Genomic DNA, 70,489 nt, shown 5'->3' on the forward strand with positions numbered 1-70,489 from the left:
GAGAGGAGCTAGCTTCCTACATTATGTTTGGATCATATTTTAGCATTATAGGCGAGCAATTGAAGTACAGGAGGTCTTGAATGAAAGACCGTAATTGAGCCCAGAACTTCTGTTGTTAAGTGAGACATTTGTTAATCAAGTTTCCTCCCCCCCACATTTTACAACCTTTCTTGCCACAGTTGTTAAGTGAATCACTGCAGTTGATAAGTATCATCACGGGCATCGTGTACATTTTGTGCACCACTCAGCAATATAGGACACAGGGCTGGAGGGGACTTCAGAGGTCTTCTAGTCAAACCCTCTGCTCAAGTCAAGAGACCTTATATCATCCTGCTCAAACAGTTGTAACTTGACGGTCCTCTTGGTGTCATCAGGCTTACTTATGTGGTAAGCTTACTCCAGAAAACTTTCTTTGCTTCTTGGGGGATTTCTCCAATATTAAGTCAAGAGACTAAAACAGTTCCGTCTTTTAGTTGGTTGCATTACCGAAGAAGGGGGAAAGATATGCAAGACAGTTTGGATAGGATGCCCCCTGGTGGACACCTGACAACAATGAAGGGTTTGGTGATTTGCAGTTGAAATTACATAAAAGCAATTTAGAACAGAATAACTTTATTGTCACTAGTTTGAATGTACACCAATCTGCATACATTAAAGTGAAATTCCATTGCATACAGCTCTCAAGGGGTCACCAACTCCAATATACACTGCATAATATGTTTATTGACAGAATAAGTTTAAAGGTAATGGTTCCCCTCCCACATATGTTCCCAACTCTAGGGGGCGGTGCTCATCTCTGTTTCAAAGCCGAACAGCCAGCACTGTCTGAAGACGTCTCCCTGGTCATGTGGCCGGCATGACTAAACGCCAAAGGCGCACAAAGCACTGTTACCTTCCCACCAAAGGTGGTTCCTATTTTTCTACTTGCATTTTTTACGTGCTTTCGAACTGTTAGGTTGGCAGAAGCTGGGACAAGTAACGGGAGCTCACTCCTTTATGCGACGCTAGGGATTCGAACCGCCGAACTGCCAGCCTTTCTGATGAACAAGCTCAGAGTCTTAGCCACTGAGCCACCACGTTCCTTCTAGAATACGTTTACGTAATTTATGTACGTAATGTACTTGTTTCTCAACCCCGGCGGCTTTCAGATGCCTGGACTTCAACTCCCAGAATTCCCCAGCCAGAAGGGGAAATTCCCTCCGCCCCTGTCCAGCTAGCTAGAGAATTCTGGGAATTGAAATCAAGACATCCTATCTCAACTAGGCAAAGTTTGCAAAACATCTGATTTGGATACAGTAATTGCTTTCCTTATCCCCCCCTCTTTCTGTTTAGATTTTGTTGCTATTGTTTATGAACCCTTCTCTTGCATTTGCATTGTTTAACTGACTTTTGCAATCTTGTCTTTTTTTGGGGGGGGGCAATATTATTTTATTTTTTATTTTTAAATTTAATGTAATTTAATTATTTTGAATTATTTTATATTTTAATTTACATTTATTTTTAAATTTATTTTATATTATTTTATATTATTTTATATTTTATATTATTTTATATTTTATATTGTATTTTATTTTATTATGTTTTGTTTTATATTTTATATTATATATATATATATATATATATATATATATATATATATATATATATATATATATATATAATATTTTATATTGTATTTTATTTTATTATGTTTTGTTTTGTTTTATATTTTATATTATTTTTATATTTATATTTATTGTTTTATTATTTTACTATTTTATTTTATTATTTATTACTTTACTTTACTTTATTTTACTTTATTTTATTTTAATTTTTTATGTTACTTTATTTACATGCTTCCCATCCCTTAACTCACTGCCCGGGCGGCTTCTGCGCCGGCGCCCCAACGCCGGGCGCCCGCGCGCGCGGGATTCGAATCCTCCCCGCGAGGGAGACGGCTTTCCCCCACCTTCCCCAAGCGAGGAAGCATCTCGCCCCGCCCCTCGCCCCTCCCCCGTCCAATCCCCGGCTCCGGCTAGGTTTAAAAAAGAGAGAGCGCGAGGTGGCTGGCTCTAAAAAAAAATGGAAAGAGGCGTGGCTCTAATTCGGCCCGGCGATTGGCTCTTAGTTCGCTCTCCTCCAAAGGGCGGGGCTAAAGGTTTTTTTTTAGAGCGGTAGGCAGCCAGAGTAAAGGGGAGGAGCCTTCCCCGGGCTCCGCCCCCGGCAGGCTCGGCGCTCGCTATGAACTAGCTGCTTGGCGCCGCGGCGGCCGTTCTGCGAGAGCTGGCAAGGATGAAAGCGGGCGGTGAGCGATCTCCGCGGGTCCCTCTTTGCAAAACCTGGGAGTTGCCCATAGGGCTTGGGGAGGGGGAGATACCCCATATTAAAACCTCTGTTTGGGTGGGGGTCTTCAAGGTGGGAGAGAGGGGGATGTTTCAAGCTTTGCTCCCTGGGATGTCCTACACGGGAGTGACTCATCCCCACCACCGGTCATCCCCGGGAATAGATGGTTTAGCCCCTTTCCACCCTTTTTGGGGGGGGGCAGGGTCTGCCTTTGCAGGTTAAAGCGATGCTGGAGCCCCACGTCCGAAAGGGGGCTGGCTGGACACGAGTTAAGTGCAAAAGCCCGTCTGGGTGCGCAGGATGCAAGGCAGGGGTTCGGCGGGCTTGAGGGTTGGACTAGATGACCTTCAAGTACCTCCCGACTCATCTGTTAGTCCATAATTTGACCCCCTCCCCAAATGGGTGCACAGTCTTTATTCCCCACCCCCACCCCCGGTGCGCAGGATGCAAGGTTAGTTGGACGGGAAGGTTAGATTAGATGACCTCCAAGGCCCCTCCCGACTCGTCTGCTAGTCCATCATTACCCCTTTTGCATTCCCCCAATTTCGATGCAGACCCCTTGATTTCCCCAGCCCGTCAACCGGCTAAACCCCCAGTCCCCAGCGGAGGCGCCACCGGATGCCTTCGCAAAAAACTTGGTTTAAAGTTTGTTAAGGAAAGTTTTTCCCAAGTTGGCTTAAGTTTGTTTTTAAATCCCCCCTTTTTTTTCTTTGGGGCGATGGTTTAGCCTCTTTGCTGGAGTCGGTTTATGGATTCCTTCTTTTTCTCTTTTTTACAAAAAAAAATTTTTTTCTAATTTTTTAAAACCTCAACGGGGGGGGGACGTCCGTAGTTTTTGGGCGGGTCGATTTAAAAAGTGAGCCGAGCCTATTAGAAGATCAGAGCGGGCTTGTCTGCGGAGGGGATTGGCTTAAGACTTTTGCATGGACTCCATAAGGCAAGATTTCTTCTTCTTTTACAATAGGAATTGCCTTTGGGGTATATTTTTATTCCCTCCCCATCTTGCACCAAAAGGATAGGGTAGTTTATAAATCCAGATTTTCATGGATTTAGTGCAAAGTTTGGCATGGGGGGAAAAAAGGTTTCAAAGTCTTTAAACAATGAGACATTATCTGCTTTTTAAGCAGAGTTAAAGTCTTTTTTTCAAGGTTTGTAAACCCAGAATTCACTTTGATTGGAGGCTTCAAAGAAAGAAATAGACTTTTGTATATTTTAAGCCGCTTCCAGCTTTTAAAATAGAATAGAATTCGTTATTGGCCAAGTGTGATTGGACACACAAGGAATTTGTCTTTGGTGCAGATGCTCTCAGTGTACATAAAGAAAAATAAAATAAAATACATTCATCAAGAATCGTCGGATGCTTAAACTGCTGGATTTCAAAACTGTGCCATGAGGCTTCACTCAGTCGAATTTTGCTGTTTTTCTCTCTCTTGTAAAGAGAAATGGATTTCTGGAGGAAAGAATAAATCAAATAGTTTTCTTGTTTTGACTTTCCTAAAAAATGTTTGAACCCAAGCATTTCCCCCCCCCCCCCAAGACGAGTTACTCTAATAGAGTCTGAATAGAGGCACAACTCAGAGATATTGTGGGTTCAACTCCAGACCACCCAATAAAAAGAATATCTCAATAGTGTCACATTATCTTTTGTTTCCCTGTGCATATAAAAATGATGTTTACACTATAGTTTATTAAATGTGAAACGGCGTGTCTTGGGGACCTTAATTAAAAATCCCTTATTGCTTTAAAATATTAATTTAATAGTGCTATCTGCTAAATGTACGCAGCCTTTGACTTGGGACCGCTACTGAGCCCAAAATTTCTGCTGGTGAGGCAGTTGTTAAGTGAATTTTGCCCCATTTTACGACTTTTCTTGCCACCGTTGTTAAGTGAATCGCTGTATTTGTTAAGCTAATCACCTGGCGGTTAAGTGCCTCTGGCTTCCCCATTGACTTTGCTTGTCAGGATGTCACAAAAGGGGATTCAATGACCCCCCCCCCCAGGACACTGCAACCGTCATAAATATGAGTCGGTGGCCAAGCGTCTGAATTTTTTTAGCGCATGACATGGGGATCCCGCAATGGTCGTAAGTCTTCTTTTTTTTCAATGCTGTTCGGTGAGCGGTCACTGAATGAACTATTAAGCCAGCGTCGTGCAGTGGTTAGAATGCAGTATTGCAGGGTAATTCTGCTGACTGCCGGCAGTTCGATCCCGACCGTCTCAAGGTTGACTCAGCCTTCCATCCTTCTGAAGTGGGTAAAATGAGGAGCCAGATTGTTGAAGGAAATATGCTGACTCTATAAACTGCTTAGAGAGGGCTGTAAATCACTGTGAAGCGGCATATAAGTCTGAGTGCTATTGTAAGTCATGATCACCTGTATGTAATTCTCATTAAAATTGATCCAAAAGGCACCAGGCTGAAAAGCAGGAGATAATGAATTCAAGTCCTACTTTAAGCATGAAAACTGGCTGGCTGACTATGGGCCAATCATTCTCTCTCAGCCTAACCCACCTTATAGGGTTGTTCTGGGGAAAGCAGGAGGAGGAAGGGACATTACGTATGTTTGCTAACTTGAATTATTTGCAAAAAATAATAATAATAGTGAAGGCAGGGATCCAAATGAATACAATTGCCATTTTTTGCCCATTTTAAAATGAGCTGAAATTTGGCAATCATGATTTGCTATTGCGCAATCTGGGGGGCCATCCCATAATTAGCAAAAAGAGAGAGAGAGAGGAGCTTTTCAACAATGGTTATTCCTGGAGTCTTATGAAATCGTCATGTCTCCTGCAACTTCCTGGAGTCTTGCTAAAATTTCGAGACAAGATCTCATTTTGCAAAGCGTGGGTCAGGTTTGCTGGATAGCTTCTAGCATAAGAGATCCAGTTGATCCGTCCGATTACCTATACCTACAGCAGGGTAAAGAATCCGAAAGGGTTAAGAGTGGATTCCCTGTTTATAAATTCTGACATATATGTTCCTGCTTGGTTTTGGTTGGTCAAAGAAACGGGCCTCCCTTCAAACCGGCACATCTTCACATTGAATTTGGTAGAGAGCTTGCATAGAATAGTAGAAGGTAGGTCTATTGTGGGAATTGACATACTGTAAGTTTCTAGAAGAAACTCAAAACCTGTCAATGTCATCTGGTTTGGGAGTTCTAGTCTTCCACATCGGTTTCCTATAGGAGGCAGAGCTGCGGGCCGGAGTAAAAGTGGATTTGATTTAAATCAAGTCGGTTTAAGTCATGATTTAAATCACTAGTAAAAAGGCTTAATAGCAGCTGTCATCTCTATCCCACAACGGCTCTTCCTCTGAGTCGCTGTTCACTCACCGACAGTCCCAATATTGCAGAATAGGCAGCCCACGCTTCCTAACGAAGCTCCATTTCATGCTGGAATAAACTAAATGATTAATGTATCTTGAAAAGAAAGGGTAGATTTTTACTCCAAATGCATTTTATTAAAATAAATTTGATAAAAAATATTTAAAAATCTTTAATTTTTTTTTTAAAAAAAATCATTGATTTTTATCCACTTTGGGTCGGAGTTAAGCAAGTCATTAGCCAAGAGTCAATACGTAGCCACAAATGTTCCAAGCCCAACTCCTGAATTCTGTTGACCCTCATCTGGCACCAATTTCATATTAAACTTCAGTTGAGTAGAGTCTTGTTTTTGGCATTGGGCAATAAATCTTCTGAATGGCACCTTAGTAGAAGGTGCCCTGATTCTTCGCGCCTCTCATTTTCTGGCCCTGGTTTCGTTGCAGTCACCCACTGCCGATGTTCCCGGTGCTTTCCGGTCCCTTCCAAGAGAAGGCTGAAGAAGAGGCCCCGTGTCCTCACCCTGCTCTCCCTTCCAGAAGACATTCTCTTCCATGTTCTCAAAGGTCTTCCTATAGAAGACATCCTTTCCCTCCGAGCTGTAAGTCCAAAACTTTTTATTTTTATTTCTGTTTTTCTTTTTTTTTTCTTTTTTTTTTTCCTGGTAAATGTAACTTATTTCTTTTAAAAAACACAAATCTTTCATCATTCGTCAATCATTAAAACATTGAAGTACAATTTTTTTTTTGTATGCCCCTCCCTCCCTCCACCCCCCTCCTCCTCCCCCCCCCCGACTTCCCACAACCCGTACACGGTATGGACAAAACTTTTTATTTTTATTGTGCACTTTCCACATAGGGGTTCTTGCTGTACAGGTCAAGGGGTTCCCCAACCTTTTGGGCCTCGGGACCTCCAAATTCATAATTTTAAATCCCGCGGACCAATAATATGATCTACCTAATGACTGGGTGGGTGGGTGTGGCTAGGTGGTCATGTGACTGGGTGGGTGTGACCAACTCGAGGGGTGCCCCGTCAGCCTCTACTTGCCCTTCCACTTCCAGCCAGTCCTCGCCTGGGCTCCTTAGGGCCCCAAGAGGAAGCAGTTATTGAGGTTAAGCAGCCACCATGAGAAAGAGTTGGCAAAACAGCTCAGTTCAAATTGGATCTGGCCGAGAAGGAGGCTCAGCACCTGGAAAGCATAGGCTTTCCAAGCAGAGGGAAGACCTGTGGGTGTGCAAGGCCAGGTACCAGCGCCTGGAGACTCACAAGGCTGAGATGGACAGCTAGTTCCAGGCCATGATGCAATCCCACTGGAACAAGGCCCTGTGGGTCTTCTCCACCAGCGGTGCCTCCCTCCAGCCTTCGCCCAAAGCCCCACACCGGGAGGCAGAAGCAGACCCTGAGTCAGAATTTTTGCCCCCCCTCCAACCCGCCCAAAAAGAGTCCGAAGGGGAGATTCTCTGCAGCAACACAAGCATTCATTGCACATATCCGGCCCGTGGGCCGTACTTTGAGGACCCCTGATTTAGTGCAATATAAAAATGCAAAACAATTTTGGGCTTACCACCAAAATTTTCTCACAGACCACCAATCAGTGACCGCTGGTATACGTAGTCCTACATTAGGCCCCCCCAACCGAGCCCAATAATCCGTGGTAGAAACAGAATAATTGGTCCTTCCAGTCTTAGCACAATTGTTTTCCAGGGTATTCCACCTGGCTTGAGGTTAATTGCCGTTATTTGAGGATTCCTTGGCTATTACAGTGTGCTTCGCTCTCTTCCAGGTGCATTCTCATCTTAAGTATCTTATAGATAATCACACCTGCATTTGGGCCTGTGCGAGCTTTCAAGAAGAATGGCCTTCTCCCAGAAACTTGAAAATCTTTGAAAGGTAACTTTTTGGAACTTGGGAAATTGTCAGCTATCTTTCCCTACGCAAGAAGAGTTGCTAAGTAACCAATTGTTAATCGAGGGTTACCTGTATGTATATAGAATAGAATAGAGGAGAATGGAATAGAAAAGAAAATCAGGAGTAGAATAGAAATATATGGAATAAGGATAGAATAGGAATATATGGAATTAGGATAGGATAGGATAGAAATATATGGAATTAGGATAGGATAGGAATATACGGAATAAGGATAGGATAGAAAAGAATAGAATAGGAATATATGGAATTAGGATAGAATAAGAATATATGGAATTAGGATAGAACAGAATAGGAATAGAATATGAATAGATGGAATAAGGATAGGATAGAATAGAAATATATGGAATTAGGATAGAATAGAATAGGAATATATGAATAAGGATAGGATAAAATAGAATATGAATATATTGAAATAGAATAGGATAGGAATATATGAAATAAGGATAGGATAGAAAACAATAGAATATGAATATATGGAATTAGGATAGAATAGGAATATATGGAATAAGAATAGGATAGAATAGGAATATATGGAATAAGGATAGGATAGGACAGAATAGAACAGAACAGAAGAATGAAGAAAGAATGGAATAGAATAGAATAACAGAGTTGGAAGGGACCTTGGAGGTCTTCTAGTCCAACCCCCTGCCTAGGCAGGAAACCCTAAACCACTTCAGACAAATGGTTATCCAATATCTTCTTAAAAACTTCCAGTGTTGGAGCATTCACAACTTCTGGAGGCCAAGTTGTTCCACTGATTAATTGTTCTAACTGTCAGGAAATTTATAATGTAATTATAAATTACATGTGTAATAATCACAGTGGACAGAACAATGGGTTTTTAGTGCAAAAAGTCCTCATTCTTTCCAATTTTCACCATCTCTCAGGGTAACGATGGCCTCTTGGAGAGGGGATGTTGGTTGACTTGCCAAGTGCATTAGTTAAGACAGTTAAGGGGAGAATGAAACCCCGATTTGTTCTACAGCTCCCTGTATTTTGCTGAGCTCTGAATTCCTCCAAGTAACAAATCTGCTTTTGGTCTCTCCCCCCCCCCCCCCCCCAATTCATTCAGGGCTGCAGAAAAGGGTAACTTTGAAGCTGCTGTGAAACTTGGAATAGCCTACCTCTACAATGAAGGCCGTAAGTGTCTGCACCCCACTTTGGAGACAGTTGTCCTGGCCTGCCAGGTTGAGCCAGGCCCAACTTTGCTTGGCAAAGGGACCTTGTTTGTGACAAATAAGTTGATACGTAGCTGAGTTTGATGTATGTGTGAAAAAGAAGTTCTCTGTTCAATCACAATCCTTCCTGCCCTCCTTTCCTTGCTCTTCCTTGCTCTCCCCCCTTTCCGCTTCTTTCTCCTTCCTGTCCTTTCTCTTCCCTCCTTCTTCCCTCCCTCCCTTTTGTTTCCTTCTTCCTTTCCTTCCACCCATCCTGGTTCTCACCAAATCTTTTTCTTTCCTTCTTCCCTTCCTTCCTTCCTGGTTCTCACCAAATCTTTCTTTTTTCCTTCCTTCCTTTCTCTCACTAAATCTTCCTTCCTTCCCTTCCTGGTTCTCACCAAATCTTTCTTTTTTCTTTCCTCCTTTCTCTCACTAAATCTTCCTTCCTTCCTATCTTCCTTTTTTCCTTCCTTCCCTTCCCGGTTCTCACCAAACTTTTCTTTTTTCCTTCCTTCCTTCCTTCCTTCCTTCCTTCCTTCCTTCCTTCCTTCCTTCCTTCCTTCCTTCCTTCCTTCCTTCCTCTAAATCTTCCTTCCCTTCCTGGTTCTCACCAAATCTTTCTTTTTTCTTTCTTCATTTCTCTCACCAAATCTTCCTTCCTTTCTGGTTCTCACCAAATCTTTTGTTCCTTCCTTTCTTCTTTCCCACTTTCCTGAATGCCAACAAAGTCAGGGCCATCCAAATTTCTGGCAGGAGGCCTGCTTTTCCAAGGCCTCCCTAGCTGACCCTGTTTCACCAAGGAAACCTGGAGAAGAGCCCATCTTGCAGGACCTTCTGGGGTGGAGTGGGCAGAAAACCCCGGGCACAGATGGGCCCTGCTTCCTGGGGGTCTCTTGCACTTTACGCTGCACCAGAGCCACAATTATGGAACTTAGCCCTCTTCCTAAGCGGGTAGTCGAAATTTCACCCTGCATCCAGATCGATCCACTCCCTTCTCTTGTGCTTCTCTTTTAGCATCGATTTCCGATGAGGGCCGTGCAGAAGTGAATGGGCTCAAGGCGTCCCACTTTTTCAGCCTGGCCGAGGGCTTGAATGTCTCCGCAGTGCCTTTTGTCTGGCTGTTCATACGTCCCCCCTGGTCTTTGGGCGGAAGCTGTTGCAAAGCTGTGGTCTACGAGAGCCTCCGAAGAGAGAGTCAGCAGCGACAAGTAAGGCGGCTTTCTTCTGTATCTCTCGGTCTTTGATTTGCAGAACCTACAGTTGCCCAGAGTCATTGTCTTTTAACGACCCCTTAATCCCTTGCGGGGCGGAGTCTGGGCAACTGAACGGGGCTGAGTGATTTACTGGCCAGCTGCCTTTCCCTGTTGCCAATGCGGAGTTTTGTTCAGCAGATATAATCTCATTGTGCCCAGAGAGAGAAATATCTGCCTCTACCTAGGATTGAACTCCTGATTGTGAGGCGAGAGCTCCACCCCTAGGCTACCTCACCACTTGTTATGGTTGCCCAGAATGGGCACAGTAGTTTGCATCCAGGGAAGTTAACATCTGTATGAATCTTCCAGCCACACAGTGCAGATCCTGAAAAATCTTTGACTTGTTTTAAATGTTCAGTCCTTATTTATTTCAGATGATAAACCGATAGATTTTTGCTATGCCAAAAGAGCTACGATAAAGCTGATAAAACCATAATCTAAATCAGTTGCAGGCGCAAACGACCATGAAGAGTTCAATTAGTATAGTGTAGCTATTATTGTCATTGTACATCACGTATACAACAAAATTGGTTTTAACCTCACTGGTACAGTACATGACAAATACAACAACATCAATAGCATAAAGGATAATCCCCATACAAGTAATGGGGGGGGGTGTTCTCACCCCCCCCCCTCTGTCCGTCGAGGCACTCCAAGACAAGATTACTGCTAGACAATTTATTCACAGTAAATTAAACACACCGACAAGACTTTGGCAGCAATCCAGACTTCCAAGATAAGAAATACATATGAGAGCTTCTCCAGCGTTGGTATATTAGTTGAATCCTGCAAACAGCCTCCTCCCAAAGTCTCTCCTTATATACTCTCTTGGGAGGAGCCTAATTACAACCACCTAGGTCCAATTATCTTCTGTATCTGCGTAGTTGCTCTTTGCGTTTATCTGCCCGCTGTTCCGGGCGTCCAGGACCAACTCCCTTGTCTCCTCTCCACTGCTCCAAGGCATGACGTCAGGAGTACCCTCCCTTTGGCTTTCACCACTGCTCCATGCCTCAGGCGCCTCCTGGTGGCCAACCAGCCTCTCTGGTCCCTGCTCGGAGTCTGAACTCTGTCCAGGGTCCCCCACATCTTCCAGAGCCGACTCATAGGGCCCCTCACTGTCGGAGTCTGTTTGCAGCTCCAACGGCTCCTGCTGGGCCACAACAGGGGGAAAGAAAGAAAAACAAGTCATACGTTTCTGTGTGTGCGTGCAGTGATTGTGGTTGTGTTTAAGAGTCTGATAGCCCAAGGATAGAAACTATTTTTAAACCTATTTGTCCGACTGGCTATACTTTGATGTCTTCTGCCCAATGGTAGAAGTGCAAAGAGACACTGACCAGGGTGTGAATCATCTCTGAGTATCTTCCTTACTCTGCTAAAGCAGCGAGATCTGGCGATGTTAGCAAGTGGTGTCAGAGGGCAACCAATGGTTTCTTCTGCCTAATTGATCCCTCTCTGTAGTGCCTCCCTGTCCGCAGCAGTGTACCTTACTGTAATGCAGTACGTGAGGACACTTTCCATCAGGGACCAATAGAAAGAGGTCATCAGCTGTTGATAGCTGTGTTGTTGCTCAAGTCTATAAACAGGAATCTTCTCAGACTGACAGTTTGCAGCCAGGTAAGACTAGGATAAGGTTCAGCCACATTCAATGGGAGTCAGACATCACTCTTTTGTGCCCACATAGGGATTCCAGGCTAAGTCCCCATTTGACTCCCACCCTTGACTCAACCAGTCTATCTGCAACAATCAGGGCTTTTTAATTTTTCAGGACTCCAAACAGGGACAACTTTTTTTTTGGGGGGGGGGGTTTGTTTTAATTATGATGGCTCGGTTCGTCCTAGTAAACATCCTTACGTGTCTGTTCTCAGGTTAATTGGGGGTGGTAATATAGAAAGAATCTATCTTTGCAAGCTCAAAAGAAAAAAAATGGTAAGACAGTTCTGAAAATGTTGATTTCCTAATTTCTCTTTGTGTCCTTCACCCACCCTGCTTTGATCTTTCTGTAGACCCGAGGATCGATTCTATACTGTTTGGCCAAAGTTTTGAGTCTCTTTGAGGTAAGGACCATTTGATTGTCCACTCTGATTACGTGTTGGAAGTATCTTTTGAGTTTTGATGCTCTGAATGACACTAGCAAAAACAAGTCGCTTCTTGAAAGCAACCATAATTGGGTCGCTGTGTGAAGCAGTTGCTAAGTGGAAAAATCACGTGATTGTGACAGCTTTTCACATTGTTTTTCTTAATCCCCTGATCTTTCAAACACTTACTCCAGCACCGGGATAATTAATAAGAGAGTTAAATCTCTGTATTTGCATTTATTGGAGAGGAAAGGATTGCAAGAAATTAAGCAGGTACACAATGAGGAATACACATCCAAAATGAGGAATACAGTATGCAAAACATCCCAGTGTATTCCCCTTTGTGTGCCTGCTTACTCTCTTGTAATCCCTTCCTCCCCAAACTCTACACTCTGCTGGGTGGGCTGGGAGAGGAAAATATTAGCTCAGACACAGGACAATACATTGACTGTAATGGTGAACTCATGATGAGGGACACTTTGAAGTGATAACATTGATCATGAAGTTATGTTTTCAGCCTCATCATATTCCATATTCCTGTTCCCAAGCTCCCTATAGTTAACTGTTTAATCAAAGGGGCTCAGAGTGTGTCAACCACCCATTGTTCTGACCAGTGGTGGGTTTCAAACATTTTTGGAACCTCTTCTGTAGGTGTGGCCTGCTTTCCGGGTCCACTGGTGGAACCTCTTCTAACCGGTTCGGTAGATTTGACGAACCGGTTCTACCGAATAGGTGCGAACTGGTAGGAACCCACCTCTGGTTCTGACCCAGGCTTCCTTAAAAAGCAAGAAGCAGAGTCTTGATCCTGGCAAAACCCCTTTTATTGATGTGACTGTGAATTCCTTTCATTCACAGTCCACAAACAGTCTTTCAGAGGAATATTTATCAACACGAACCTTATCTCGCTTGGAGAGCCGCCAGATAACTAGTTTCCAAACGCAGGGCAAGGCAAAACTTGGCACAGAGTCTCTTATAGTCACAAACAGAACTTTCCACTCTTGAAACAACCGAAGGAACGATTTTTTTTCCTGCAAAAGTCCACTCCCCGTTCGTTCCTCTTTTGTATCCTATTGGGGGGGGGGGGGCAATCACTTTACTCTTAAGTCGACCCTGCTTTCTTGGTTGTTCTGGTCTCCTCTGTGTATGCTCACACTGGGAACAGGCTCCAGCTGTTCGTCTGCCTCACTGATGTCTGACTCTGAAGGCAGCTGATAACAGGCATTCGGCTCTGGCCCCCTCTCTGCCTCCGACACAGAGCCCTCATCAGCGCCTTCCCCAGACTCCAGGACTGGCCCATGTTCCTCCCCAACCTCCTCACTGTCCGACTCTGCTGCCAGCTCCATTGGCCGCTAGTGGGCCACAACACCCAGGATCAGATCAGTCAGGCAGATTACGGCTGTTTTATGATGCCGAGCTGCTGTGTGTTTTTATTTTTTGTGTCTAATGGTCACATAATGTGAACTTGGCAGCTGTAGGTGCCTTGAAATTTCAAACAAAATAAAATCCAGGACTGTTAAAAGAGAACCGCATTATGATGTGATCCCAGAACAAAGCAGGGCTGAAATCCTCCTGGTTCAACCGAACCAGTAGGGGTGATTATCCTTGATTCTGTGAACTGGTAGTAAAATGTACTTAGCGTCTGAGGTAATGACGAGGCTCAGTGCTCATGCAACAGGTTTATTTCAACAGCAACCAGAACAAGAACAACAACCAGCGTTCTGACAGCTCTTATATATTCGCAGCTGTCAGAGCGTTAACCAATAGGAACACTCCAAATCTCCTGCCTGAACACAACGTAAATGGACCAATTAGCTAACACCCTGCCTGATTGACAGGAGAGGGCGGGACGCGTAGGGACGTAACAGGTAGTAAAAAAAAAAAAGCTGAGGATCACGCAGCTCAGCTGTGAGCCATGTGATCGTCGGAAGCTTTTCCCCCACTTTTTAAAGCATTTTTTTTCCTGCCGGTTTGGGCAAATAGGCAGGAAAAAAATACCTTAAAGGGGGGGGGGGGAAGCTAGGCCAAAAATGAGGGGGGGTGCTAAGAGAGAGAAAGTGATGGGAGAAAAAAGAGAGGGAAGGGAAAAAGAAAGAAAGAAAGAAAGAAAGAAAGAAAGAAAGAAAGAAAGAAAGAGAAAGGGAGGGAATAAGGACCACAAACCTGGCACTAGATGCAGCTTCAGAGGATACCTTGAAAGAGCACAGCGATCCAGGGCTGGAAGGGATCTGCAGGTCATCTAGTCCAACCCCCTGCTTCAGGAGGGCATTGCTGCTGCCAATTACCTCCACTCGACCGATTAGATCCCACAGATTAGGCCTCCTCCGAATTCCATCCGCCGGCCAGTGTCGACTGGCGACTACCCGGAGAAGAGCCTTCTCTGTGGCTGCTCCGACCCTCTGGAACGAACTCCCCGTGGAGATTCGAACCCTCACCACCCTCCAGGCCTTCCACAAAGCCCTTAAAACCTGGCTGTTCCGACAGGCCTGGGGCTAAAGAAACGTTGCCCCCGTCTCGAATGGTATGACTGCTGTGTGTTTTAAACTATGTATTGTTTTGTGTCGTTTTTAATTTTGTTTGTATCCCCCCTTCCCTGGTTGAGTTGTGAGCCGCCCTGAGTCCCCTTCGGGGGAAAAGGGCGGCATATAAATAAAATCAACATTCAACATTGTTAAAGCAAGTTTCTGTCTTTTGACACACCCACACACAGTCACATGACTGCATAGCCACGCCCACCCAGTCCCATGACCCCTACAGAACCGGTAGGAAAGTTTTTTTTAGATTTCACTGCTGGAACAAAACCTCACGTTCCCCCTTTCTTTTATTAGGACGAAGGGAAGAGGAAAGAAGCGCTGGAGATGTTTGAGGCCTCCTCGAAGCAAGGGTGCTTGCACAGCTCTTACCTCCTGTGGGAAAATAATCAAAAGGCTGCTGTGAGTTCAAAACTTTTGGCGTCCGAGGCTGCAACGCCAAGGGGCTTCCGGGAAGTGGTGGCACTTGTGAGAATGACTTCCTTCCTCTTTTTTTTTTTTAAAACAGATGTCAGATCCTGGACGATACCTCCAGAGCCTCAGACAACTTAAGGACTATGCAGCCAAAGGTTCTTGGGAAGCCCAGGTATGGTTGTTGGTTCCTGGATCTAAAGTTGTTTACTTTGTAAAGAGGTGGGTGCGTGACCTCAATGGATGAAGAAAACAGATGCACGGCTGAGTTCAACCTTCAGCCGGTGAGAATCAAACTGCTGGCAGTGGGCAGAGTCAGCCTGCAATCCAGCATTCTAACCACGACGCCACCAGGGCTCTTTTTAAAGATCAATTAATTTGGATGTTCCTTGAAATCTTGACACCCTACCGGGGGGGGGGGGGAGGAGCAGGAAAGATCCCCTCCTACTACCTGAATAGCCAATTTTTTCTTTCTTGCGCATCAAAGCTGAACTTTGTTATTATTGTTTAATTGCTAAGTTGTGCCCGACTCGTCACGATGGCGTGGACCCATAGCAAGGCAGGCCCCACTGTCTCCCAGAATTTGCCCAACGTTCATTGTGTCAAGGACACCTTTTATCCATCTCATCCTCTGCTGCTCCCTTCTCCTTTTGCCTTCTGTTGTGGCCCGCCAGTGGCCAGCGGAACTGGTGGCAGACTCAGAGAGTGAGGAGGTTGGGGAGGAAGATGGGCCAGTCCTGGAGCCTGGGGAAGGCTCTGATGAGGGCTCTGCGTTGGAGGCAGAGAGAGGGCCAGAGCCATCTGACAGTTATCAGCTGCCTTCAAAGTCAGACAGCAGTGAGGCAGACAAACAGCTGGAGCCTGTTCCCAGTGTGCGCATGCACAGAGTTGCTGGAGGAAGGGAACAGCTAAAGAATAGAGAGCTACTTGGGAGTAAGGCCGCAGGTGGACGATGAATGGCCCCTCCCAGAGTAAATAAAAGAGGAGCCAAAGGGGAGTGGAGTTTGCAGGAGACAATTAGTTCAATTCATTAGAGTGAAGATCTGTTCCTGACTTGTTGCCAAGTAATTGCTGCTACAGCGTGGCGTTTGGAAGATATCGGCCTGGCAGCTCTCCTAGCCTGATCAAGGTCTGTAGTTGTGAAATCTCACGAAAGACTGTTTGCCGGGACTTTGCTGGAGAGGAATTCCCATTAACCTAAATAAAGGAGGTTTTATCAGGACGAGGAGTCGGCTTCATGATCTTGGGAGGCCTGGGTTGGAATGCCTTCCCTCTTCCCCAACATCAGGACCTTCTCCAAGGAATCCTCTCTTCTCATTAGGTGGCCAGGGTATTTGAACTTCAGCTTCAGGAGCTGTCCTTCAGAGTTGATTTCCTCCAGGCTGAGCTCCGTTGCCTTAACTCGGGTTGCTTTTTCACCTTGTGTAGATCACCCTTGCCAAAGCTTGCGGGAACGGGAACCAACTGGGACCGGAAAGCAAGACTTCCGTCGAGACGATCTCCCAGTTTTTCCAGGCCTCTGTTCCTCTGAGCAAGCAAAGCATTTTCACCGTCCAAAAGGGCATGAATGAGACAATGAGGTAAAGGCGTCCATCCTGCTGTTTTTGTCATTTATTTATTCAATTTATATGCCATCCATCTCACTGTTGAATGACCCTGGGCAGTTTAATTACCGTATTTTTCGGAGTATAAGACGCACCTTTTCCCCTCAAAAAAGAGGCTGGGTGCGTCTTATACACTGAATACAGCATTTTTTGCCTCCCGAAACCCCGCCCCCCAAAATGGCCATGCAGAGCCTTATGGAGGCTTTCAGAGTGCTCCTGGGGCTGGGGAGGGCAGAAATGAGGGGAAAAAAGGAGCACTCTATAAGCCTCCTAAAGGCTATCCATGACATTTTTTAAACAAAAAATGGGCTTGTTTTCGTGAAAAATGGGCCGTTTTTTGCTCTCCCCCCCCCCCTCCAGGAGCATTCTACAGGCCTCCTAAAGGCTATTCATGCCCTTTAAAAAAACAGGCCCGTTTTTGGGAGGTTTGCAGAGTGCAAAAACTTTTTTTTTCTAATTTGCCTCTTCAAAACCTTGGTGCGTCTTATACTTTGAAAAATACAATACCCTGTTTCTCCGAAAATAAGACCTAAGCCACAAAAGCCTTAGCATGATTTTTCCGGATGCTCATAATATAAACCCTATCCCAAAAATAATCCCCAGTTAAGATTGTCTACCAGATGACTGCATTTAGTACTGTTTTTCGCAAAAACAAGCCCGTTTTTTTTTTTTAAAGGGCATGAATAGCCTTTAGGAGGCTTATAGAGTATTCCTGGGGGCTGGGCGGAGGGCAAAATTGAGCAAAAAAGGGACCATTTTTTGCTTATTTCTGCCCTCCCCAGCCCCCAGGAGCACTCTATAAGCCTCCTAAAGGCTCTGCACGGCCATTTTGGTGAAGGGAGTGGGGTTTCAGGAGGCCAAAAATGCTGTATTCAGTGTATAAGACGCACCCAGCTTTTCAGTCTCTTTTTTGAGGAAAAAAGATGTGTCTTATACGCCAAAAAATATGGTAGTTAATTTCAGTTTCTTCAATAGTCCCTCTCATTTTTTTAAAAAAATTCTGTTTATTTACTTATGAACAAATCTTTTAAAAAATATTTTTTTAAAAAAGGGAAATGACCAATGAAAGAAGCACCGTGGGATAATTGATTCCCATTGGACAGCAAAGATGAATTTCTAACTGCTTTATTTTACTTTATGTTATCTTATTTTATTTGCTCTTTTAGATACATTTTGGTTGATTGGCTGGTAGAAGTGGCCACCATGAAAGATTTCTCCAGCCTCTGCCTTCACATGACCATTGGCTGTGTGGATCGGTACTTAAAATTAAGATCTGTGCCCCGGGCTCGGCTGCAGCTTTTAGGAATTGCATGCATGGTTATTTGTACCCGGTAAGCCTTGTAGTTCATGGGGGTGCTGGTGGTAGCTTGGTTTGATTTTACCAATTGTTATTTAATGGAGATTGCAACGGATTCTGAATGCCATTTTGCTGCATTAGTGGAAAACATGAGGACTCAGGAACAGAACAGAATAGAAATTAAAGGAATAGAATGGAATAGAATCTTTACTGATGATGGAATAGAATAGAATAGAAGAATGAATTGAACAGAATAGAGAACAAATTGAATAGAATAAAGAATGAATAAAATAGAATAGAAGAATGAATAGAATAAAGAATGAACTGAATAGTATAGAGAATGAATTGAATAGAATAGAGAATGAATAAAATAGAATAAAGAATGAATTGAATAGTATAGAGAATGGAATTATAAAATAGAAGAATGAATATAATAGTGAAGAATGACTAGAACAGAATTGTATAATAGAATTGTAAAATAGAAGAATGAATAGAATAGAATAAGCTGGAAGGGACCTTGGAGGTCTTCTAGTCCAGCCCCCTGCTCAAGCAGGAGAACCTATACCGTTTTAGATAAGTGACTTTCTAGACTCTTAAAAACATTCAGTGGTGGAGCACCCACGATTCCTGGAGGCATTTCCTTGAAAACATTTCACTTCTCAGCCAAGAAGCTTCTTCAGAACTGTTTTGAAGAAGCTCCTCGGATGAGAAACGAAACATTTTCAAAGAAAAAGCCAAGGAAGTCCAGTAGCCTTTTGGAAAAAGCACCTTTGGGACAAGATGGTATATGTAGAAGACCTTGGGAGACTGGGAAAGAGATACTGACAAGGGAATGGTCAGATAAAAGACAATCTAACCCACAATTGCATAACAGCTGAGGCAAGAAGTCAGAAGGTACCTCCTTAGTTTCTTGGGCTGCAAAGGAGACAGGAGGGGAATTGTACTTAAAAGACTTGCAAGGTCATATCCATGTAGGTTCCCCTCGCACATATGTGCTAGTCGTTCCCGACTCTAGGGGGCGGTACTCATCTCCGTTTCAAAGCCAAAGAGCCAGAGCTGTCCAAAGATGTCTCTGTGGTCATGTGGCCGGCATGACTAAATGCCGAAAGCGCACGGAGGGCTGCTACCTTCCCACCAAAAATGGTTCCTATTTTTCTACGAAAAGGTAGCTCGAGAGGGCTGCGTGCAAGAACCCATTTTTGCTGGCAGAGCGCTCAGCCCACCACAGGCGTCCCTGACATGAGTGATGTCATGCTGGCCATGCCCCCCCCCCCTGCCCTCCAAGGTGAAACACAACCCTGATTGCGGCCCTCAATGAAATTGAGTTTGACACCCCTGATCTTAGCTGCTTCTGGAAGGGGCAGTTTAATATTATTTCTATTTCCCCCACGACGTTGGCCTTTCATGCAAATTGCTCTTGCATTGCAGCTTCGTGAGCAAAGAGATTCTGACGATTCGCGAGGCGGTTTGGTTAACGGACAACACGTACAAGTACGAAGACCTCGTGAGGATGATGGGGGAGATCATCTCTGCCCTGGAAGGCAGGATAAAGGTAAACTCGTACGGAGAGGATGGACTTGGCCTTCAGCATTGGGATTCTAAGTTGAGGGCTGCCTCCTGTTCAGTCGTTCCTAATAGCGATGTTAGAAGCGATGTGCCTTGGAGAATATTTTGGACATGAATATCATATGTGATTCCTTTATCGCTGCATGAAAAAATATTGAGCAAATCCCACTCCTTTGAATTTTCCCAATGCTGTTTGATTCTGCTGTGACTTTCTCAGCTCAGATTCAAAATTTAAAACTTAAGTTTTCTTCCTTCCTTCTATCAGGTCATTTCTTCCTCCCTCCCTCCTTCTCCTTCCCTTTCTTCTATCTATTATGTCCTCCCTCCTTCCTTCTTTCTATCTATCATCCCCCTCCTCCCTCCCTCCTTCCCCTCCCTCCCTCCTTTTATGATGTCCTTCCTTCCTTCCTTCCTTCCTTCCTTCCTTCCTTCCTTCCTTCCTTCCTTCCTTCCTTCCTTCCTTCCTGTGTTTGATTTATAAAACCAAGGAACCTAGAAATCTATGCAGATTCTCAGTCCTCCGGAGCTTTTTTTCAAGGGGCAACTAGAGTTTCTGATCTTCTTTCTTTGAAAAAGTTTTGCTTCTCATCCAATGATGAGAAATTTATATATATATATATAAATATATATAAATAAATATATTCCGATTCCCAGTCAGGGTATGGCTAGCTGATGAGAGCTAAATAGCTTGAAATAGATCTATACTACTCCCTTTATTTATCAGCACAAATATAACAAATACATACATACATACATACATACATACATACATACATACATACATACATACATGTTGTATTTGTGCTGATAAATAAATATATTTGGGCATACCAGGGGTTGTAACACTTAATATATTAGCTAAGCCTCAGAAGACATCATCTGGAGACTTCCTGTTCTTGCCTAGGTTAGGAACATGTTTGACTTCCTGTTTTCCTCTTTTTTATATGTAAAAATAAAATTAGATTCCTACTATTGTGGACTATAAGGAAGTGCTACTGAACATCACCTCGCTGGAAAGAAGGACTGCATCCTTGTACAGCTTTATCTGTGAACTTTCCCTCCTCAACACGGGCCTTTGCGGCTACTCCCCGGCCCGTTTGTCTGCAGCGGCTTTGCTGTTAGCAAAAGTGTTGCACAGGCAAGGTGAGTTCCAATCCGAACAAAGACCACCTGCGACAGGGTTCCAAGTAACACTCCCAACGAAGGAAGACTCCAAGGTTTGAGGTTGCTCGAAGTTCCATTTTATTAGAGATGTCCTATTGGCACATCTGGGAAAACCCGAATCTGAAAGCTTCCAGGTCTTCCCCATCCAAACGAAAGTCCAAGCCCCTACCTAGCTCCCACATGTCCATCACATGGCCCAATCACACCTCGTCCCAATTGGAGATGCCTCCCAGTCACACCGTTCCAGGTGCAAGGCAAGACGTCCTTGACTCTCTGAGAAAGGAATGTTATTTAGACTACCATATTTTTTGGAGTATAAGATGCACCTTTCCCCACTAAAAGAGGGTGAAAATGTGGGTGCGTCTTATACACTGAATGTATAAAGGCCCACCCTTTGGCCTCTGCCTCCCAGCAACTTGCCTCCTTGCAGCAAACGGGGAGCTTGCTGAGGCTTCAATAGGCTATAACAATCCCTGCAGCCTGAAACAGCTGATGATCGGGAGAAATTGAAAGCAAAACTTGCTGTTTGCTCCAGGAGGCAAATTGCTGGGAGGTAGATTTTTTTTCCTTGTGCTAATCAGGCTGTTTGCTGCAAGGAGGTAAGTCTAACTATAAATGCCTATAGAATGTTCAAATTATTAGACATATTTTTTAAAGACTGCTTTATTATTATTCTAGACAACTTAACAAAATGAAGAAGCTTTTTAAAATACTGTTAAAGTTCGTTTAGCGGCCCATCGTTACCACGGCGCTGAAAAAAGTGACTTACGACCGTTTATCACACTTAACGACTGTGGCGGTATCTTCCACAGTCATGTGATCAAAAAATCAGAAATGGACACTAACAATGGAGACAATTTGATAATTGTTAGTATTATGAGGAGGAGGACTATTATACTTGATGTCATTATTATATTTTTATTAGAAGATACGTTAAGAGCAAAAAAGGAACAGACTTTCTATGTTCAGCTGTTCAATATACTACAATTCTAAGATTAGAGAATTAATATTAATGTACATGAATTTGTAAATTTTGATAGCTATTGCACACTGTTTAATAGAAGATAGAATGTTTATATTTAAAAAAAATTAAAACTTTATAAATAAAGAAAAGCAAAAGAAGGCACAGAATATTTTCAAACTTGGAACTCGTTTTATCAATGGTTGGATAATAGAGTTAGAAATTAAAGAGTTTACAAAATGTTTTACAGATGGCACCAACAAGGTTAGCTAAAATCTTAACAAATACCTCCCCAAACTGTTGGAAATGCGAATCAATACATGGAACATATTACCATTTATGGTGGACCTGTGAGGAGGCAAAACTTTTTTGGAAAAGGATCCAAAATTGGCTGGAGGCAATAACAGGGGTTAAAATAGAATGGAAACCTGAAGCTTTTTTTATTAGGAATAATGTCTGCGAAATACAAAAAAGAAATCCAGTATTTAATACTACATATAATTATGGCGGCAAGCATTGCCTTTGCCCAGAAATGGAAAAACAAATTAATTCCAAGCGAAGATGAAATAATAAGAAAGGTTATGGATTGTGCTGAAATGGACAAACTAACTAAAGAAATCCAGGGAAAAGAAGAATCAGAATTCTACCAGATATGGGATAAACGGTGTAGCTGGATGGAGGAAAGAAACAAGAATCAATGAAGGAATATAACAAAACTCAAAAAATAATAGTTATGAGTAAAATAAGAGGGTTAAGAATGGTGAAATCCAAATGAAATACAATAGAAGGGGAAATAATATAAGGTGAGCGGTATCGATTGATAATTGCTATTAGAAAGAACAGGAAGCTCCTGTTCATATTCTATTGTGTAAATGTGTATATCTTAAGTTTTGTGTGTGTGCATTTTACATGTTTGTTAATTAAAAAAAAAAGAAATAAAAAAAAAGAAATTAAGAGTTTTAATATTGTTATGTGAACAAAATTACCCATACAGTACGTTGTTCACTAAACACTTATTATATACAAAGAGAAAATATATATTAAAAAAAAAAAATTCTGGTGCTTTGCAACTAACTCATGTTTATGACAGTTGCGTTGTCCCGGGGTTATGGCATCACCTTTGGAGACCACCTGACAAGCAAAGTCAATGGGGGAAGCCAGATTCATTCTTAACAACCCCACGAGCCGCTTAACTGTCGATTGGCTTAACCGTGACGAGAGGTCGTAAAATGGAGCACGGTTCACTTTACAACTGTCTTTTTTTTACGACAGAAATGTTGAGTTCAGTTGTGGTCACAGGTTGAAGGCTGCTTGTATTCCAGAGTGGAGGTAAAGTTAAGCTTAAGTTGTGCAGAAGATTTTTGAAAAGAGCAATAATGATGTTTGTTTTCATTTGTCTTGCCTGCAGCTCGTCCTTGGACTAGCCAGTTAACAGAATATACAGGATTTTCCCTTGAAGAGCTGGTTCCCTGTGTGCTGAGCCTCCACAAGAAATGGTAAATGTTTGAAATACAAGGCGGAGAGAGAGAGAGAAAGAAAGAAAGAAGAAAAGGGGGCATTGACTTCCAATTCTTCCTAGCACAGCACAAGATAAACACACTTCAAGCTCCATGGTGGCTCAGTGGCTAAGGCACTGAGCTGGTCAATCAGAAAGGTTGGCAATTCGGCAGTTCAAATCCCTAGCGCTGCGTAACTCCCATTACTTGTCCCGGCTTCTGCCAACCTAGCAGTTCGAAAGCACGTAAAAAATGCAAATAGAAAAATAGGAACCACTTTTGGTGGAAAGGTAACAGCGCTCTGTGCACCTTCGGCGTTTAATCATGCCGGCCACATGACCACGGAGACGTCTTCGGATAGCGCTGGCTCTTCGGCTTTGAAATGGAGATGAGCACCGCCCCCTAGAGTGCCCCATATCAGTTTGGCAGACAAACAGCTGGAGCCTGTTCCCAGTGTGAGCATGCACAGAGTTGACAGATGAAGGGAACAGCTAAAGAACAGGGGTCGACTTGAGAGTAAGGCCACAGGTGGACAATGAATGGCCCCTCCCAGAGGAAATAAAAGAGGAATGAAAGGGGAATGGAGCTTGCAGGAGACAACTAGTTCGCTTAATTGGCTCGTGACTCTCCAAGACTCCTTGCCGAGTTTTGCAGATAGTGGCCTGGCAGCTCTCCAAGCCAGATAAGGTCTGTGACTGTAAATCCTCCCTGGAAAGACTGCTGGAGGTGAATGAGCAGAATTCACAGTCAATTAATAAACGGGTTTTTTGCTCCCTCACAAGGAATTTGCTTCATGCTCTCGGGAAGCCTCAGTCAGAACAGTTACCTAGTTTAGGTCATGCTCAGAGACCACCAAGGACCCCTCACTCTGATCTTGATGTGGATCCCTCTTGCTGGTAGAATCACAAAGGGGATCATATCGGGCCGAAATGATAACCACGTTACCTGGGAACAGGGCAGGCTTCATTCCCTGAAGATCCTAGGCCAGGGAATGTTAAGTTCTGATACCCAGGGCTGTTTCAGAGATTCACCGAGATGGTTCCCTGTTTTTCTCTTCCCAGCTTCCATGAAGATGCTCCCAAAGATTATAGGCAGGTATCCCTGACTGCTGTGAAGCAACGGTTTGAGGATAAGCGCTACGAAGAAATTGGAAAAGAGGAGGTAGGCTAAATCAAGAATCAGAGGGAAGGATTTCCCCCCCCCCCCTTTGTCATCTTAAAGCTATATGGTGTATAATGTTTGCCAGCAAAAATGGAGCCCTGGGGCTGCAGGAGGCTGTTGCAGCCAAAAACGGTTTGGGAGGCGGGGTGCACATCTGTCTCTCTCCCCCCCCCCCCCCCCACACACAGTTGAGCTCCGTTTTTACTGGCAGAGGGCTAGCAAAACAAACTCAAAACAAAACAAGGGGAAATGTTCCCCCTTTTGCTTTGGAGCATGCAAGAAGGGGAAGAGGAAAGAAAAGGAAGGGAAGATGGGAAGAGAGCAAGGAAGGAAAAATAAGGAAAGAGGGGAAGGAAGTAAGAAGGAAGTCTGAGGGAAGTCTGTTGTTGGGATGAAGAAAAGACGGAGACAGGCAGGTACTTGAGAGACCGCCTTCTGCCGATTACCTCCCTTCAACCGATTAGATCGCACAGATTGGGCCTCCTCCGAATTCCATCTGCCAGTCAATGTCGACTGGCGACTACATGGAGGAGAGCCTTTTCTGTTGCAGCTCCGACCCTGTGGAACGATCTCCCCATTGAGATTCGTACCCTCACCACCATCCAGACCTTCCGCACGGCCCTTAAGACCTGGCTCTCCCAGCAGGCCTGGGGATAAGTTCTTAAATTACCCGCCCGAGTGTTGACTGTTGAATGCAAGTTGTGTTTTATTATTTTATTTTGTTCACTCACTGTTTGTCTTTTATTATTGCACCCCCTTCCCTGTGATTGTAAGCCGCCCTGAGTCCCCTCAGGGAGAAGGGCGGCCTATAAATCTTAATAAAATGAAAAAAAAAATGAAATGAAGAAGCTTAATGGGAAGGCACCCCGAATAGCTCATGGGGAGCTCCCTTTTATTGTCATAAAACAGTTTACGTGGCAGAAACTGGTTCATTGATCAAAGCACATTTGTACTGATTGGATTAGCTTAGACCAGTGGTTCTCAAACTTGGCAACTTTAAGACTTGTGGATTTCAACTCCCAGAATTCTCCAGCCAGCTCTGCTGGCTGGAGAATTCTGGGAGTTGAAGTCCACAAGTCTTAAAGTTGCCAAGTTTGAGAACCACTGGCTTAGACAAAGTCCAAATTATGGTTGAGAAGGGTAAATGGACAGCTCATGGTTTGTTGTTGCAAGCGATGGAATGTGCCTACATGCCAAATCTCATGTCTCACATTTATTAATCATTAAGGATCATTGTGCTGACAGTTGCATTCCTCAGCAGTGGTTTGCCAACTAATGAGAAAAGCAAACATCCTCACAGAAGTCCTGCCTTAACACTTGGTCACCACAGGTGCACCCCCCAACATGAGTGACGTTAAGCTGGCCATGCCCACTCTAGCCATGCCTACCCCAGCCACGCACACCCTCCCTGAAGTCAAATAACTCTGATTCGGCACTCAATGAGAAGTAGTTTAAGTTTAATAAACTTATATGCTGCCCAATTTAGGATTTAGGATTTAACTTTATTTATATGCCGTCCTTTTCCCTAAGGGGACTCAGGGCGGCTCACAATCCAGGGGGAGGGAAAAACAAAACAAGATACACACATAAAGACAATACATCATTAAAAAAACGCAACAGTCATACTATTCGGGTGGGGTTGAATTCTGTAGCCCCAGGCCTGTCGGGACAGCCAGGTTTTCAGGGCTATGCGGAAGGTCTGGAGGGTGGTGAGGGTACGAATCTCCACGGGGAGTTCCCGAAGGACTCCGGGCGACTTACATAAAAGACAATTTAAAAAGTACTAAAAAGTTTAAAAAGTAAAGAAAAACAAAGCAAGTTAAAACACAACATACTCAACCGTAGTGGGGCTGGACCTCATTCAAGAGGTCAACAGTCCCAGGCCTGCCGGAAAAGCCAGGTCTTAATGGACTTTTTGAAGGCCGCAAGAGTGGGGAGGGTTCAGATCTCTGGGGATAGATCGTTCCATAGGGCCGGAGCAGCTACAGAGAAGGCTCTCCCCCGAGGAACTGCCAAACGACATTATCTAGTTGACGGCACCCGGAGAAGGCCCACCCTGTGAGATCTTATCGGTCGCTGGGAGGTATGTGGCAGAAGGTTTAAGGTTTAATTTTATTTGTATGCCGCCCTTTTACCTGAAGGGACTCAGGGCGGCTCACAACTCAAAAAGGGAGGGGAAATACAAACAGAGTTACAAAAACATAAAAACCATACATAGTTGAAAACACAACAATCGTACCATTCGGAATGGGGCACTGAGTCTTTAGCCCCAGGCCTGTCGGAACAGCCAGGTTTTAAGGGCTATGCGGAAGGCCTGGAGGGTGGTGAGGGTACGAATCTCCACGGGGAGTTCGTTCCAGAGGGTCGGAGCAGCCACAGAGAAGGCTCTCCTCCGGGTAGTCGCCAGTCGACACTGGCCGGCTGATGGAATTCGGAGGAGGCCTAGTCTGTGGGATCTAATTGGTCTAGTGGAGGTAATTGGCAGTAGGCGGTCTCTCAAGTACCCAGGTCCAATACGGTCCCGTAGATATCCAGGCCCTAAATCATGCGTTTGACTCCCCTTACTCTCTAGGTGATGACCTACAGCCAGCTCTGCTCCCTGCTGGGAGTGAAACAAGAAGACCCCGAGCCTGGATCTTCGTACGTGAACGCGGTGGAGACCTTCCTCACTTCCCCATCCGGAAAACGTTCTAAAAGGCAAGTTCGGGACTTGGGTTCTGATCCCCCCGCTGTTGAAATCATCTTTGATTCTATTGCAAGACACACCATAACCACTCTTTGTACGTGAACAGAACAGCTGTTCATTTATCCCAATCTCCCTGCGCATTAGTTGCGCTGCTGCTTTTATGATGGGGGTGGGTGGGTGGGAGCACAGCCAGTTCTTTCCAGGCTGATTAAGATAATTGCCGATAAATTGCATTTTTATAAGGTTTTATTCTTATTATATAGAAGTGTGCCGCATTGTTTTATTCTTTATAACGTCGTAAGCCACCCAGAATCGCCTCGTGAGATGGGTGAGAAGAAAAGGGAATGGAATAGAATAGTATAACAGAATTAGAAGGGACCTTGGAGGTCTTCTAGTCCAACCCCCTGCTTAGGCAGGAAACCTTGCACCACCAGACAAATGGTTATCCAATATCTTAAAAACTCCCAGGGTTGGAGCATTCACAACTTCTGGAGACAAGTTGTTCCATTGATTAATTGTTCTGACTCTCAGAAAATTTCTCCTTAGTTCTAGGTTGCTTCTCTCCTTGATTAGTTTCCACCCATTGCTTCTTGTCCTGCCCTCAGGTGCCTTGGAGAATAGTTTGACTCCCTCTTCTTTGGGGCAGCCCCTGAGGTATCAGAAGACTGCTATCATGTCTCCCCTAGTCCTTCTTTTCATTCAACTAGACATACCCAAGGGAAAGGAAGGGAGAGAGAAAGAGAAAGAAAGGAGGGAGAGAAAAAGGAAGGAAAGAAAGAAAAGTGGGAAACAGAGAAAAAGGAAGGCAGGAGGGAGATTTGCAGCTCTAAATTGGAGCCAAAAGGATTTTTTTGGCAAGGTAAGAAGATGTTGAGCTAGGAAGATAGCAATAGCAATAGCAGTTAGACTTATATACCGCTTCTTAGGGCTTTCAGCCCTCTCTAAGTGGTTTACAGAGTCAGCATATCGCCCCCACAGTCTGGGTCCTCATTTCACCCACCTCGGAAGGATGGAAGGCTGAGTCAACCTTGAGCCGGTGAGATTAGAACCGCTGAACTGCAGATAACAGTCAGTTGAAGTGGCCTGCAATACTGCACCCTAACCACTGCGCCACCTCGGCTCTGAGGAGACCCAAGTCACAATTTCCCATCGGGCGTGGAGTTTCCTAGAGGACTTTGGATCCGCCACTCTTTCTCAGCCAAAATAATGGCATGTGGACAAGACTGTAGATTGGATGAAGAGACGCTGCCAAAGGAAGAATCAGATAAGAGACAGCAAAGCCCGCAGCTGCATAATGGACGAGGAAGAAAGGAAGGAATCTCTTTAGTTTCTCAGACCGTGAAGGAGGACCCAGTTTTGGTTGCAGGAGGCTTTAGGGAGGCTCGCTAGGTCAAAAACGGGCTGGGGGTCGCACGCATGAATGGGGGAGCGGGGGGGGTCATACATGCATGCGCGGAGGATGGGGCGCATTGCATAATGGATGTGGACACGCGTGCACAATTTCAGCACGCAAGGAGATAAAGGTTAGCCATCAGTGCCCTAGATTGTAAAAACAAACAGGTTGTATTCCAGGTCACGGAGTGGGATGGACTAAATCAAAATAAAAATCACGATGGAGCTGCAGTCGTGCAATGCAACCCCCCCCCCTTCCTTTTTACATGCCTTTGCATGATCTGGTTGCAGAGGCCCTCTTGACTGTCGTCCCATGTTCCTACAAGCACCAGGCCTTACGTATTATCATATATGGTGGACTTGTAAAAAGGTCAAAGCATTTTGTATAAAAATATGGTGGATTATTCAAAATATTCTCAAAAAGAGGATAAAGTTTACTCCTCAGTTATTCTTGTTAGATATAATTACAGACTGTACAGTTATAGAGGCTAATTTGATTCTGAACTTAACGGCAGCAAGACTCTTGGTGGTGCAGTACTGGAAGAAGGAAGAATTGCCTACAATTCAAGAATGGACATTAAAAGTAACAAACTTAGCAGAGATGGCTAAAATATCAGCATATCTTAAGGATCATTCAGATGAGAAATACAAGCTGGAATGGAGAAGATGGATTGATTACATTCAAAATAAATATGGGGCTAAGAAACTCCAGATAGCTTATGAATGACTGAGCAAGGAATGTCACAACTTATCTAAAGTTAGCCTTACAAAAGGGGAGTTAAAGTACAAGCGGGGACGATGCTAAAGTTTGTTAGTTGTTCTGACCCCCTCCTCCGTTCAGTAATGAAAGCCAAGACAAGCGTAAAATGGAATGTCCTTTAATTAGCAAGTCCAGACTCTCGGTGGCTGAAAGCCAAATAAACAAACCAATAAGGACTTTGGCAGCAAGTCCGAGAAACCTTGGCAGCAATGCAAACAAACTCTGGCAGCAATCCAGCCTGCCAAGTTCGTTTCTCTTTAGTCCCAAACGTTGACTTCTGCAAGAAGGGTGTGGCACAAGCAGTCTCTTTTATAGTCTGGGAGAGGAGCTTAATGACCATCAGCTGAACATAATTACCTCCTGTAATTGTAGTTGTTCTTGACGCTGAGTAGCCCTTCGACGGCGTGCATCCCAGAACAACTCACATTTGGTTTCTGGATCACTCTCGTCTCCTCCCCACTGATCCAAGGCGCCACCTGGTGGCCAATGAGTCTCTCTGCGCCCTGCTCAGAGTCGGAACCCTGACCAGGGTCCTCCACATCCTCCAGGGCCTACTCATAGGGTCCCTCGTTGTCGGAGTCTGGTGGCAGCTCCAATGGCTCCTGCCGGGCCACAATAGTTAGTTTATTTTAGTATATGGTTGCTAAATGTTTATACTCTGTATTTGCTCTGGGAGGTTGTGGGAGGGGGGAGCTGATGTGCGGTTGGTGGGGAGGGAGGGAAGGTATATAATTGTAAAACTCTTTAAAACTTTTAATAATAAAAAAAAGCACCAGGCCTTGACTGTCCTTGGCCTACACCTGGAGATGTAGAATCTCATCCTTGGCTCAGGTCTTCTGACCAAGAAGGTCATTCATGGTGGTGTTCCCTTCATAGGAGGAGGGAAGACAGCATCCAGGAGGACCGGGGTAGCTTTGTCACCACCCCCACGGCTGAATTGTCCACTCAGGAAGAAAGTCTTCTGGATAATTTTCTGGATTGGAGCTTGGATGCTTGTTCGGGGTATGAAGGAGATCAAGAAAGCGAAGGCGAGAAGGAGGGGGAAGGTAAGGTCCCTGTTTCTCTCCTCTAATGTTATCTCTGGGACGCAGCTGCTAAGACGCTGAGCTTGTCTATCAGAAAGGTCGGCGGTTCGAATTCCTAGCGCTGCATAACAAGCTGTTACTTGTCCCAGCTTCTGCCCACCTAGCAGTTCGAAAGCACGTTAAAAAATGCAAGTAGAAAAATAGGAACCACCTTCGGTCGGAAGGGAACAGCGTTCCGTGCGCCTTCGGCGTTTAGTCGTGCCACCCACATGACCACAGACGTCTTCTGACAGCGCTGGGTCTTCGGCTTTGAAACAGAGATGAGCACCGCCCCCTAGAGTCGGGAACGACTAGCACTTATGCTAGTCGTTAGCATATATCCGGACTTCTGGTACTTCCTGTAGGCCTGTTTTTCTCCCTCCCTAAGCTCCGGAGCTTTTGTCCGAGCCTTCAGGAGGGTGAAAACCAGCTCCAGAGGCCAGAAATGGAACCGTTTCTGGTCTTCCGGTAGGCCCATTTTTCACGCTCCCCAAGCTCCGGAGATTTTTTTCAAGCCTCCAGGAGGGTGAAAATGGCCTCCCCTGGGCTCTGGAGGGCAATAATGGACCTATTTCCAGACTTCCGGTAGGCCCATTTTTCGCCCTCCCAGAGCCTCATGCGGGCCCTGCACTTACCGAGCAGAATGAACGGGACTGCATGGAGACTCAGGGGTGCGTGGGTGGGATCAACCAGTCCTTGTAATTTACTAGTTCGACAAATCAGATTAAAATTAACATCTGGTTCGTCCGCACTGGTCCAAACATGCTGAATCTCATTCCTGGGGCTAACAGTTAGTTGAGAAGATTCCTTTGAGTAGACACGAAGAGCACTAAATCAGTTTAATTGAATCTTCACCTGTAGACTTGGTCTTTGCATCCGATACTGACCACCTTATTTTAAGAGTTTCCTTCTTCTGTTTCCTCACGGTGTAGTTACAGCTCCTACTGGAATTCTGGAAGGAACTCTACCGCCTCAGGACCTCGGGAAGCCTTGCTGTTGCCAAGAATCCAGCGATGACGAGAGCCTCCCCCAGGAAGGATGTCAGTACGTCTTCAAGGATTATGACCATCCCAACGAGGAGAGGGCGTTCATCATCATCCAAGCCTCTCCCGGGGAAGCCAGCTCCGGCTACGCCTCGGTCAACAGTACCAGCCCTCCTTCCGCTACCGACGGCAACTTCAGCACATTTCTCAAAGCCAGTTCAGGGCAACCACTGAGGCTGGCGAAGGATCAAATCCTACCGCTGCCTTTGCACTCACAATCATGTTTACCTCCCACCAATGGCCGGTCGAGCCGGAGACAAGCCAAGCGGAAGAACGTAACGCCGTACGGTGAAGAAGAGAAGAACCGCTTGGGTTTCTTAAGCCTTTGAAGGCTGTGAGAGGCGAGGGTTGTTGAAGCTTGAATCCTTAGTAGAGGCTTGTTTCTCAGAACATCAGAATCCTTCAAAGCAAAATGAGCGAGAATGAGATCTGGTTGTACCAAGTATCTTGGATGTTGCGTGTCATGCTTCCCATGGTAGTTCCTGGCTCCCCTAACACAACGGTCAGCTTCTTTTGAGGTGGCCGCCCTCGTCTACATCCCATCACGGTAGCCAAATCACAAGTGAAGGTGCTAAGACATGTAACACAGAGGTCCTATCTTACATGGAAGTCCTCCAAGACCAAACCGTAGTCTTTTTCCAGAAGACGTTGGGTTTCCTTGTGTGCCAGATAAGGTTAATCAAGTCCATCTTGGTTCACGTTCCACATCATACAGGCTCCATGTTTCGCCTCGGTCTTTTTATTCAGAAGAAATCCTCTGTGAATTTATCTCTCTTTCCTTTGCTCTTAGAGCAACTTCTCCATTAAAAGACCAGATTAGGGACAAACACACACACACACACACTAAAATGGATCCTTGGCCATCTTCTGAAATATAAACATCTCATTGATGGATCTTCTCTGCGGAGGTTAATAAAAGTAGGCCGGATATTGTAATCTCGACCTCATCTTGAGAAGGTGTGGAGCAGTGTTTCCTTGGCAGCTTGGAACTTATCTGGTCTTATTTTGAGGAAGGAGGGATACTACCTCATTTTAAACTCTTGGTTATATCTCAAACTGCTTTTTCTAATGGGACCCCTTTCTCCAAGTTGGGGAGCTACTCTATCTTGAGGGTGCCAGGTTAGGGAATGATGGTCTGGAACAACATTTCTCAACCTCCGCCATTTTAAAACGGGTGGACTTCAACTCCCAGAAGCGGGCTGGGGAATTCTGGGAGTTGAAGTCCACCCGTTTTAAAATGGCGGAGGTTGAGAAACACTGCCTTGTAACCGGATTCTGCCGTTCATTGAAGACTACACTGTCGTTGTTTACCAACTCCCCCCCCCCCTTCCGATGTATTTGATGATGTTTCTTGCCTCTCTGTTCAAAATGATCAACTTGTGGACTAGTATCATAAAAGTTATTTTGCAAATGCCTCTCCTATCCCTTACGGTTTCCTAACATTCTTTTCCAAAATGTTCCTTTCTGTCATTGTGTTATTTCCTTCTTTGCTTGCTCCTTACTTTCTCTGATTTTACTTATTCCTTTCCTTCCAAAAAAAATGCAAGCCCAGGGCCAACACAACTGTGATGACAACAGTGTTAGATGGAGCAGGGGGGGGGGGCGAGGGTGGGAAACCCAGGCTTTGCAACTCAGGTTTGTTTGTTTATTTCTTCGTGTCAGAAACATCACAAGGCATGCTGTACGATATGAAATTTAAAAAATATTTTTTTTAAAAAAAAAACCCCAAGATTAAAAACATGTACAAATTAAACAGATCTTGTCTTGGAACTAGCAACATTAATTGTGTTCTGTCATGTTGCCATGAAGTCCTAAAGTATACACCACTGATAACGAACCTTTTTGGGACCGAGTACTTAAGCTGGACCGTAGCACCAAAATCCCAAACACTAGCTAGGCACGCTGGAAACCTGAAAACCAGTTGGCCAGCGCACGCATGCCTGTTTTTCGACCATTTTCAGGCCAAAAATGGCCTGTTTTGGGCCATTTGGGGGGCATTTTCTGGTGCCCCAGCACCCACAAAGGGCAGCTGGCGACAGCATGCATGCCCACAGAGTGCTCTCCGTGCCACCTCTGGCACGGGCCCCTTAGGTTCGACATCACGGGTATACACTGTTCGTGGCACAAAGGACAGCTATGCATATGTGGCGTCTGCATTTCACCACAATCGTAAAGAGCACAATCTTTGCGATTGTGAACTCGTTGATGGAAACGATGCCCGCGTTGATCAATTGGATACTGTAGGAATTTTGAAAAACCCTTTGAGGTGGGGGAGGGTGTCCATTCCATGGCAGAGCCCACAAGTTGTCAAATATGTAATTTGGCATTTTCAATGGGCTTGAACGAACTTGAAGAAACTAACCACTTTCTTTTCGAGTTGAATGATCACTGAAAAACAACCACCTTTACATGATCAGGAGACGTTGAAATAATGGTTTTTTTTTTTTGGGTTGTTATTTGATGTATTGTCTAATTGGGGCCTCGAGGGGAAAAATGTATATTTTTTTTCAATGAATTATGCCTCTATAAATTGTCTACCAAGATTTTTAAAGAGGCTTATGTTTGAAGCCTGCTTGAAATTGAGGAATATTGGACCCTAGTCAATGAGGTTTGTTTTTTTAAAAAAAAAAGAAATTAATGTTAATGTAAGTTCATGTTGGCTAGTGATTTTTTTACATATATAAAAATGAACTTTGTATGGAAACACCTGAGTCTTTATGATGCATCACTTTGAAGAGTTTCAATTTCTTAACAGGGTTGGGTGAATTCTAATCACAAAAGTTGTATTTTGTTGTTGATTGTAAAGTTGTGTCCAACCCATCACGATCCCATGGACAGCATTCCTCCAGGCCTTCCTGTCCTCTTGCATCCTCTGGAGTCCATTGAAGCTCACACCGACTGCTTCAGTGGCACCATCAATGCCACTTCCTTCTCTGCCGTCCCCTTCTTTTGTTCTCAGTCGTTCCCAACATGAGGCTCTTCTCCAGGGAGTCCTTCCTTCTCATTAGATGGCCAAAGTCTTTGAGTTTCCTCTTCAGGATCTGGCCTTCTAAAGAGCAGTCAGGGTTGATCTCCTCTAGGACTGACTGGTTGGATGGCCTTGCAGTCCAAGGGACTCGCAGGAGTCTTCTCCAGCACCAGAGTTCAAAGGCCTCCATTCTTTGGTGCTCAGCCTTCCTTATGGCCCAACTTTCACTTGATACAACTGGAGCCAGAAAGGTCAAGTTAAACTGGCATGCTTAACCATGCTCTGGTTCAATGGGTTTGCTTTATACAATGCTCACTTTATGGCCATCTGCATTTATGATGGCCACAGAATGGGTGCTTTACTTCCTTGTAAAGCAAAGACACAACCTTCAGCCATTGTAAATGGTCACATGCAAACACATCCCCATGATCGCATGACTGCATGTTGAATGCTTGGTAACTGGTCATCTTTATGACTGCAGCATTCTGAAATCCCATGACTGATCTTGCCAGCTTCCAGCAAATCGCCCATTGAAATGACTGGATATGCAGTTACGACCGGAGTGTTCATTTAATGACTACCCTGATAGCTAAAATCACTTTCAGTTCCATGAGTGCCTCAAAACCAACAACTGGGGACTTGTTTTTTCTGGTTGTAATTGTCATAAGTTATGGACCAAAAGTGGAATGATTATTCACATATCTTTCATATACACTGAGAGCTTATGCACCGAAGACAAATTCCTTGTGTGTCCAATCACACTTGGCCCATAAAGAATTCTATTCTATAAACCACTATAGTTGGGTCCGTGCAAGAATAAATCACAGCTAAGCAATTGTGTAATGGCTTGGTTGCAACTGAGTGTAATACTGAGTAGTAAAGGCTCAGCAATATATAGGATAAAGGTTCCCCTTCCCAACTAGGGTGCAGTGCTCATCTCTGTTTCAAAGCCAAAAGGCCAGTGCTGTCTGAAGACGTCTCCATGGTCATGTGGCTACTATGACTAAATATCAAAGGCGCACAGAACGCTGTTACCTCCCCACTAAGGGTGGTCCCTATTTTTTTTTCTACATGCTTTCAAACTGCTAGGTTGGCAGAAGCTGGGAAAAGTAACGGAAGCTCATTCGGTTATGTGGTGCTAGGGATTCGAACTGCCAAACTTCCAACCTTTCAAGTGATGACAAGCTCAGCATTTTAGCCACTGAGCCGCCACGTCCCTTTAGGAGGATACATGACCCTATATATGACTTTCAGGTTTAGTGGGGAATATCCTGCAATATGATGGACATACTGCCCCCTGGAGGTTTCCTGAAGTATTTGCAATAACCAAGTGAGCAACCAAGGCATTGTATGTCCCTTATGAATCGCTTCTAAGCAAGATGGGTAAATAGTAATAAATGATGCATGCATTGCTTTACTTTCCACAGTTGAGCTTTCAGTACCTCAAAGAGCCACCAGGGTGTGCTGTGTGCTATACGACACTACCAAAAAATCCATTACTTTGAACTATGGAGTCCTCAATACAATACCCATATTGCACTGCCCCGTTGGCTCACTGGGGTATTCCAGACCCTGGGTGGGGAAAATAGGGCAATATGTCAAAAGTACAGAATACGCTGACTTCCCTGATGGTTCCAGTTCACACAACCCAGGTTCCAAAGAGGAAAATAGGGCAATAGATCGTATTTATCTTATGAAATGGAAGATTGTGTTTAATTCTGGCATATGCCGCCCCTGGTGGCTCATAGGTATAACTGCAGGTTCAATGGGGAATCTAATGCAAACGCCTATATCGTGGGCAAAAAAGGATGAAAGAATATACCGTATGTTGTACGTTCATCGACTTGAGCTGTTTAAAAATAATAATAACATTGAGATTAAAAATTAAATAAAGTCAGGGCCGCCTCGGGGTTCGGTGACCGGCTTGGGTTTTAGTGAGGAAAATAGGAAAAATGCATCGTTCTGCCCCTAGTGGCTGACGGAGGTACTGCAGAGGCACAACTCGGCCTATAGGCCAAAGTCATGGCATCCATAAAGCATCATTGGGTACGGCTTGGTCCGTAGGGAAAACGCCCATCTATCTTGGAGGACCAGCTGCTCTCTATCATCCTAGACCTCTCCTCTTTCTCCCCCCCACCCCACGAGTTCTAAGTAGTTTTTCAAACTGCCGGGGGCGTAGCCAGGAAAGGAAGAGGGCGTGGCCGCGCACCCGGAAGCCTGGACGCACTGGCGCTACGAAAGCGAAAGTGAAAGCGTCCTTAGCCGCCGACGCCGCTATGAAATCCGACTTGGTGGCTCGGAAACGGCGGTCGCGGGCCGAAGAGGGCGACGCGGCCGCCAAGAGGCTCTCCGGGCCCCGCGCCGGGTGAGTAGTCCCCCTTGCCCGGTCCTTAGGCCTTTGGATAGGCCGGAGCCTCCGACACAGTACGCCTGCCCCAGGGGTCTTGGCGTTGCCAGGGGATAGGGGGAGCTGACTGGGGAATTCTGGGAGTTGAAGTCCACACGTCTTCACCTTGCCAGGGTTGGAAACATTGTTCTAGTTAGTAGAAGAAAGGAAGTTCAGAATTTCTGGACAATGACAACCTGCAGGTCTCCAGTTCTAATCAACCCCTTACTTTGCATAATCATAGATTAGGATTAATAATCGTAGATTATAACTAATTCCCATAACACTATCTATTTACTATTTACTAAGAACTGTATTGCCTATCTCCTCCCACTTATGACTATAGCCATGTTGCTTGTATGTTTACAATTTATATTGTTCTTTTGTTTTGCTAGTATGATTTGATTGCTTATTTAGTATCCTATAACTATCACTGTGTTGTATCTTAGGATTCTTGATGAATGTATTTTTCTTTTATGTACACTGAGAGCATCTGCACCAAAGACAAATTCCTTGTGTGTCCAATAAAGAATTCTATTCTATTCCATTTTCTATTCCATTCCATTTTATATTCTATCCCATTCCATTCTATTCTTTTTTTTTCTTGAAGGAAGTGCAGTTGTTTGTGCAAAAGATACTAAGCAAAAATTAAGCAAGCTAAAAGGTTGTTTTGTAGACAATAGGTACTTTTCTAGGTGTTAAGACCTACAACAATCCTGTTTGGTCTTTTTATAGAAGGCTGATGAACCTGAAGGTCTATGGAGATTCTCTGTCATACAGATCATGGGTTGTCCCAAAGGTGCTTTTTCAGGAGGCAACTGGACTTTCTGCTATTTCTTTGACGATGTTTCGCTCCTTATCCAAGAAGCTTTTTCAGCTCTGATTGGATGGTGGGGAATGGAAGGATTTATACTCCTTGCTGGCAGCTGGTCACTTGCATCCTTTTAGAGCAGTGGTTCCCAACCTCTTTTTTTTGTCCATGCCCTACCTAAGCATCTCTAAAATCCTGATGCCCCCCCCCCCCCCCGTGACATATAATTCTTACTTTACTCAAAAAGTGAACTCTATTCACAAGGAGGAAACTTAAAAGGCCATTCACTTGGTTTAAACGAGGTTCAAATTGCCCCCATTAAAAATCAAATTGCCCCCCTGTGGGGTGTGGGCCCCACGTTGGGAGCCACTGGGTTAGAGGGTTGTGAAGGTCATCTGGAGGTTTATCTGTGTCATCAGGGACATCTGAGTGGTGCAAATGGGTGTGGAGCCTTCTTGGAACTGCTGAAAAGACTGTGTTGTCAATTGGAGATAGATGATGTTGCATTCCTCCTCCCCCTCGCCAGCTCTGTTGAGAACGGGGTTGTGCTTGTCTTCTGCAGAGGTTTTGGGCCTGATCATGAGAAAGAGAAGTAGCCATGGTGGCGAATATTTGTAACTGGGGTGTAGGATGAGGGTGAAGGTTCGTTCTCCAAGCTTGTGGGTTGGATTCCAAACATTTCGTCACCAGGCTAGGTGACATCTTCAGCCGAGTTTAAGGTAAAGGTTCCCCTCGCACATATGTGCTAGTCGTTCCCAACTCTAGGGGGCAGTGCTCATCTCTGTTTCAAAACCAAAGAGCCAGTGCTGTCCAAAGACATCTCCGTCTGTTATATGAGTTTCTCTTTTCTCCACCCTAATAAAACTCCTGCGAGTCCCCTGGACTGCAAGGCCATCCAACCGGTCAGTCCTAGAGGAGATCAATCCTGACTGCTGTTTAGAAGGCCAGATCCTGAAGAGGAAACTCAAAGACTTTGGCCACCTAATGAGAAAGAAGGACTCATGGAGAAGAGCCTCATGCTGGGAACGATGGAGGGCAAAAGAAGAAGGGGACGACAGAGAAGGAGGTGGCTGGATGGAGTCGCCGAAGCAGTCAGTATGAGCTTAAATGGACTCCAGAGGATGGTAGAGGACAGGAAGGCCTGGAGGAATGTTGTCCATGGGGTCGCGATGGGTCAGACACAACTTTGCAACTAACAACAAAAATAAAATAAATGTTTGGTTGTTAAAGACTACTAGGGAGTTCACTTCGGTACTTCGGTACTCAGCCTGTAAATATATTAAAATCGACTTTCTTTCTGGGCATATACAGCTTTGGGGTATGCATCAGTTACTTACGGATTTGATCTTTTTTCTTTCTTGGTGACTTTTTCCAGGATGGTCAATTTTTGTCCACAATGCGGACAGAAAGTCGAGGAAATGTTTCACTTCTGTCCGGCTTGCGGAGGCCGGCTTCCAGTTCTAGAAGACGAGCCAATGCAGATCACGCCATCTCCTTCTCTGAATGGTATGTGTGAAATTTTATTAATTGAAGGCTGATTAGTCCTTGATTAGTTCCCACCCATTGCTTCTTGTCCTGCCTTCTGGTGCTTTGGAGAATAGCTTGACTCCCTCTTCTTTGTGGGAGCTCGTCAGATATTGGAACACTACTATCTTGTCTCCCCTGGTCCATCTTTTCATTTTACATTTACATGTATTTACAGTTTGTTTATTGACAGTTGTCATGCAGTTGTAACCTAGCCAGTGGATTATTGTTGTCCTCAGCTGTTTGGATCTGGATTTTCCTCCGTTTTACAACATTAAATGACTGTTAAACTTAATGACTGCAGTGGTTCACTTAGAATAGAATAAGAGTTGGAAGGGACCTTGGAGATCTTCTAGTCCAACCCCCTGCTTAGGCAGGAAACCCTACACCACTTCAGACAAATGGTTATCCAATCTCTTCTTAGAAACTTCCAGTGTTGGAGCATTCACAACTTCTGGAGGCAAGATATTAATTAATTGTTCTCACTGTCAGGAAATTTCTCCTCAGTTTTAAGTTGCTTCTCTCCTTAATTAGTTTCCACCAGTTGTTTCTTGTCCTGTCTTCAGGTGCTTTGGACAATAGCTTGAGCCCCTCTTCTTTGGGGCAGCCCTCAGATATTGGAACACTGCTATCATTCCCCCCCATCCCCAGTTATTCTTTTCACTAAACTAAACATACCCAATTCTGCAACCGTTCTTCATGTGCTTTAATTTCCAGCTCTCTAATCTTCTCCATTGCTTTTTCTGCACTCTTTCCAGAAGCTTAACATCTTGTTTATGAATAGATAGATAGATAGATAGATAGATAGATAGATAGATAGATAGATAGATAGATAGATAGATGATAGATAGATAGATGATAGATGGATGGATAATAGATAGATGGCGTGACCCGTCAAAACCGCGGTAGACAAAACCGCACTCGACGAAAGTGCGTACCTGACGTCATCAGCAGCGCGACGAAAAAAATTAAAAATAAATTAAATTGAAATTAAAATTAAATTAAAGCAAGCCGATTCACATAAAGGTAAGGGTTAGGTTTAGGGTTAAGGTTAGGTTTAGGGTTACGTTAAGCGTTAGGGTTAGGGTTAGCGTTAGGTTAAGGGTTAGCGTTAGGTTTAGCATTAGGTTAAGGGTTAGGTTTAGGGTTAGGTTTAGGGTTAGGTTTAGGGTTAGGTTAAGGGTTAGGGTTAGGTTTAGAGTTAGGTTTTGGGGGGTTAGGGTAAGGTTTTTGCTTTAATTTTAAATTTACCGCTCACAGCACGATGTTTTCGTCGCGCTGTGATTACGTCACGTACGCGCTTTCGTCGAGTGTGCTTTTGTCTACCGCGGTTTTGTGGTGGAACCGATAGATGATAGATAGATAGATAGATAGATAGATAGATAGATAGATAGATAGATAGATAGATAGATAGAAGATAGATAGATAGATAGATAGATGATAGATAGATAGATAGATAGATAGATAGATAGATAGAGATGATAGATAGATGATTGATAGATAGATAGATAGAGAGATGATAGATAGATGATAGATAGATGATAGATAGAGATAGATAGATGATAGATAGATATGATAGATAGATAGATAGATAGATAGATAGATAGATGAAAGATAGATAGATAGAGAGAGAGATAGAGATAGATGATAGACAAATAGATAGATAGATAGATATATAGAGAGATGATAGATAGATGATAGAGAGATAGAGATAGAGAGATATAGATAGATAGATAGATAGATAGAGAGAGAGAGATAGATAGATAGATAGATAGATAGATAGATATAGTCACCGTGTCTGTGTGTGTAATTATTATATAATATAGAGAGAGCGTAGATCTGGTTCTGATCTAGCTAAGCTACTGGCAGCTTCCTATTCCCAGTTTCTATGCAGGCAAGACAAAAGCAGACTACAAAGAATTGAAAGAAATGTGTTCCTTTTTAAATGAAGTGCTTTCAAGGTGGGGTTTCAGCCCCTCACAATCGCTGCTACCCTCTGGCTGCTACTACTGTATGTACAGACAGACAAATGATCCCTTTACTATCCATAGCTGGTCAAGCATGCTGCATTTTTCTGGTTTGGGGCTTAGCGGTGACTATTTTGGCTACTCCAACAGTGCCAGTGGTGATATCAAAAAATTTTTTCCTACCGGTTCTGTGGGCGTGGCTTGGGGTGTGTGTGTGTGTATGTAGGTCATGTGACTGGGGGTGAAAATACAGAAACTCACGAACAATATCCTGCTGGAGCAGGGGGTTGGGCTAGATGACCTCCAGGTACCTTCCAGCCCGGGATTGCTATGCTCTTTCAAGGTATCTTCTGAAGCTGCGTCTAGTGCCAGGTTTGTGGTCCTTCCTCCCTCTCCTTTTTCCCTCCCTCCCTCTCTCCTTCCTTCCTTCCTTCCTTTCTTTCATAGCAAACCTCCCCCACTTGTTTTTGGCCTAGCACGCCTCAGAGAAGCATCCTGGGACCAAAAATGCACCCCAAATGCTAAGAAAAAATAAAAAAAAAGTTCTTATCATCGCGCAGCACAGCTGATTGTCGGATTTATTTATTTATTTTACTTTGTTAAGCATTTTTTATTACCAGTTCGGGCGAACCGGCCCGAACCGGTAGGATTTCACCCCTGAACAGCGCCTTCTTCTGTCTTGCTCAGATTTAAACCAGAGCGTCCCGGTTGAGCTGCCGCCGTTGCCTGACAAGAAAAAGGTGCAGATAGTTTTTCCGAAAAAGGAAACGTCTTCCACCTCTCTTAAAGCTTCTCCCCAGAGCTCAACGACAACCTTTCCTCCGAAGGCAAAAGGTAAGGGTTTATGGACGTGCTCAGGATTAGCGATGCAGAGAATGTGATTGTTCAACCTAATAGCGGTGGTCATAAAAATGGAGGGGGGGAATCACTTCACCAGTAGCAACCTAAACGTTGGACTTCATTGTGGTCATAACTCGAGTGCTCCGGTGGCCTAGAGGTGGAGGTCTCGCCTCACAATCAGGAGGCTGTGAGTTCAACCCTAGGTAGCGGCAGATATTTCTCTCTCTGGGCACAATGAGAATATATCTGCCGAATATAACTCTGCATTGGCAACAGGGAAGGGCATCTGGCCAGTAAGCACTCAGCTCCATTCAGTTGCCCAGATTCCAACCTTCTAAGGGATTGGGGGGGGGGGGGTGTTGTCATTAAAAGACAAAATTGTGGTCATAACTTGAGGACTACCTGTCCTTCTCCCTTCTATCCACCCTTCCGCTGGAGAACACGGGTGGATGGGGAAATCCTTGGTCTCCTCAAAATCTTTCAGTTGGGTTTTGGTGAATAGAAGCGTATCTGCTTTTAATGCCCAGTTGGACTGTGTGGAGAGGGTCTCCTCTTTTAAATCCTTGGGAGGGCTCATTAGTCAAGACCTCACCTGGGAAAACAACACGTCCCTGGTGATTGGAAAGGCCCAACAGAGACGTCATTTCCTTAAGAGTCCTGTGAAAAAAATCAGGTGGAACAACGGCTGGTGACCTCTTTCTGTCGGTCCACCATGGAAATTGTCCTCACTTATTGCACTATAGTATGGTACACTGGTTTAACAGCTGTGGACAGGAAGGCCCTACAGAGAGGGATCGATTCGGCACAAGAAACAATCGGTTGCCTTCTAACACCACTGGGTGATATCGCCAGATCTCGCTGCTTTAGCAGAGTAAGGAAGAGACTCAGAGGTGATTCACACCCTGGCCAGTGTCTCTTCTCACGTCTACCATCAGGCAGAAGACATTGAAGCATAGCCAGCCAGACAAATAGGTTTAAAAATAGTTTCTATCCTTGGGCTGTCAGACTCTTAAACACAACCACAATCACTGCACGCACAGGCGGAAAACGTATGACTAGTTTTTTTCTTTTTCTTTCTTTTTTCCTTTCCGCTATAATTTTAGCCCCAGTGAGGCTAAAACCAATTTCGTTGTATTTATTTTGTACAATGACAATAAAGTCACGACTAAAATCAGCACCTCTTCTTATTACGAAGGAAAGACGACTTACCGATCACCCAAGAAGGAAAGATGTCTTTGCGTAAAACCTCTCTCGGAGCATGAAATTTTGACGGACCTGAACAATAAGAAGTGGATCATTTGGAAGCTTCTGAGCCAGTCGGAACGTGGGTTGCTCTATGAAGGTATTCAGGGGGGAATCACCCATTTGTGGGGTGGGGTCAGGGGTGGGTTTCTCGCCCCATTCCAACTGGTTTGGTTGGAACGGGGCCGGCGGCGTCCTTGTGCACGCGCGCAGCGCACGCGTGCATACTAGCGTCTGTGCGATGTTCCAGCTGCTCCTGGAGGATCGCGCAGGCACTGTATGCGTCCTGCGCATGCGTGGAAGGGCAGAACTCGTCAAAACCGGGTAAGGAGCGCATGCGGGCACGCGGGTGGGCCCTTTGCCGTTCCCGGAAGTTACTTACTTCCGGGTTCACCGACCAACCAGTTCACAGGGACCGCCGCGAACCGGTTGAAACCCACCCCTGGGTGGGGTGGGGGGGTGGCAGAAAACTTGCAGCTTGGTGCTGTATATTTTTCCGAAGGTGAACCTGTCGTGAAAATGATAGTTTTCCCTTCCTGAGTTTGGAGTCTTCTTGAATCAAGTAAAAACCTTAAAATAAACTGAAGGCGTAGTAGGCTGAAATATTGTCAATATTTCCATTTTTCTCAAGCCAAAGGAAGAATCATGAAACTGTTCAGCTCTGTTAGATCCCATACCTTTAAGGGCCTAAATATACCTCTCTTGCATTCCCTACCAATTTGTCATTTTGTTTTATTTTTTTCACAGCAAGGTTAACGTCAGAATCCCCACTAAAGCACAGATACACCCTCAAATTGGTGAGTTCAAACTTCGGGGGTTAGATATAGCATAAGAGTTTTTCCATGGAGCAGAACTGGATTTTCAGCTTGCTAAAGATAGGATTGCTCGCATTTCTGCTTATTACTGTCATCGACCAATGTTTTATACACATCTAAAGTTTAAAACAAGATGAGAGAATTAACAACCCTCTCTGAGTGGTTTAAAGAGTCAGCCTTATTGCCCCCAACAATCTGGGTCCTCATTTTACCGACCTCGGAAGGATGGAAGGCTGAGTCAACCTTGACCCTGTCAGGATCGAACTCCTGGCGGTGGGCAGAGTCAGCCTGCAATATTGCATTCTAACCACTGTGCACTATGGATGGAAGGAAAGAAGGAAGGAAGAAAAGGAAGAAGGGAAGGAAGGAAAGGAAGAAGGGAAGGAAGGGCAATACTGTGTTTCCCTGAAAATAAGACAGGGTCTTATTTTATTTTGCCCCCCCGAAATAAGCACTTGGCCAATCACGAGGAGACTGAGAGTTCTAGTCCTGTCTTAGGCATCAAAGCCAATTGGGTTTAGGCCAATAATGAGGAGATTGGGAGTTCTAGTCCTGTCTTAGGCATGAAGGCTATCTGGGTGACTTTAGCCCAGTCCTCCTCTCTTATCCCAACCCACCTCACAGGGTTGTTGCGAGGAAAAGAGGAAGAGGAAGGTATGGTAACTACGTTCGCCTCCTTGAGTTATTTGTAAAAATAATAAAGGTGTCTGTCTGTCTGTCTTTGTCCAAGAACTTCAGTGCTACCTGTTATCTTTCTCTTCTCAGGATGCCAAAGAGGGAAAGCTGTTTAACGAACAGAACTTTCTCCAGCGAGCTGCCAAGAAAGTCACAGGTGAAAAACGTTGGGGGACTCCTGCACCCCTTTATAAGTGGGTCTTGGGGACATGAACACAGGACAGCATCCTCAAACCTCTCTTGGCCCGCTGTGAAATCTCTAATCTCTTGTTGTTCTGCTTCCAATGTGGGGCAGTTTGGGGGGGAAGGGGGGTGCATGTCAGCACAAGCTGTGCTTTCTTTGGTTGCACTGTCCCGTTTGATCTCTCCTTGCAGTGGAGAAATGGAAGAAGCAATACTTAAGGCCGTTCCTGGGGATACCAGAATGTGTTGGTTTTGGCCTCCATGAGACTAGCTACAGGTGAGTCCCAGTGAGAAGAGAGTTTGATCTCTGTTCTTCTCCCGTCCCACAACGGGAGATCTTCCACTTTTGGGCGCATGACTAAAGCCATTCTTCAGAATGGAGAAGAGCCACCGTGGCGCAGTGGTTAGAGTGCAGCACTGCAGGAAACTTCTGCTGTCTGCCGGCTGCCTGCAATTTGGCAGTTCGAATCTCACCAGGCTCAAGGTTGACTCTGCCTTCCATCCTTCCGAGGTGGATAGAATCGGGACCCAGATTGTTGGGGGCAAGAGGCTGACTCTGTAAACCGCTTAAAGCGGCTGTGAAGTGGTATATAAGGCTAATTGCTAGTGCTATTCTTCTGTTGCCATCCTTTGCATGGCCTGTGATTTGAATAGATAAATCCAAGTTGATCTTCAACAGTTTCATTCTGTATTTAGCAAAAGTTTGGCTATTGCTTTTGGGCAATAGCAATAGCACTTATATGCTGCTTTACAGCCTTTACAGCATGCCAGAGCACCGAAAACCGAGGACCAGACGGCCGACCTGCGCATGCCTGGTTTTTTGCCTAATTTTGGCCATTTCAGGGCATTTTGGAGGGCGCTTTTCAGGCTGTTTTTCTGCCTGTGTTTGACCCGGAAAACTGCCCAAAAAGCAACCTGTTTGGGGGGCATTTTTGAGCCGTTTTCTGGCACCTGTGAAGACCAACTGGCTGGCACATGCCAGAAACCAGAAGAGCAGCTGGCAATGGCGCATGTGCCCACAGAGAGGGCTCTGCATGCCACCTCTGGCACATATGCCATCGGTGCGCCATCACGGACCTATAGACAGAAATCTCACCCCGCCAAAACATCTATTTGCAGCACCAAACATTCTCCGAGAATCGCTAGGGAGGAGACTTCTTAATGCTCTTTCTCCCACCAAACTATCTAAGCTTCACCGCCTCTGATTGCGAGAAGACAGCCCCCCCCCCCTCCCCTGGGAATCCAGGCTGCATTCCGCCACACTCGCTCCCCTCATTCCTGGTGGTTTTTAAACCAGCAGATGACCAAGAGTAAGATGCACACTGTGGTGGGCAACCCAATTCATGGGCAGTGCCACCTCCTTTGATTGGCAGGTTCCTGGTCTTTCCCGAATTGGGTCGATCTCTTCAGTCAATCCTGGACGACAACAAAAACAAGATGACGGAGAAAGCCGTTTTGCAGCTTGCAGTCAGGCTGGTATGGAATGCTAGAAAGCCACAGGGTGGGGAAGGGGTTTCTCTAATGGGCAGAAGGGGTGGCCTTGGGAATTTGCATTGCTGACCCTTCCTGTTCTCTGTCTTTCTCTTTGCCCCTAGCTCGATGTCCTGGAGTACCTTCATGAAAATGAGTATACTCATGGGGATCTGGCTGCTGAAAACATATATGTGAATCCAGCTGATCTTACTGTGGTAAGGCAAGGAGCAGGGGTCTTTTAAGACAGCTCATCACAACCAACTTGCCATGGGACAAATGTTATATACTATCAAAGAAACAGTGAAGTAGAATAATTAAAGGAAGAATGTAGAGGGGCGAGACAAAATGAAATGCGAATGACAAAATTAAAGTCATTTTTAAATAATTACATAAAATGGTTGAATTGGGCTGCCGAGAGTTTCCCTGGGGCGAATTGGCTGCAGGAAATTTCCCCTGGTGAGTTGGCCACGGCATGTTGCCCTGGCGCATTTGGCAGTGGTGAGTTGGCCCATTCCAAGGAGCAGACGCGGTGGCTCAGTGGCTAAGACGCTGAGCTTGTCAATCAGAAAGGTGGACAGTTCCGCGGTTCGAATCCCTAGCGCTGAGTAACGGAGTGAGCTCCCGTGACTTGTCCCAGCTTCTGCCCACCAAGCAGTTTGAAAGCATGTAAAAAATGCAAGTCGAAAAAATAGGGACCATCTTTGGTGGGAAGGTAACAGCGTTTTGTGTGCTTCCGGCGTTTAGTCATGCCGGCCACATGACCACAGAGACGTCTTCGCACAGTGCTGGCTCTTCGGCTTTGAAACAGAGATGAGCACCGCCCCCTAGAGTCGGGAACGACTAGCATATATGTACAAGGGGAACCTTTACCTTTAAGGAGCAGAGAACCAGACAGGGCCTCTAATGAGGTTGTACAGGCCTCAAATCCAGCAAAAGTGCTGGCAGAGTCAGCATTCGGAAGTGAAAATGCAAAAAAAAGCTAGCCATTTTCCGGAGGAAAAAAAAACACTTAACGACTGCAATGGTGAACGCTTGGATTACGGTTATTGAGAAAAGCGGTCACATGGGCACTCACTTAAAGACCACAATGACTTAAAATCATAGTTCGGGGCTCGGTTGGGGTCCTAACCGTAGAGAACTTTGAAGAAAAGCTGCCATTCAAAAGCCGCTTTGCTCAAAAGAGGGTGAGGAAAAAACTCACCCTCTTGACTCTTTTTGGGGTGAGGGATGGAGAAAGACTGACTGTCAAGCTTTTAAGACTCTTGTTATAAATTTTAACAATGGAGTGTTAGTATTTGTTGTGGTGTCCACTACTCACTTAACAATGGTCTCACGGCAACAGAAATTTGGGGCTCGGTTTTGGTCGTAAGTCGTATCTGTAGCTTTTTTTGAGGCTCTTCTGCTCTTCTCCATTCTTTTTATTTTTATTTTATTGATTTTCTATTAAACACATTTCTTAGTGCTTAATAAACATTGCGCTGTCTGGGTATATAATTTGCTTAACAATACATATTACATTCTTAATCTCCAGCCCTTTTTTCCAACCATTGGTAAAATAAATTCCACGTTTGATAATATTCTGCATCCTCTCTCTGTTTAATTCTCAATGTCAATCTATCCATTTCTACACAATCTAGTATCTTTTTGACTATTTCTTCATCTTGTGGTATATATTCATTTTTCCAATATTGTGCAAAAACAATCCTCGCTGCTGTTAAGGCATGTAATGTTAAATACATACCATATTTTTTGGAGTATAAGACGCACCTTTTCTCCCCAAAAAAGAGGGTGAAAATCTGGGTGCGTTTTATACACTGAATACAGCACTTTTGGCCTACCGAAATCCCACCCCCTTTTCAAAAATGGACATGCAGAGGGTTTGGGAGGCTTGCAAAGTGCTCCTAAAGGCTGGGGAGCGCAAAAGCGAGCAAAAAACAGGCCGTTTTTGCTCATTCCCCCAGCCACAGGAGCACTCTACAAGTCTCCCAAAGCCTCTGCATGTTCTTTTTTGGGGGGGGAAACGAGGCGTGCAGGGAGTTTGGGAGGCCTGCAGAGTGTAAAAACTTTTTTTTTTAAATTTACCTCTTCAAAATCGTAGTGCGTCTTATACTCCGGTGCATCTTACAGTCCGAAAAATATGGTACTTTTCTTACCAGATTTTCCTTGATATTATACCTAAAGAACAATTCAGGCTTAATATCTACACGTTTTCCTATCATCTTTTCTAACTATCTGTGTATCTTTTGCCCAGTGGTGGGTTTCAAAAATTTTTCGAACCTACTCTGTGGGTGTGGCCTCCTTTGTGGGAGTGGCTTGCCGGCCATGTGACCTGGTGGGAGTGGCTTGCCGGCCATGTGTTCTCTCTCTCTCTCCTTCCTTTTGTCTCTCTGTCCCTTTTTTCTTTTTTTCTTTCATTTCTCTCTCACTTTTTATTTCTTTATTTCTTCCTTCCTTCCTTTCTCTTTCTCGTTCTCTCTCTGTGTGTGTCTGTGTGTGTGTGTGTGTGTAGCTCTTTGCCTCTCTCTCCCTCCCTCCCTCCCTCTGTGTCTCTCTATGTCAGTGGTGGGTTTCAAAATTTTTTGGAACCTCTTCTGTAGGTGTGGCCTGCTTTCCGGGTCCACTGGTGGAACCTCTTCAAACCGGTTTGGTAGATTTGACGAACCGGTTCTACCGAATAGGTGCGAACTGGTAGGAACCCATCTCTGCTTTTGCCCAATTATTATTATTTTTTGCTTTGACTCAAGTCCACAAGTGAAATGTGCCCTTTTTGGAGGGGTTACATTTCCAACGTTTGCTAGACAATGCTCTTCCTTCATTCTTCTCCCCCAGGTTACTTTAGCGGATTTCAGCTTCGCCTTTCGATACAGCCCTGGGGGCAAACACGTGCCTCAGCGGGACTGCAGCCGGACCCCTCACGAAGGCACCTTGGAGTTCATCAGCCTGGACAGCCACAGGGGAGCTGGTGAGACCCCCGTTGCAAACGCAGGTCTAGATTCCTCCATGACGCCCCTCTCTTGGGAGAGTTGCGTTGGCTGCCAATTGGCATCCGGGTTCAATTCGGCATCCTGGTTGCCACCTTGAAAGCCCTACATCAGTTGTCCCCAACCTTTGTGGCTTGGCAGCCTGGCTTGGGGCGGGAGGTGAGAAAAACCAGGCCATTTGAGTGCACACACACACACACACACATATAGAGCTCCAGTCACCCAAGAGAGAAGAGAAGCTTTTTTAGGTGCGGCCTCTGCTCCTTCGGGCTTCTCCACGCCAAAACCTTTTGCAAAGCCTAAAGCAGGGGTGAAATCCAGGGGGTTCTAAGAGGTTCTGGAGAGCCGGTAGTGGAAATTTTGAGTAGTTCGGAGAACTGGCAAATGCTGCTTCCAGCATTTCTTAATGGGGAATCTTCTCGTTTCTCCCTTAACAGCTCCGTCCCGTCGAAGCGACCTGGAGTCCTTGGGTTACTGCCTGGCAAAATGGGTGTGGGGTGCCCTTCCCTGGTCTGCGGAGCTTGAAGACCCCTGCGTGGTCAGAGAGGAAAAAGAAAGGTGTGTTTCGCACTGGCAACTCTTGGCAACTGCCTGCTGTTGGGGAAAAAAGACAAGGGATATTTTAGCTACCACCAGCCAAAGGTGCGGTGGCTGCTGAGCATTGATAACGGGATCCTGTTTTTTCTTCATCCCGGCCGCGCACTTTCCCCCTCTTTCATCCTAGAGAGACAAAACAATTCCAATAGAAGAGAATGTCTGTAGATCAAGCGTTGAATTGTGGAGTCCTTGGTGTCCTTCCTTGCAGACATTCATTACCCAACTAGGTAACATCATCAGAGCTAGAAGGGATAGGAATTTGCAAAAAGGAGGAAGGAGAGAAGGAGGTGGAGATGGAGGATTGTGCTCTCTGAGTTTTGTTGTTGCCTGGCAGACGTTTCATTACCCAACTAGGTAACTTCATCAGTGCTAGAAGAGAATGGAGTTTGTGGAGTGATGAAAATGGGAAGAGAATGGGAGGGGGGAAAGGAGGAGGAGGAGAGGGGAACTGGGGAAGGAGAAAGACTGTGAGTTCCTTGGTGTTCTCTGAGCTTGGTTGTTTCCTTGCAGGCGTTTCATTACCCAACTAGGGAACTTCATCAGTGCTAGAAGAGAATGGAGTTTGTGGAGTGATGAGAACGGGAAGAGAATGGGAGGGGGGAAAGGAGGAGGAGGAGAGGGGAACTGGGGGAGGAGAAAGACTGTGAGGTCCTTGGTGCTCTCTGAGCTTGGTTGTTTCCTTGCAGACGTTTCATTAACCAACTAGGTAACATCATCAGGGCTAGAAGGAGTGGGGTTTGCTCTTTGTTTCCATACAGTAATGGTCAGCGTTAGTGGGGCTCTTGTTTCCTGCTTGAGTGTCTGGTTCAGTGGTGGGATTCAAATAATTTAATACCGGTTCTCTGCCCTAATGACCATCTGTGTAGGTGGGGCTCGGTCATGTGACTGGGTGGGCATAGCCAACTCAATGTCACTCAGGTCGATGGGTGCTTCGCCTTAGCTGTTACAATGGTAATAAGGGTCAACCGGAGAGGCAGTTTCTGTAAGCAGGGCAATAAAGATGAGGCTAGAAACAACACCAGAATGTTTCCTTCCTTCCTGCCTTCCTTACAGGATTAGCCCTGTAAAGTGGGAAAAAAACAAAAGGAGATTTCTTCCAACAACCGGTTCTCCCAACTGCTTAGAAAGTTACCAACCGGTTCTCCCGGATAGGTACGAACCGGCTGAATCCCACCACTGGTCTGGTTCCAATAAAAAGAGCATCTGTAGCTCAGGGTTGAACCCTAAAGTCCTTAATGCTCTCTGAATTTCTTTGTTGTTGCAGATGTTTCATTATCTCACAACACAAGTGCTACAAAGGAGTGTTGTTTGCTGTCGGTTTATACACAAACAACTAAGCAAAAAGCCGCCACCCAACCAAGGAGCTCTCAACGAGAAAACAACAATCCCACAAACACCCAAGGGGCAAGCTATGGTATACAGGTGTAGTCCTCGACTTACGACAATAAGCCCAAAGTTTCTGCTGTTAATGGAGACATTTGTAAAGTGAACTTTGCCTCATTTTAGGACTTTTCTCGCGCTCCCCCACCCCCCAACTGTTAAGTGAATCCCTGGAGTTGATTCTTTAGTAACTCAGCTGTTAAGTGAATCTTCTGTTCCTTTGCCAGCTTTGAATTGTGATTTAATTTTAATGTAGGTTTTTTTCCAACTTTTGAGGGTTTGGGAGCAAGGTTAGCTCCCTTGGGTTTTGGTCTCAGTAGAGAGAAGATTTATAAAACACTTACTGTCCCTACAGAAGGATAGATGAAATCAAATAAATTAAGGTAATATACATAGTCCTTGGCTTGTGATCACAATTGAGCCCCAGGTTTCTGTTGCTAAGTGAGACTCGTGTTAAGACACGAGTTTTGCTCCGTTTTGGGGGCTTTCTTGCCAGATTGTTAAAGTGAATCACTGCAGTTAGTCACTCAGTCGTTAAGTGAATCTTGCTCCCCTTGTCAATTTGTCAGAAGGTCGCAAACGGGGATCATGTGACCCTGGGGCCACCCAGCCACGGTCATAAATAGGAACCAGTTGCCAAGTGTCAGAATTGTGAGCACCCGATCACGGGGGGAGGCTGCAAAGGCGGTCCCTGTAAAAAACGGCCATGTCCCATTTTTTTCAGTGCCGATGCAACTCTGATCGGTCACTAAGTGAACTGTTGTAAGTCGAGGACTACCTGGATGAACAGACAGCAAACCCCTCTCCTTTCTAGCACAGAAGATGTTAACTAGTCTGGGAATGAAATGCCTGCAAGCCAGCACAGAGAGCACCAAGGCCAGCACAAAATAGCTCCATGCTATTAAACATTAAAGGAAATGCCTTGTTAACTGGAGCCAAATGTCACTCGTCTCAGATCATGCTGACCTTTGGGACATTAACCTGGCTTTCAAAATCAGGGTGGATTTGATATAAATCAAGTTGATTTAAATTGAATTTAAATTGTGGTTTAAATCACTAGTACAAAGGCTTGATTTAAATCAATTCGCTACAGGCCCTAATTAAATCATGAGCTTCGAGCCAAGCTTCAAAAGAAATCCAGTTATTTATTAGGAGCTTCAAGTCGGCACGATGCAAGTGGAGCCAGCTCTGACCCCACTTAATTTACCCTCCCGGTTCTGACCCTGTTTCCCCTCTCCTCTCCCCTCTGCCCCCAAGGTGTGTCATCAGTCACATTCTCCAATGAAGCAATTTCGCCGGGGGTGGGGGTGTACTCGTACTGGATCATACCAACCTTCTCTTTGGGACATTAACCTGGCCTTCAAAATCAGGGTGGCTTTGATTTAAACCAAGTTGATTTAAATTTAAATTATGATTTAAATCACTAGTACAAGGGCTTGATTTAAATCAACTTGCTGTCAGGGTTCCGACATGCCCTATTTAAATCATGAGTCTCGAGCCAAACTTGAAAAGAAATCCAGTTATTTATTAGGACTCCACGTTGGCACATTGCAACTCTGACCCTACTTAATTTACCTCCCGGCTCTGACCCTGTTTCCGTCCCCCACCCCCACCCCCCAAGGTATGTCATCAGTCACATTCTCCAACAAAGGAATTCTGAGGATTGTAGAGATCACTCCCCTCCGGCCACTGTGGGTAACTGTGGAAGTGGCTGGCTCTCTCGCTGCAGCTGCCAAGTTCATTTTCCTATCCGCCCTGCCTATGGCAACTCGAGAGCAGGCCAGAGAGGCTTTGCGAGTTGACACTCGATTGAAACCATCATTTTTAAAGAGGAGCTGTCATCTGTGGCTCCTCCTCTGACCCATTGTTGATTCACCGACAGTCCCAATATTGCAGAATAGGCATCCTCACGCTACCTAACGAAGCTCCATTTCATGCTGAATAAACTAAATGATGAATGTATTATAAATAGAAGACTCTCTTTAGATAGATTTTTTTTTACTCCAAAAGCCTTTGATACATTTGATAAAAATAAAATCTGATTTAAATTTTTTAAATTGATTTTTTAAAAAAGCCATTGATTTTTATCCACCCAGTTCAAAAGGTGGTGGTAGAACTGTAGGATAGCAATGGAAGGAAAGCACCTCCCAACTCCAGAGCTGTCCCCGTCTCTTTTGGCAGTCCTACTGATGTAGAAGCTGGGCCTTGAAGCTTAATCAGATAACCTTTCATGAAAAGAAGGACCAGGGTGACACAATAGCAGTATTCCAGTATTTGAGATGTTACAACACAGGAGGAGGGAGTTCAGCCTATTCTCCAAAGCACCTGAGGGCAGGACAAGAAGCAACGGATTGGAAACTAATCAAGGAGAGAAGCAACCTAGAACTAAGGAGAAATTTAAATTAATTAATCAGTGGAACAACTTGCCTCCAGAAGTTGTGGGTGCTCCCAACACTGGAAGTTTTAAAGAAGAGATTGGTCAGCCATTTGTCTCAAATACTGCGGAGGTCTCCTGTATGAGTTGTGAGTTGGACTAGAATGGGTGTCAAACTCGATTTCATTGAGGGCCACATCAAGGTTCACCGACAAAAGGGCGCCCGACTAAACCGCGGTGACAAAACCGTGAGTTCTAAAGCGCTCCGACGAATGAGCGCTGAATCGCGCCGACAACAGCGCGGCGACAGAAGCGCGCTCTAAAACTAAAACTAAACCTAACCCTAAATGTAACCGTAACCCTAAACGTAACACTAACCCTAAACCTAACCCTTACCTTAAATCGGCTTTCTGTCGCCGTGCTGTTGTAAAGTGCTATTCTGTCGCCGCGCTGTTGTCGGCGCGTTGATGATGTTGCGGTTTTAGCTATGCGGTTTTGTCAGTACGCTTTTGTCGTGCACGCTTTTGTCGGGTCACGCACATCAGAGTTGTGTTTGATCTTGGGGGTGGGGGTGGCCAGTGTGGGCATAGCCAGCTCGACGTCACTTGTGTTGGGGGATGTCTGTGGGGGGCCCAAGCCCTCTGCCAGTGAAAACAGGCTCCCAAGTTCCGTTTTCAGCTACGATGGCCTCCTGCAACCCTCCACCAGTGAAAACGGAGCTTGGGAATGCCACATGCGGGCCCTCCCGAGCTCCATTTTCACCGGCAGAGGAACTGCGGGCCGGTCCTTTGCTGTTTCCAGAGCAGCCCCGCGGGCAAGATCTAAGCAGCTCGTGGACTGGACCCGGCCCGCAGGCCTTGAGTTTGACAACCCAAGGATCTTTCCAACAGCTGCATGCTAAGTTATGGATGTCCCATCAGGCAGATCTTACAGCTGCCTCTTGTGTTGGAATTTCTTGTCTCTCTAGCAGGCAACTTGAGTTGCAACCATAATGGGGCTGTCCATCATGGTCAAAATTCACGACAGTCATAAAACAGGGTGACCTGATATTACAACCTCTTTTTGCCATGGTGGTTAAGTGAATTGATCTTGTTGAAGCAAACGCCATGGTTGTTAAGTTAACTGGTGGTTCTCTAGGGGCACAATTTTGCCAACATTCAGGTGTAAATACTGGTTTAGGGCGGAACCCTTATAAAGGACAGCCGTAGGACATCGAGAGGCTGCAAATGGCCATAAACACAGTGAATGTATGTTGTCAATGCACAATTCTCGTCTCTGCTGTACTTCTCCTGTTTAAGAGATTCATGTTGTTGTTGCCATTGTAGGTACAAAGCGGATATTATCAAAAGTCCAAGACAGTCCTCCAGTTGGGGAGCCTTACCAGGTAAAGGCGGCTTGACTTGTTCTTCTGTTGGTATCCTAATTTTCACTTCAGGGTTTACTTCTTAGAGGGTGGCGTGGTGGTTAGAATGTAGTATTGCAGGCTGACAGCAGTTCGATTCTCACCGGCTCAAGGTTGACTCAGCTTTCCATCCTTCCGAGGTGGTAAAATGGGGACCAGGATTGTGGGGGGCAAGAGGCTGACTCTGTAAACCACTTAGAGAGGGCTGTAAAAGCATTGTGAAGCAGTATATAAGTAAAGGCTATTGCCCTTCCTTCCTTCCTTCCCTTCCTTCCTTCCTTCCTTCCTTCCTTCCTTCCTTCCTTCCTTCCCTCCCTCCCTTCCTTCCACAGTGCCCAGTGGTTAGAATGCAGCATTTCAGGCTAACTGCTCACTGCCAGGAGTTCGATCCTGACCAACTCAAGGTTGACTCAGACTTCCATCCTTCTGAGGTGGATAAAATGGGGACCCAGATTATTGGGGGACAAGAGGCTGACTCTGTAAACCACTTAGAGAGGGCTGTAAAAGCGCTGTGAAGCGGTATATAAATCCAAGTGCTATTGCTTGCCTTCCTTCCTTCCTTCTTTCCTTCCTTCCTTCCTGATGGGACCCAAGGTCGACTCAGCCTTCCATCCTTCCGAGGTGGGTAAAATGAGGACCCAGATTGTTGAGGGCAAGAGGCTGACTCTGTAAACCACTTAAAGAGGGCTGTAAATGCACTGTGAAGTGGTATATAAGTACTACTACTATTGCCATCAACTCAGCCTTCCATCCTTCCGAGGTCAGAAAATGAGGACCCAGATTGTTGGGGGCAAGAGGCTGACTCTGTAAACCACTTAAAGAGGGCTGTAATTGCACTTGTGAAGCGGTATATAAGTCTAAAGGCTATTGCTACTTCGTGGTTGTTCTCCCAACAGAATTCCACATTAAAGGTAGTCCTCAACTTACGACCACAATTGAGGCTGCAGTCCCTGTTGCTAAGTGAGACAGTTGTTAAGTCGGTTTTGCCCCTCTTGATGACCTGTCCTGCCACAGCTGTTAAGTGAATCTCTGCGGTTGTTAAGATACAATGTGGTTGTTAAGCATCCCCGTGGACTTCGCTTGTCCGAAGGTGGCAAAACGGAATGATGTGACCCTGGGACACTGCAACCGTCATAAGTACATGCCAGTTGCCAAGCGTCTGCATCTTGATCATGTGACCCATGGAAAAGCTGCAACTGGTGTAAGCATGCAAAATGATTGTGAGTCACTTTGTTCAGTGCCGTTGTAAGTTTGAACCGTCACTAAACAAACTGTTGTAAGTCGAAAACTACCTCTATTCTCAAGGAGAAATAATCCACTGTGACTTTGTACCGCCAGTTGTCACAGTATGGCCTACCGGGGAATTCTGGGAGTTCAAGTCCACTCATCTTAAACCTTGCCCTAGTTGACAAACGCTGCAGAATTTGCAGTTAGGAGTTCTGGCATCCCGGGTCATAGTCCCACTGTTGCAGCAAAATTGCGTCCTTGTGCTGCATTTTCTGTGAACTGCGATTTGCAATTTTTTTTGTCTATTGACATATCTGGGAGACAACCTGATAAATAGTTCTCATTTCCTATTGTCCAATTTCCAATTTGAAAAAAACACCATTGATCTAAGCCAATGTTTCTCAACCTTGAGGACTTATGCTGGTTGGGGAATTCTGGGAGTTGAAGTCCACAGGACTTAAAAGTCACAAGGTTGAGAAACACTGATCTAAGCCAGTGTTTCCCAAACTTGGCAACTTTAAGACTTGTGGACTCCAGCCAGCTCTGCTGGCTGGAGAATTCTGGGAGTTGAAGTCCACAAGTCTTAAAGTTGCCAAGTTTGGGAAACACTGATCTAAGCCATAGGTTGTAGCATCACAAATATTGCAATTGTTACTTAGAGCAGCTCTTTTCATTGTCGTCCATAGAGATCTGTTTGATTAACTGATTGATTGATTGATTTTTAAAGAATCCATAAAGAAATACCTGCAACAAGTAATGACTTTGGAATATGAAGAAAGACCAAACTACGAAGAATTGCGATTGTTATTTATGAAGCCTCTTCACCTGATGAGAGCATCGGCCTATGACTCATTGGACCTCAGAGTAGCCCCCTAGGTGAGCTGCGATTCAATTTCCAGTCCCATCAAAAGAGCATCGCAGGCCCTGCTGGGTGGCAGATTTTTTGTGTTGAGAGTATTACTTAAAAAGGAAAGAAAGATACAACAAAAGAAGACACTTGCTTAAGCTGACCACTTCTCGGCTTGGCATACCTGGAGATATCTGGAACAGGTAGCTAAATTTTGGGGTGGTTTAGAAGATGGGTGGGTGGATGGATAAGATGAGAAAGAGATGTAGATGGATGGATGGATGGATGGTGGACGGGTAGATGGATGGATGATAGAGAAAGGCTAGGAAGAGAGAGAGAGAGAGATGATGGATGTGGGTGGGAGGATGGATGGATAGATGGATAAAATGAGAGATGTAAGTGGATGGATGGATGGGTAGATGAATGGATGATAGAGAAAGGGTAGGAATAGAGAGAGATGATGGATGTGGGTGGGAGGATGGATGGATGGATAAAATGAGAGGTAGATGGATGGATGGATGGATGGATGGACAGGTAGATGGATGGATGATGGAGAAAGGATAGGAAGAGAGAGAGAGAGAGATGATGGATGATGGATGTGGGTGGGAGGATGGATGGATAGATGGATAAAATGAGAGAGATGTAGGTGGATGGATGGATGGATAGGTAGATGAATGGATGATAGAGAAAGGATAGGAATAGAGAGAGAGAGATGATGGATGTGGGTGGGGGGATGGATGGATGGATAAAATGAGAGAGATGTAGATGGATGGATGGATGGGTAGACGGATGGATGATAGAGAAAGGATAGGATAAGATGGATGGATGGATGGATGGATAAAATGAGAGAGATGTAGGTGGATGGATGGATAAGATGATAGATATGGATAGACAGACAGATAAGAAAGAAGATGGAGGTAGGTAGGTGGATGGGTATATAGATATGTAATATAGATGGGTGGATAAGATGAATGGATAAGATGATATAGACAGACAGACAGATAGAAGATGGATGAAGGTACTGGTATGTAGGTAGGTGGATGGGTAGATGAATGGGTGATAGAGATAGGTGGATGGATGGATGGATAAGATGATATAGACAGACAGACAGATAGAAGAGGTATGTAGGTACCAGTATGTAGGTAGGTGGATGGGTGATAGAGATAGATAGGTGGATGGATGGATGGATAGGATGGATGAATGGATGATATAGACAGATAGATAGAAGATGGATGTAGGTAACGGTATGTAGGTAGGTGAATGAGTAGATAGATGGATGATAGAGATAGGTAGGTAGACGGATGGATGGATGATGGACAGCAGACAGACAGACAGGCTGTTGAGGCACTTTACGGCTTCCCCCAGCAGCTTGCTTGCCGAATCGAAGCAGCCAGTTTTCATGCAAGATTCCTTCAACATATCAGGAGTGTAAGGTGTAGTTCGACCCTTACCAAGGGTAAAGAAGAGAAGAACGATAAACCTTTTGCTCGCCTCACTTATCACACGGTTCATCATTCACACCATCCTCTTTGCCCTTGTGTTGTGAGCCGTGACATTGAAAGCGGTTAAAATTCATCAAGCACAGTTGTTGAGATGGGAAACAGCTTATCCTGGGATCTTGTCCTATCTGGGTAACAACATTTTTGCCTTGGGCTGTGATACCAAACAGCTCACTGTTAGTTCTGACACATTTAAGCGATTACAATTAAGCACTGCTGGCTCATCCTTTCATTAGATGTTGTTTTCAGTAGTAGAATTAATAATTTGCCATTATTTAGCTTCTCCCTTTACCCTGACAAACTTGTTTTTGGGTGTGTGTTTCTCCCCCCCCCCTTCTCTTTAAAGCTTCCAGAAAGCTGAATATGAAAAGAAACGAAGAACAAGAATGAATCATCAATGCAGTTAAGAGTCGAATTCACTGGAATGTCTTCGCACTGGAGCAGTTTGGCAACATGAATTGTGTGTGTTTGCTTTTTATCTCCGATTTTTAATAGATAGGGAAAGTGGTTTTCTTGGAAATGTGTGTTAGGATTTTGCTACGACCTTTTGCAAGCTAAAGATTTATCCAGGGACATAATTTAATGCATTCTAGCAAATCTTCCTTTGGTAAGTATTACTTGCACATAATTTATAAAGGGCCTTTTATCAGTTGCCCAAATATTCAGATTAAGCCCTAACTTAAAAAAAAAAAAATAGGAGGAGGGGAGAAGGATTGTAAATATTTTAATTTTGTTTTTAATCTTGCTTTTAGTGTCTCAAAAGTTTGTTTTATTCTATTGCATCCCCATTCATTCTATTATTTTATGCCTAGCTTAAATATGTCTTGCAAGGCAGAAGGACCCAGAAAAAGTTTTTAATCTTTTAAATGTGTGCTTTGTTGATTTTGTGGTTTAAAAAAAAATGTATGGTGCGGTCCAAGTTGGTTTTGTGTGATCTTTGCATGATAGAAAAATCCAGCAACGTTGAGCTTTTGTAGGCAACAAAATCTCTGATCTTTGTGGGATATCACTTACATTTCCCACTGCTTTGGTCCATAATTATTGTAAATTAATTTACATTAGAATAGATTCTCACCAACAATTCTAATTATTATAATAGAATGTGCTGAGAATCTGATTTAAATGTCAGATGAAGTTAAAAATAAGACACTATTAACACAAGCCCACATTTCGTATCAGGTAAAAATCCATGTATTAATCTGTAATGTAGGAGAAACCTTCAATTCGAATTGAAATTGGGCTCAGTTGATGGGGAAAATGAAGAAATTACGGTTTCGGAATGCCATACTTTGAAGAAATCTTGCACCTCTAGCTAATGCAGCATCTTTCTAATAACTGAGCTCAATAGCAGTAACTGTGAGAGGGATCTTGGAGTCCTAGTCGACAATCACTTAAATATGAGCCAGCCGTGTGCAGCAGCTGCCCAAAAAACCAACACAGTTCTAGGCTGCATAAACAGAGGGATAGAATCAAGATCCCATGAAGTGTTAATACCACTTTATAATGCCTTGATAAGGCCATACTTGGAATACTGCATCCAGTTTTGGTCGCCACGATGTAGAAAAGATGTGAAGACTAGAAAGAGCCACCCATTTATTTATCAGTATCCTTTATCCGTGCTAAGTGTGGCTTCGTGTTACTATCTCATGCCTGTATCTGGCCTAGCATGAGTTACATTGAATAGCAGTTCAGATGAGGAATCTCTGTGGGATTGTAGCCAAAACAAGCTACAATCTTGAAAAATAAACATGTATGGAGAAGACAGCAAACTGGTTTAATCGAGATAACAGTAACGAAGTCCTCGGGCTCAGCCTGGTCATCTCCTACATCACCTGAGCTCTAGCCCACTTTCTAGCACAAAACCAGGACTCCAGACTAACCACCAGGGTGGTCCACAAAGTAAACCGCTAATCAAGGTTAACATTAACCAAGCCTAGTTCATTGCACAGATCCAGTCCCCAGATCTTTACTGCCTTCGTTCACCAATCTCCTGGTCCTCAAGCTGAGCTTGTTGAGTGAAAAAACCTTCAATGAGCAGCAGAAGCTTGTGATGGAAGAAAGATTGGCATACCTCACTCACTACCATATTTTTTTGGCGTATAAGACGCACCTTCCCCCCACCCCACCCCAAAAAAGATGAAAATCTAGTCACATCTTATACACTGAGTATAGCATTTGTGGCCTACCGAAACCCCACCCTCTTTGCAAAAATGGAGATGCAGAGTTTGGGGGGCTTGCAAAGTGCTCCTAAGGGCTGGGAGGGCAAAAACAAGCAAAAAACGTGGGTTTTTTGCATGTTTTTGCCCCCTCCCAGCCCCCAGGAACACTCTTAAGAGCCTGCCAAAGCTCTGATATCCCCCCCCTTTTGTTTGCAAAAAAACAACCCATTTTTTGCTCATTTTGTGCCCCCCCCAGCCCCCAGGAGCAATCTACAAGCCTCCCAAAGCTGTGCATGCCCTTTTTTTCGCAATAAATGCAAAAACTTTTTTTAAAAAAAATTACCTCTTCAAAATCATGGTGCTTCTTATATTCCGGTGCGTCTTATAGTCTGAAAAATACAGTAGTATACATCCTCAACTGATACACTTCCATTGGAAGATGAAAACCTTGCCACAGCTTGTAGCTATCACCCTTCGATGTATGTTACTACCATGTGGCTCACATTCTTACAAATCACACACTTTTTTTTTCAAAATAAAACCACAAAGGTCTTCTGGCATGGAAAGATTAACCAACTCGTATTTTAAATTAACTGTAAACAGGAGGATGCAGAAGAGAATGGGGTTTATTTTTGGGGGTGTGTGTTTTTATTGTGGCCAATAGGGAGACACAAACTGGAACATGAACCTGTACAGCTGACCCAAGTCCAGGCCCATCCAAAGGACGGACCAGCAGTTATCTTGATGTCTCCAAGGAAGCCAGAAGAGTTGGACATGAAGTGTTCCTCAGAACCGATTGTTCTTCCAGCATTGTCATCTGTTTGGAGAGCAGCCATGCCAGATAGGAGGAGGACTCAAAGGAGGAATCAGCCTAGACTCTCTACATCAACACAAAGAGGGCTAGGTCTGACCCCACCTCTGAATTCCGTAAAAGCTTTGGTCTTTTCCCAGGTGAAAGCTGCCCGTCTTGAGAGATTCCCGTACTATAGGCAGAGAACAACAAAGTAGCTAGTTTCAACTCTACACATAGAGCTCCAGTTGTTAGTGCCTGACGTTGCCCCACTGTTGCAGGTGGCCAAGACCTCGCCTGGCCATGCGCTTCAATGCATCAGAAATCTACCCTCACCCCCTCACCCCATACCTGTGATGATGAACCTATGGCATGTGTGCTGGAAGTGACACACAAAGCCATCTCTCCGGGCATGTGAGTTGTCATCCATTGCTCTTCCGGGTTCTGGCCAGCTGGTTTTCATGTGCGTGGGAGCCCGGGAAACCAGAAGCATGGTTGCCCAGTTCGCAATCTTGCCAGCGCATGAATGGGCACTGGGGGGGGGGGCTGCTCTTCCTGTTCCCGTCCCACGTGTGCGCTCCTGTTTTGGCACTTGGTACCGAAAAGGTTCACCAACACTTTCCTACATGTACAGTCACCATCGAGATGAATGCATTTATTTATTTATTAAATATAATTCACACAACGCCATACTTCCTGGCCTAAGTGGCTCAGGGTGGCTTGCAACATTAATAAACGCAAATCGAAGCCCAGGTTAAAAACAAAGAGCCAAGCACAAAATTAAAACGTCCAAGTTAAAAAAAATAAAAATGGGTTAAAATTCGGAAGATTAAAAGGCTAACAAGCCACCATCCATCTCCAGGGCTGCGTCACACAAACCTCTCTCCCTCCCAACCCATGCTTATTGGCAAAACCAGGTCTTCACACTGGAAACTCAGCAGAGTGGGGGCTGACCTCTGTGATGGGGGGGGGGAGGTAAGATATTCCAAAGCAGGGGTCACCAACCTTTTGGCCCTCAGGGACCATTACATTCATAATTTTAAATCCCACGGACCACTGATACGATTTTTTTTAAAAAAAATAGTATTTAGTGCAATGTAAAAAAATGAAAATAATTTTTCGGGGGACTACGAAAAATTTTTTTCGCGAACCACCAGTGGTCCATGGACCACCAGTTGGTGACCACTGTTTCAAAGGACTCACCTTAAGCCAGAAGATGAAAGGAAACAGGCTTCAAGCCAGGCCAGACCCACCTTTCTGGGCGAAGCACTCCCTGGCTTGAAAAGGTACCCGCTACCTGAATTCATCCATCACCTGTCCTGGATGGTAGATAGCTAAAGATGCTGCGTGGCTCCCATCTTCATCCCCTTGGGGCACGTCTTCTGCTCTCTCCCGACGGCTTGCACCTTTTCATGATGGTGATGATGATGGAGCTGAAATCTGGTCCCTCCTCCAGATGTGCTTTCCAGCCGGCGTCACATCTGCAGCGCAGAGGCTGCTTGTGGCCATTAGCTGGGATGGAGGAGAAGGACCAGGAGGAGGAAGAGGAGGAGGAGATGCTGGGAGGGGGGCAGAAAGGCGCCCCGCTTGGCTCCAAAACAAGGCGTCTCTTCGCCTTCCTCCACCCACGCGTGTTCTTTGCGCGTCAGCGGGGAGGGGCTCAGCCGGCGCTCCGTGCCCGCCTCCTTCTCCTTCTCCTCCTCCTCCTCTCTTCTTCCCTCCCACCTTCCCTCCCCGCCTAGTGCCGGAGAGCCGGGATGGCAACGGAGTCGGCAGCCGTCGGAGGAGACGCGGCGGCGGCGGAAAAGAGGAAGCCCGGAGCGCTGCGAGCCTGAGCCAAAGTAAGACCCACCGAGCGAGCCATCAAGCCGGCGGGGCGGCCTGGCTCCTGCAGCCGGACTTGGCTGGCTTTGTCCAGCCGCCCCTCCCTCCCTCCCTCCCTCCTTCCTTCCCTCCCCCCCTCCTCCAGTGTGTGCATTTTGTTCTCCGTCTTCGTGTGCAAAAAGCCCCGCTCCTTGCAGCCTCTCTCTCTCTCTCTCTCACACACACACACACCTCACTTTGCAAAGCCCCCCCTTTCTTCCTGCCCGTCAAAGACCCCCGGAGGTCTCTTCCACCCCCACCCTGGTTGTGCCTTCTCCTGGCCACTGTGCAAATAGCCCTGGTCCCTGCAGTCTCTCTCTCTTTCTCTCTCTCTCTCTCACTCACTCACACACACTTCACTTTGCAAAGACCCCCCTCTCTGCCCTTCAAAGACCCCCCCGGGGGGGGTGTCTCTGCCACCACCACCCAGGTTTGCGCCTTCCCCTACCCAGATTGCCTCTCCCTAATTTCCTTGTGCAATTTCCCTCCCCCCCAACTCCTCTGTCTTAAGACCACCCTGCCCACTCTCTCTCTCCCCCCCCCCTTCCTTCCTTTTCTCCTTTGCCCGACCCTCCCCGGCTGCAGCCCTTCTGCAGGGGCTCCCGGGAGCCCCTTCCCCACCTCTGGCTGACTGGATCCGTAGTAAATATTATGAAGAAGGGTATGAATCACGCACCCTGGCGAATGACATCACCCTCTTTCCCTCCCTAGGCAGAAAGCATCTCCTTTGCTTTTCCAACCAGCCTCCCTCTTGGGCATCTTTGGGGTGGGGTGCTTGGAGGTTAGGGGCTTGTGTCTCCTTCTTTGGCCTGTCTGGAGACCAAAACGGGGGCGGGTGAAGAAAGGGTGGGGGGGGGGACGTTTGGGTTTCATAACACAAAGGCAGCAGCGTGGTGGAAGGCCTCTGTGCCCAGCCTAAAGAGCTCCATCCGCAGGTAAGCTGGTTTTCGTGCCCCAGGGTTGATGTTTCCTAGCCCTCCACAGGAGCTACGCTAGTAGGTTGGCAGACATGATGGCCTTAGAGACGTAGCAGCCCCTTTGGTGTTATGCCAGGCCTTTCTTTGATTTGGGGTGGGTTACGGAGGGAGGGGGGGCGTCTCATCCTTAAAGGGGCGGCCGTTGACCTGCAAGCAATGAGCTGGAGAAGTTTTATGCAGGCGCCTAGATCTTAAGGCCAATTCTCGGCTGGGTCTTGAGAAGACCTCTACTGCTTTGGAAAGGCAGATGAGCTGGCTTGACACATTGCAATGAGAGGCAGTGGTAGGCGCCATCCATCATTATCCTTTATCTGCAGGTTTGTTTGTTTTTTTGAATGTCACAACGCACCAGGCAAACCGCATCTTCTTTCCCACTCCTCGTGCTGTGTCGAGTGGCTGGGTGGGACCCCGGGAGATGTGGCTTGCGATGGACAGTTCTGGGTCTGCCATTACCGCCAAGCGGCCCAGTTACTATAGTTTCCACACAGACCAATTGGCTACGACAAAACGGCTTTGAAAACACAAAAAGGTGGGCATCCAGCTGGTGTTGACCTGCTTTAGAAAGCAGCTTTCTCCGTTGCTAAGAGTTTGAGCCAGATCTCTCCTGGGCTTAGGCACGGAGGCTCTGCAATTGAGGTCAAATGAGGGAAGCTGCCGGGGTGGGGTGGGGGGAGGCGTAGGTGGAAGGGCAGGGACTCAGCTGGCTTCCCACATGTTCCACTGAACAGGATTTGGCTAGCGTGTGTTTGATGGATTGTGTGAACCAAATCAGCTGGGTTAAGAAGCTCACATGTAGTAGGGGGGGGGGGGAAAGCAAGTAAAAAAAATGCATAGCAATTAAAGTATTGAAGCGGGCAAGAGATGATGGATAGATGATTTCTTTTTATTCTTGTTTTTCTTTTTTCTTTTCCTTTATCTCTCCTTTTTTAGGTAGACGACATAACTAGAAGTTAGGTAGGATAGAAAGAAAACGGTTTTTGTTAATAAAGGATGACATAATAAAAGTTAGAATAAGAGATAGAAATAAGAGAAAGGGGGAATATTAATGTATACATTTTTCTATAATAAAATAAGAGCAATAATAACAGAAAAAATGGAAGGATTGAATAATGACAGACTGCAACTTAATGTAAATATGTATTACTATTAGAAATATACGTTGGTTGAATGCAACAATTATGATTAATTTTATTAGTTTATTTGTATTAGAACAGGGATGGCTAACCTTTTAGGGCGTGGGCACACATGCTCATCCACACTGCGTTAGCATGTCTGCACCAGTGGTGGGATTCAGCCGGTTCACACCTATTCGGGAGAACCGGTTGGTAACTTTCTAAGAGATTCAGAGAACCGGTTGTTGGAAGAAATCTCCTTTTGTTTTTTCTCCACTTTACAGGGCTAATCCTGTAAGGAAGGCAGGAAGGAAACATTCTGGTGTTGTTTCTAGCCTTCTCTTTATTGCCCTGCTTAAAGAAACTGCCTCTTCGGTTAACCCTTACGACATTGTAACGGCTAAGGCGAAGCGCCCATTGACGTGAGTGACCTTGAGTTGGCCATGCCCATCCAGTCACATGACCACCAAGCCATGTCTACCCAGCTGGTTATTAGGGCAGAGGACCGGTTGTTAAATTATTTGAATCCCACCACCAGTCTGCACCCATAATGCAATGCAAGCATAATAGCAAGAGCAATAGCAGTTCGACTTATATACCGCTTCATAGGGCTTTCAGCCCTCTCTAAGTGGTTTACAGAGTCAGCATATTGCCCCCACATTCTGGGTCCTCATTTCACCCACCTCGGAAGGATGGAAGGCTGAGTCAACCTTGAGCTGGTGAGATTTGAACCGCTGAATTGCAGATAACAGTCAGCTGAAGTGGCCTGCAGTACTGCACCCTAACCACAGTGCCACCTTGGCTCATTAACCCCCATGTGCACCCTATGCATGTGGCCTTGCGCATGTGTGGGCCTACTCATGCCCCATTTTGGGCCAGGAAGGCCACCTGAACCAATCTGGAAGCTAAAATGGGGCGTGCGGGCCACGTGACCCTCCCGAAAAAAATGCAATGCAAGCAACCCCCTGTGCATCCCCACGCATATGTGGCAGAGACGCCAAAACCAGCTGGCCACTGGGAGGTGCGCACGCATGCACAGTGGAGCTGGGCTGGGGCGATGGCGGACGTGCCCGCAGAGAGGGCTTTGCATGCCACCTGTGGCACATGTGCCATAGGTTCACCATCACAGTATTAGAATGTATGACCCCCAGGTGCCACACTGTTCACGCATTGATATGTTTGTAAAAAGAAAAAAGCATGACTTAGGGTTGGGCCAACACCCTCCATCTTTGCTTCACACCTTATTTTTTTGGGGGGGGGGGTTCTGTTTTGAATCCAACTACAGGTAATCCTCGGCATATGACCACAGTTGAGCCCAACATTCATGTGGCTAAGCGAGGCATTACTTAGATGGGTTTTGCTCCATGTTACGACCGTTCTTGCCACCGTTGTTCAGTGAATCCCTGCGGTTAGTTAAGCTAGTAACAGAGTCGATCAATGGGCCTGGCTTCCCCCATGGACTCTGCTTGTCAGAAGGCCGCAAAAGTAGAGCCTGTGACCCCAGGACACTGCAACCGTCATAAATATGAGTCAGCTGGTCAGCATCCAAATTTTATACAGGTGACTGTGGGGAGGCTGCAATGGTCGCAAGGGCAAAAAAATGGTCATAAGCCACTTTTTTCAGTAGCATTGTAACTTTGGACAGTCACTAAACAAATGGTCGTAAGTCAAGGACTGTCTATAATTGTGTCATATTCCATAGTCAACCTACAAATACTTTCTTAGAGTCACTTGGATCTCCAAAAATGGGGTGGCACAAAATTGAGGTAAGAATAGAGTAGAGTAGAGTAGAGTAGAGTAGAGTAGAGTAGAGTAGAGTAGAGTAGAGTAGAGTAGAATAAAGAATAGAAGAGAGTAGAGTAGAAGAGATTATAGAATAGAGTAGAATAAAGAATAGAGTAGAGTAGAATAATTAGAAGAGAGTAGAGTAGAATGGACTAGAAGAGAGTAGAGTAGAATAAAGAATAGAAGAGAGTAGAAGAGAAGAGAATAGAGTAGAATAAAACTAGAATAGAAGAGAGTAGAGTAGAAGAGATTATAGAATAGAGTAGAATAAAGAATAGAGTAGAGTAGAATAATGACTAGAAGAGAGTAGAGTAGAATAAAGACTAGAATAGAAGAGAGTAGAGTAGAATAAAGAATAGAAGAGAGTAGAAGAGAAGAGAGTAGAATAGAGTAGAATAAAACTAGAATAGAAGAGAATAGAGTAGAAGAGATTATAGAATAGAGTAGAATAAAGAATAGAGTAGAGTAGAGTAGAATAATGACTAGAAGAGAGTAAAATAAAGACTAGAGTAGAGTAGAATAAAGACTAGAATAGAAAAGAGTAGAGTAGAATAAAGACTAGAGTAGAGTAGAATAAAGAATAGAAGAGAGTAGAAGAGAAAAGAATAGAGTAGAATAGAGTAGAATAAAACTAGAATAGAAGAGAGTAGAGTAGAGTGGAATAGAATAAAGAATAGAGTAGAATAGAATAGAATAGAAAAACTAGAATAGAAATGGTCGCTAGTCAAGGACTGCCTGTAATTGTGTCCTATTCCATAGTCAACTACAGATACTTTCTTAGTCACTTGAGTCTCCAAAAATGGTGTGGCACACAATTGATGTAAGAATAGAGTAGAGTAGAGTAGAACAGCGAATCAAGAATAGAGTAGAGTAGAATAGGATAGGATAGGATAGGATAGGATAGAATCAGCTGGAAGGGACCTTGGGGGTCTTCTAGTCCAGCTCAAGCAGGAGAACCTATACCATTTCATGAAGGAATCATTGTTTTCTTCTGATGAGCCTTAACTCACTTCTGTCCATGAGCCCTAGTGGGTGGGAGTGTGGGTGGGGTAAGGGGGAATGATTAGGAAGTCCTTTGGTTCCAGCTTATCCCAAGAGGGATCTGGTGGTCCTTCTCTGCCATTCATTCTTCATGGTCTTGAGTTGGTTACCTAGCAGAACTTCTGGTGCTATTGACACCAGCTTCAGTGGCAAAAGACAGGGTGAATTTCCTGTTTCCTATGCTGAAATCTTGCATTGTAAATAGTACAGCCCGTTGTTTGATTAGATATATGAGCTATTTCCTCCACTCCCCCGTCCAGATCTGCCACCATCCCTGATTTTCTCCACTTTATATTTATTCATTTGCTAATTACTCGCATCTTTACAAAAAAACCAACAACCTCGATGCCTTAACCACTATTTTTAAGTTTTTTATTTTCCCCTTTCAAATTCATTCACAAATATACATCCTTATAATTGCTATTTAACATTTGTCTATTCATCTTTAGTCTCTATAATTATTTTTACAAATATATATATAATACAGTTTGGATCACTTTCTTGCCACCCCGTGCCTCCATCTTATTTTACAACAACCTTGCTCCTTCTATCTTCTCAACCTCCCTTCTCTACCTTCTTCTTTCCTTCCTCCTTTCTTCTTCCCCTCTCTTTCCCCCCTCCTCTTCTCTTCTCTTTTCCTCCTTCTTACCCTCTCTCCTACTCTTAATTCCCCTCCCTTATGTCCTCTGCTTTATCCTTTCTTCCTTTCCCTCCTCATCCTTCCTCCTTTCTTCTTTCCCTCTCTTTCCCCTTTTCCTCCCTTCTCCTCCTTCTTACCCTCTCTCCTACTCTTAATTCCCCTCCCTTATGTCCTCTGCTTTATCCTTTCTTCCTTTCCCTCCTCATCCTTCCTCCTTTCTTCTTCCCCTCTCTTTCCCCTCTCTTTCCCCCACTCTTCCTCCCTTCTCTTCCTCTGCGTTACCCTTTCTTCCTTTCCCTCCTCCTCCTTCCTCCTTTCTTCTTCCCCTCTTTCCCCTCTCCTCCTCCCTTCTCCTCCTTCTTACCTCCTCTCCTACTCTTAATTCCCCTCCCTTATGTCCTCTGCTTTACCCTTTCTTCCTTTCCCTCTTCATCCTTCCTCCTTTCTTCTTTCCCTCTCTTTCCCCCTCTCCTCCCTTCTCCTCCTTCTTACCTCCTCTCCTACTCTTAATTCCCCTCCCTTATGTCATCCTTCCTCATCCTTTCTTCTTCCCCTCTCTTTCCCCCACCCCTCCTCTCTTCTTCTCCTCCTTCTTCTTACCCCCTTTCCTCCTCTTAATTCCCCTCCCCTACTCCCTCTGCCTTACACTTTCTTCCTTTCCCTCCTCATCCCCCCTCCTTTCCGTTGTTGCCCTTGCTTATTTACTTCCTTTGATGGGTTCTCAGGGTGGCATTTCAGCAATCGCAACTTTATATTTTCAGTAAATCCAAACAGTACTTAGACACTAGCCAAACATTCAAGCCAGTTTTCTTGACTTGTTCCGGAAGTGTTAGGTGCCATAAAAAAGAATATAATGTAACTGGCACTTCTAGCATGTGACGTGTACAGATTTGTTCAAGAGCCTCTCTTTGGATTACATATTCACCTTGCATTTTCTTTTAAGGGTGCTTCCATTAAAAAATTGGCATTAAAACACTATTCTTTAAAAAAAAACCACCCTGATATTATGCAGTCTTGGTGGGGGCAGGGATTAAAAAAATATACATGGACGCAATGAGAATTACTTCTTGTATTTTTTTAAAGCTCAATGAGTAAGCTGTTATCTGGGAATCGCTTTGTGATCATAAAGGTAAAAGGTAAAGGTTCTCCCGCAGATGCGTGCTAGTTGTTCCTGACTCTAGGGGACGGTGCTCATCTCCGTTTCAAAGCCAAAGAGCCAGCCCTGTCCGAAGACGTCTCCGTGGTCATGTGGCTGGCATGACTAAATGCCGAAGGTGCACGGAACGCTGTTACCTTCCCACCAAAGGTGGCTCCTATTTTTCTACTTGCATTTTTAACATGCTTTCAAACTGCTAGGTTGGCAGAAGCTGGGACCAAGTAGCGGGAGCTCACTCGGTTACGCGGTGCTAGGGATTCAAACCGCCGACCTTTCTGATCAACAAGCTCAGCGTCTTAGCCACTGAGCCACCACGTCCCTCAGTTTGTGATCATAAAGGCCCCCACATTTTATGATTTCTTTTTCCTTCATCAAGTGGACGTAGAACAGAAGCCTGTTTATTTTTTGGTTCCTGAATTCTGATCACTTGAGGTCACAAACAGCCTTGCTTGGGAGTTCCTGGTTTTAAGGTTTATCTCTGTAATCTGCAGGCTTTACATCTTTCCAGCCACGTGGTTAGAAAGTTTTGTAAGCAAACCTCTTCTGATAGGTACTTCTCAGGAATCAGTATTCCGATTCCCCCTGA

At 45.0% G+C, this 70,489-nt stretch overlaps 3 protein-coding genes across 4 annotated transcripts in view; all 3 read left to right on the top strand.

Annotated features, from left to right (window-relative positions):
• The first annotated feature begins 2,271 nt into the window (after positions 1-2,271).
• Positions 2,272-31,954, top strand: CCNF (cyclin F). The gene is made up of 17 exons (XM_087701748.1): positions 2,272-2,284; positions 6,086-6,240; positions 7,423-7,529; positions 8,641-8,708; positions 9,743-9,936; positions 11,985-12,035; positions 14,882-14,986; positions 15,093-15,170; positions 16,424-16,575; positions 17,766-17,930; positions 19,325-19,448; positions 20,425-20,605; positions 22,996-23,083; positions 24,145-24,244; positions 26,817-26,941; positions 29,959-30,128; positions 31,079-31,954. The coding sequence occupies exons 1-17, from the start codon at positions 2,272-2,274 to the stop codon at positions 31,516-31,518; spliced, it is 2,316 nt and encodes a 771-aa protein (XP_087557874.1). The 3' UTR covers positions 31,519-31,954.
• A 4,390-nt stretch (positions 31,955-36,344) lies between these two features.
• VRK3 (VRK serine/threonine kinase 3) lies at positions 36,345-59,299 on the top strand. 2 transcript variants are annotated; one of them, XM_087729520.1, is made up of 14 exons: positions 36,347-36,522; positions 38,730-38,860; positions 41,533-41,679; positions 42,881-43,027; positions 43,675-43,724; positions 44,508-44,574; positions 44,793-44,877; positions 45,974-46,076; positions 46,196-46,288; positions 48,903-49,035; positions 49,492-49,612; positions 54,731-54,789; positions 56,762-56,910; positions 58,727-59,299. In XM_087729520.1, the coding sequence occupies exons 1-13, from the start codon at positions 36,434-36,436 to the stop codon at positions 56,908-56,910; spliced, it is 1,374 nt and encodes a 457-aa protein (XP_087585646.1). In that variant the 5' UTR covers positions 36,347-36,433; the 3' UTR covers positions 58,727-59,299. The 2 variants fall into 2 exon arrangements, with proteins under 2 accessions (XP_087585647.1, XP_087585646.1); XM_087729521.1 differs by lacking the exons at positions 56,762-56,910; positions 58,727-59,299 and adding an exon at positions 55,704-56,745 and having other exon boundaries at positions 36,345-36,522.
• A 3,753-nt stretch (positions 59,300-63,052) lies between these two features.
• Positions 63,053-70,489, top strand: part of ABCA3 (ATP binding cassette subfamily A member 3) — a 94,753-nt gene continuing 87,316 nt past the window's right edge. The window contains exon 1 of the mRNA XM_087728680.1: positions 63,053-63,170. The gene's annotated coding sequence lies outside the window, so the exon portion shown is untranslated. The remainder of the gene's footprint in view (positions 63,171-70,489) is intronic.

This window comes from Thamnophis sirtalis, unplaced genomic scaffold (genome assembly GCF_051295495.1).
Source record: "Thamnophis sirtalis isolate CommonGarterSnake01/CBP01778 unplaced genomic scaffold, rThaSir2_p1.2 scaffold_14, whole genome shotgun sequence".
In the NCBI taxonomy this organism is placed as follows: Eukaryota; Metazoa; Chordata; class Lepidosauria; order Squamata; family Natricidae; genus Thamnophis; species Thamnophis sirtalis.

What these genes read in the sequence shown, in the direction of transcription:
- CCNF (XM_087701748.1), top strand. An exon ending in AACTTGAAAATCTTTGAAAG is followed by an intron (nt 7,530 to 8,640) that starts GTAACTTTTTGG and finishes CAATTCATTCAG; the next exon opens with GGCTGCAGAAAAGGGTAACT. An exon ending in CCCTGGAAGGCAGGATAAAG is followed by an intron (nt 19,449 to 20,424) that starts GTAAACTCGTAC and finishes AAATAAAATTAG; the next exon opens with ATTCCTACTATTGTGGACTA.
- VRK3 (XM_087729520.1), top strand. Translation starts at nt 36,434, where the DNA reads ATGAAATCCGACTTGGTGGCTCGGAAACGGCGGTCGCGGGCCGAAGAG. An exon ending in GCCATCTCCTTCTCTGAATG is followed by an intron (nt 38,861 to 41,532) that starts GTATGTGTGAAA and finishes TGTCTTGCTCAG; the next exon opens with ATTTAAACCAGAGCGTCCCG. An exon ending in GGACAGCCACAGGGGAGCTG is followed by an intron (nt 49,036 to 49,491) that starts GTGAGACCCCCG and finishes CTCCCTTAACAG; the next exon opens with CTCCGTCCCGTCGAAGCGAC.